General features: G+C 43.6%; 1 protein-coding gene across 1 annotated transcript; it reads right to left on the bottom strand.

Moving 5' to 3' along the window:
• Positions 1–11,170: 11,170 nt before the first annotated feature.
• On the bottom strand, positions 11,171–41,303 carry LOC129702737 (solute carrier family 22 member 15-like). Its single transcript, XM_055644675.1, has 12 exons — positions 41,146–41,303; positions 38,115–38,327; positions 35,821–35,953; positions 35,154–35,318; positions 32,952–33,081; positions 31,158–31,373; positions 27,667–27,807; positions 26,638–26,723; positions 24,927–25,047; positions 22,202–22,274; positions 14,136–14,300; positions 11,171–13,646 (listed from the first exon to the last, which is right to left on the bottom strand). Exons 1-12 carry the CDS (start codon positions 41,218–41,220, stop codon positions 13,563–13,565), a joined length of 1,602 nt encoding a protein of 533 aa, XP_055500650.1. The 5' UTR covers positions 41,221–41,303; the 3' UTR covers positions 11,171–13,562.
• Between the last annotated feature and the right edge of the window lie 30,589 nt (positions 41,304–71,892).

Here is a 71,892-nt window from a genome sequence, read left to right as displayed (position 1 = left end):
GGCACATTCAGAGAAGAGAGTTCAAACAGATGACCTTAACCAAGTAGTTGCAGCTAATTGTAATTGATAAACAGCATTCTGGAGAGAAACAGTAATTTGGAACCACGTCTAAACCATGGACACCCCACCAGCTGTACCTTCACCAGAATTACCGCAGCTGTTCAAGAAGGTGGCTCATAGAGTTAACAGCTGTATACCACAGCACAGGCACTTCCGCCACAATGTCTGTGCTCAACACTATGGCGTGCCAATAAATTATTCTCGTCTGCCTGCACGTGATCCATATCCCTCCAGTCCCTGCATATCCGTGTGCCTATTCAAAAGCCAGTTAAACACCACTATCGTATCTTCCTCCACCACCACCCCTGGCATGTTCCAGGCACCCGCTACTCTCTGTGTAAAAAAAAAACATGCCCCGCACATCTTTAAACCTTGCCCCTCGCATCTTGGAAGAGAATTGGAAGAGCAAATATGCAAGGAGATAGCAGATATTAGTAGTAAGCACAAAGTAGTGATTGTGGGAGATTTCAACTTTCCACAACTGGGGAAACACATTCGGTAAATGGGCTGGATGGTTTGGAGTTTGTAAAATGTGTGCAGGATAGTTTTTTGCAGCAATACATAGAGGTACCTACTAGAGGAGGGGCAGTGTTGGACCTCCTGTTAGGAAATGAAATGGGACAGGTGGCGGAGGTATGCGTTGGGGAGCACTTCGGGTCCAGTGATCACAATACCATTAGTTTCAATATAATTATGAAGAGGGTCAGAACTGGACCTAGGGTTGAGATTTTTGATTGGAGAAAGGCTAACTTTGATGAGATGCGGAATGATTTAAAAGGAGTGAACTGGGACATTTTGTTTTATGGGAAGGATGTAGAAGAGAAATTGAGGACATTTAAAGGGGAAATTTTAAGAGTACAGAATCTTTATGTTCCTGTTCGGTTGAAAGGAAACAGTAAAAATTGGAAAGAGCCTTGGTTTTCAAGGGAAATTGGACATCTTGTTCGGAAAAAGAGGGAGATCTACAATAATTATAGGCAGCATGAAGTAAATGAGGTGCTTGAGCAGTATAAGGAATGTAAAAAGAATCTTAAGAAAGAAATTAGAAAAGCTAAAAGAAGACATGAGGTTGCTTTGGCAAGTAAGGTGAAAGTAAATCAAAAGGGTTTCTACAGCTATATTAATAGCAAAAGGAAAACGAGGGATAAAATTGGTCCATTGGAGAGACAGAGTGGACAGCTATCTGCAGAGCCAAAAGAGATGGGGGAGATATTGAACAATTTCTTTTCTTCGGTATTCACCAAGGAGAAGGATATTGAATTATGTGAGGTAAGGGAAACTAGTAGAGTAGCTATGAATACTATGAGTTTCAAAGTAAAAGAAGTACTGACACTTTTGAAAAATATAAAGGTGGATAAGTGTCCAGGTCCTGACAGGATATTCCCTAGGACATTGAGGGAAGTTAGTGTAGAAATAGCCGGGGCTATGACAGAAATATTTCAAATGTCATTAGAAACGGGAATAGTCCCCGAGAATTGGCGTACTGCGCATTTTGTTCCATTCTTTAAAAAGGGGTCTAAGAGTAAACCTAGCAATTATAGGCCTGTTAGTTTGACTTCAGTGGTGGGCAAATTAATGGAAAAGATACTTAGAGATAATATATATATAAGCATCTGGATAAACAGGGTCTGATTAGGAACAGTCAGCATGGATTTGTGCCTGGAAGGTCATGTTTGACTAATCTTCTTGAATTTTTTGAAGAGGTGACTAGAGAAATTGACGAGGGTAAAGCAGTGCATGTTGTCTTCAGATTCAATTTTCAATTTTAATTGTCATTGTCAGTGTACAAATGGTCTATATGGACTTTAGTAAGGCCTTTGACAAGGTTCCTCATGGAAGGTTGGTTAAGAAGGTTCAACTGTTGGGTATAAATGCAGGAGTAGCAAGATGGATTCAACAGTGGCTGAATGGGAGAAGCCAGAGGGTAATGGTGGATGGTTGTTTGTCGGGTTGGAGGCAGGTGACTAGTGGGGTGCCTCAGGGATCAGTGTTGGGTCCTTGGTTGTTTGTCATGTACATCAATGATCTGGATGAAGGTGTGGTAAATTGGATTAGTAAGTATGCAGATGATACCAAGATAGGGGGTGTTGTGGATAATGAAGAGGATTTCCAAAGTCTACAGAGTGATTTAGGCCATTTGGAAGAATGGGCTGAAAGATGGCAGATGGAGTTTAATGCTGATAAATGTGAGGTGCTACACCTTGGCAGGACAAATCAAAATAGGACGTACATGGTAAATGGTAGGGAATTGAAGAATACAGTTGAACAGAGGGATCTGGGAATAACCGTGCATAGTTCCTTGAAGGTGGAATCTCATATAGATAAGGTGGTAAAGAAAGCTTTTGGTATGCTAGCCTTTATAAATCAGAGCATTGAGTATAGAAGCTGGGATGTAATGTTAAAATTATACAAGGCATTGGTGAGACCAAATCTGGAGTATGGTGTACAATTTTGGTCGCCCAATTATAGGAAGGATGTCAACAAAATAGAGAGAGTACAGAGGAGATTTACTAGAATGTTGCCTGGGTTTCAACAACTAAGTTACAGAGAAAGGTTGAATAAGTTAGGTCTTTATTCTCTGGAGCGCAGAAGGTTAAGGGGGGGACTTGATAGAGGTCTTTAAAATGATGAGAGGGATAGACAGAGTTGATGTGGATCAGCTTTTCCCTTTGAGAATAGGGAAGATTCAAACAAGAGGACATGACTTCAGAATTAAGGGACACAAGTTTAGGGGTAACATGAGGGAGAACTTCTTTACTCAGAGAGTGGTAGCGGTGTGGAATGAGCTTCCAGTGGAAGTGGCGGAGGCAGGTTCGTTGGTATAATTTAAAAGTAAATTGGATAGGCATATGGATGAGAAGGGAATGGAGGGTTATGGTATGAGTGCAGGCAGGTGGGACTAAGGGAAAAAAGATATTCGGCACGGACTTGTAGGGCTGAGATGGCCTGTTTCCGTGCTGTAATTGTTATATGGTTATATGGTTATCTTAAAGCTATGCTCTCTAGTCCTTGACATTTCCACCCAGGGAAAAAGGGTTCTGACTCTCTACCCTATCTATGCCTTTCATAATTTGATATACCTGTACTTCCATCAGATCGCCCCTCAACCTCCATTATTCCAGGCACCCACCATTCAGTATAAAACAAAAGTTCTATTAGCAAATAGTTCTATTGAGGCAAAAGAAAATAGCATCTGTTCTACTCTTGAATATTGACCAGAAACAGTAGATAACTAGATTTAGTCTTTAGACTTTAGAGATATAGTGCGTAAATAGGCCCGTCGGCCCATTGAGTCTGTGCTTGCCAGCGATCACCCCGTATGCACAATAGGGACAACTTGCAATTTTACAAATGCCAATTAACCTACAAATCTACAAACTGCACGTCTTTGGAGTGTGGGAGGAAACACCCGGAGAAACCTTTGCAGTTACAGGGAAAACATAGAAACTCCGTACTGACAGCATCCGTGGTCACGATCGAACCCGGGTCTTTGGCGTTGTAAGGCAGCAACCCCACCACTGCGCCACCCTGCTGCCCCTGGCATACTGGCAGAGCATTTCTGTGCACTCTGCCACTGTTCACAAAGTTTATTTACTGCTAGCAAAGTTAAACATATGAGCATAAACGTGTTCAGTCTTTTTTATTTGCTGTGGTTACTTGTTAGTAGAGGTTTTATCCATTGCCAATTAGGCACAAGTCCGAACATAGAACAGTACAGCACAGCAAGAAGCCCGTCGACCCACACTGTCTATGCCAAACATGATACCAAATTAAACTAATCCCCTCCGCCTGTATATAACCCATAACCCTCCATATCCATGTGTCTATCTAAAAGCCTCTTAAAAGCCATTATTATATGTGCCTCCACCACCACCCATGGCAGTGCGTTTCCAGGCACCCACCATCCTCTCTATACAATACTTGCCGCACACATCTCCTTTAAACTTTGCCCCTCTCACCTTTACTTAGAACCTTTGCTGAATTGTGATCATCTCCTTGCCAAGGTGACATTTAAGAGATTGTTCATTAAATGTCCCTGTTTAAAAAAAAAAGTAATAATTTGAATGAAATAGTTTTATTATAGTCTTCCACAGTTACAAAATAAGTCTTTCATGCATTGGTAGAATCACTTTTGACTTATCCACACGTCTTTAGTTTTGCTTAGTCTAGAGTTACAGTATGGAAACAGGCCATGGTTCTATTTAGCCCCACTTTCCCTACACATCATGGGCAATTTACAGAGGCCAATTAACCAACAAACCTGCACTTCTTAGGGATGTGGGAGCACGAGAGGAAACACACACGGTCACAGGGAGAACGTACAAACTCCACACAGACAGCACCTGAGGACAGGATCGAACTCGGGTCTTTGGCACGGTGAAGCAGCAGCTCTACCCGCTGCGCCACCCTCATTAGAGAACAATTATCTATGGTAAATAATTCAGGAACAACTTCTGTTATCAGGCTTTTGAACTGTCCTCAATTTAAGTGGGGTACTTTCCAATTCACGGCTACACCATGGCGGATATTGGTTTTTGTCAGCGATGCTACGATGCTGAGAACAATATTCTGCACTCTGTACCTCACCCTTTGCTCTACCTATTGTACTTGAGTTTGAACTGATTGTATCTATGTTGGGTATATTTTAAAAAAAGACACAAAGTGCTGGAGTAACTCAGAGGGTTGGGCAGCATCTCTGGAGGACATGGATATGTGACATATTGGATCGGGACCCTTCTAACCATGTTCTCCAGAGATACTGCCCGACCCACTGAGATATTCCACCACTTTGTGCCTTTTGGTGTTCCCCAACATCTGCAGTTATATCTAATCTATTTGAATAGCAAGCAGAACAAACATTTTCACTATACCTCCGTACACGTGACCTAAACAAAACATAACACCACTCTTACTTCCCATTACTCTAGAATACTGTAACATAATTGATCGTATCTCCAGTCACTGGAGATTTTTCAAAATTGAAATCTTTCAGCCATTAAGTAGTACAAATCGATCAGGAGCACTACTGGCAGATTGCCACGTTCATTACCTCTTTTTCTACTAATAGTACATTGAACATTTCATTTTGGACCTCTTTAATCTACATGACTCTGCCTGTGGGTTTGGAGCCCTGCTTGTGGCCTATTTAGTGTCATTTATTTATATTTAAGATATTTATATATATTTAATATATCTATACCTATAAAAGTCTGATCTTGTGTGTGTGTGTGTGTGTGTGTATTCATTATATCTTCCTCAAAACGCTGAGCGCTAACGCTTAAATTTTTACACATTCTTACTCACATTTTACCCCTCCACGTCCTCATCAGGTTCACTTCAGATTTCATGCTCTATTTCAAAAGTTATTCGCGATTAGTTTTAAAAAAAGCTAAAAACCGCTTCACAGAGAGCCTTTTTCCAGCAGTTTCAAATGATGATGTCACAATGCCACTCACCGTGCACCTATCACAATGGGCTAAGCTGCCCACTGCCACAATGACATCACAATGGGACATTGTGAGCGGTAACCACAGCTGCAGGAGAGGTTGCCAAATGGAGAGAGGGAGGGGGAGGGGGAGGGGGAGAGAGAAGGATAGTGTTGCACAGGTCTGGTTCATTGGCTCGCCGGCCTGTGTTTTCTGCAACGAGGTAGAGACCGTGTTTCACGTGTATATGGAGTGTGTGATGTTGCAGCCCCTGTACGAATATCTGAAGGGGCTGCTTCTCAAGTTCTGGTTGCAATTTAGTCCCACGATCCTGGGCATTTGGACATGGCAGGGAGTGGGGAGGGCCGATCGAGGGGCGAGGGGGATCTCTCTGTCGGTTTGCTCCTGGGCCTGGCCAAGATGCCTATTTGCGTGTGTCCCCCCACCCCATCCCCCCCGCAACTTGGGGACGATTGATTGCCTCCATAAATTCCATAATTTTCCTTAAAAGGGGTTGATGGGGGTGATTGGCTCCGGGGGGGGGGAGGTGCCTGTCTCTGGGGTGAATGACAACAACGCCCCCCTCCCGTGTTGGGGGACGGGTCCCAATGGCTCCAACAGCCTGCTATATATACATATCTCAGTTTACATTACAGAAAACACACCTGGATATGTATTTGCAGACTCATGCCAACAAATAAATTAAGTATAAATTAATGCAACCAAATGGTAAGTAAACTTTAAATGAACAGAAGCGGAGAAGATGCTTCGTTGGAACAATTAGGTATGGTTCAAAAGGCATAAAAGCATAATCAGGCCACTTGGCTCTTCGAGTCTGCTCCACTGTTCATTCTTTCAAGACTGATCTATCTTTCTCTCTCAACCCAATTCTCCTGCCTTCTCCCCGTAACCTGACACCCATACTAATCAAGAACCTGTTAATCTCTGCTTTAAAAATACCCAGTGACTTGGTCACCACCACCCCCTGTGGCAATGAATTCCACAGATTCGACACCCTCTGGCTAAAGAAATTCCTGCTCATCTCCACTCTAAATGTACATTGTTTTATTCTGAGGCTATGGCTTCTGGTCCGAGACTCTCCCATTACTGGAAACATCCACTCTATCAGGGTGGCCTATACATTGGGTGACGCTCTCAGAATTAAGTTTGCGTAAGACCATACGACATAGGAACAGAATTAAGCCATTCGGCCCTTCTAGTCTGCACAGCCATTCGTTCATCGCTGATCTTTTTTCTTCTTTTGTAATTGTAATTGTAATTGTAAATCTTTATTGTCATTTCCTGAGTATTCGCATACTCAGAGGAAACAAAAAAAACGTTTCTCGACCAGTGTCCATTCAGTTTTCGTTACAAAATAAATAGCAATTAAAGTTAAAATACATGTCATGAACAATTTAACCCTCTAATAACATTCAATAACATTCAACAGCCGTTCCGACTGGCAGCGGGGTGTTTGTGCGCGATACTTGGCAGGGGGGAAAGTTCATTTAACAGTCTTATAGCCTGTGGGAAGAAGCTGAGGAGCATCCTGCTGGTTTTGCAGCTGATGCTCCTGTACCTCTTCCCAGATGGGAGGATGGTGAAAAAGTCATGCGATGGGTGGTAAGGGTCTTTGATGATGGAGATGGCTCTGTTGATGCATCTCTTCTTGTATATGTCCAGCAGGAAGGGGAGTGGAGCACCAATAATCCTGCTTGCGGTCTTCACTATCCTGTCCAGTTGGTGACGTTCGTACGCCTTGCAGCTCCCGAACCAGGAAGTGATGCCGTATGTCAGTGTGCTCTCAACAGTCCCCCTGTAAAAAGTCCGTAGGTGTGTGGTGGGGAGGCCTGCTTTCCGTAGTCTTCGGAGGGGGTGAAGTCGCTGCTGGGCTCTCTTTTAAGTGCGGTCTCGTAATTTTGTCTGGATTAAAGGAGGTGCTGGACCACCAGTTGCCGGCAAATCTTTGGTGGGCCTGCCCTCCAAATGTGGTCTAACCAAAGTCCGATAAAGCTGCATCAAGACTTCCTAAATCTTGTAGTCAATGCCCCTTGTTGCAAAACATTTCTAGGCAGCAGTGATCATTTTGTGTTGCTGTCAGAGTTGGCTGCATTGAGGAGGTGGTTGCTCTATTGGTAATGAGACTTACTTTCCTTGAGCAGATACACATTTGCAATGATCGCATATCTTCCAGGTGTCCAAGGTGTGACAGATAATGCTCACACTGTTTCAGGCTCTCCAAGACACACTCCAGACTCCCCTTCATTGAGTCCATCCACACTTCATGCTGCCTTGGAAAGGCAGCCAACATAATCGAAGACTTGTCCCACCCTGGTCATTCCTTCTTAGTTTAGTTTAGAGATACCTTCTCCCCGATCCCATCCGGCAGAAGCTTGAAAGCGCACACCATCATACTCAGGAAGAGCTTCTTTCCCTCTCTTATCAGGCTTCAGAACGGTCCTTCCATAAGCTAGGGTGCTGTCCGATTCACCTCTACCCCATTGCGTACATTGAACTTTGTCTCTGGAACTGGTGCTCTACAATGCTGAGAACTATATTCTGCACTCTGTAACTTCCCCTTTGCTCTACCTATTGTGCTTGAGTTTGCTTTGATTGTGCTTTTGTAAAGTATTATCTGATCTGTTTGGATAGCTTGCGAAACAAAGCCTTTCACTGTATCTCAGAACACACAATAATAAACTCAAAGCTAAAACTATATTTAGTACTCTGTATCTTGTTCTTTGCTCTATCTATTGCACTTGAGTTTACTTGGTTGTATTTATGCATAGTATTATCTGATCTGTTTCGATAGCATGCAAAACAAAGCCTTTCACTGTACCTGTGACAATAATAAACTTTAATCTAAAATGTATTCTGCATCTTTCCCTTTGCTCTATCTATTGTGTTGAGTTTGGCTTGTATGTATTTATGTATAGGATTCTGATATGATTGGATAGCATGCAAAGCAATGTTTATCACAGTGCCTCGGTACATGTGATAATTATAAACCTAAATATATTACAAGGGTTATCTTTCCCTGAAGATGCAATGGAAAGGGAAATTTCTCAAGGTCAACGCGATGTGTGCAAGGAGGTTGCATGACTCATTTAATCCCAGTCAGTAGTATTGACAACCTGATATCAATTAGTGGATGAGTGTGCAGCCAACACTGTGGTTGGCAGCTTTAATTAAAATTAACTATGTAGCTACAAAACCAAACATTGCACACTGAAAATGCACGTGCATTTGCACTAGGGACTGGATTATTGTCTAGAGCAATATGAGTAAGCATGCGTTAACACAGGAGTACAGGTACAATGCTCCTATTTAGAGGGGAATTATTTCTAGGTCAGCTACAACTCTACAAAGGTACTGTGCTTTGAAACATTAATGGCGAAAATAAAATGACATGAAGCACAGTGGTGCAGCAGGGAGAGTCGCTGCCTTACAGTGCCAGACACTTGGGTTCGATCCTGACCTCGGGTGCTTTCCGTGCGTGGAGTATGTACGTGATTCCATGTGCGATTCCTCCGAGTGCTCCAGTCACCCCACATCCCAAAGATGTGCAGGTTTGGTTAATTGATCTCTGTATATGACCCCTAATTTGTAGGGAGTGGATGGGGAAAGTGGTTTAACATAGAACTCGTGTGAACAGGTGATCGATGATTGGTGTGGACTCGGTGAGCCGAAGGGCCTGTTTCCATGTTGTATCTTTTAATCAAAGCACACTTTTAGCAGTCATAAAGAATAATAGAATTACCATCAAGTCTACTACACCAGTCCATCATGGCATATCTATCTCTCCCCCCCCCAAACCCCATTCTCCTGCCTTCTCCCCATAACCTCGGACACCTGTACTAGTCAAGAATCTATCTATCTCTGCCTTAAAAATATCCACTAACTTGGCCTCCACGGCTTTCTGTGGCAAAGAATTCCACATCACTTTTCAAATTCTAACAAGAGTAGCAAAAGAATAGATTGAAACCTTCAGTCAGTTGGCAATGGTAGAGCGAATGAGCAGAATATTGAGACAATATCTTTCACCAAAGTTGAATATCTAGTCAGATCAGATTGATTTAAAACCGATCTCAAGCCTGCGATTGTGGTACTACAGTAGCAGCTGGTCACCAATTTGAAAAGCCCAACCGATGAATCCAAGACACTGCATACCTTCTCGTTGGAGTTCAATTGCTTTGGAATTTCAGACATAAAACACTTAGCAACATTCTTCCACTACAACCTCAACAGGAGAACAGCTGCAAACTGGGGAATTACTGAAATGTTTTTACAGGCCCATTATGCTGCTGCAAGTAAGAGTCTCACTGTTCTGTTTTTTCTGTACATATGACAATTAAACGCTCTTGACTTACTTTAGTTTAGAGATAGGTGACGTTTTGAGTCGGGACCCTTCCACAGAGTGATTGCAGGAGTGTGTGGTGAAAGAAAACTAGAAAACTAGCAGAACAAAGCGTGGCAGGTCATAGATGAACGCAGGCAAGGGGGGTTGATAGGCAATGTTGGACAAAGGCCCGAGATGGACATGCACGAGATGCGAGACACAAGGGATATAGTGTTGCGAATTGTGAAGCTAGAGGATTGACGAGGTGCAAATTGTGTAACTGGGGAGGGGGAGGGTGGGGGAAATGTTGGTGGAGGGGAGGGGGGGGGGGGAATGTGTTTTGTAGAGGTTACCAAAGGATGGACAATTCAATGTCCAAAAGGTCTGGCGTCTTCTTTGCTAATTTAAAAAAAATTGTAGTCGAGGTGCCAAAAGAATAATTGGCCATCTGCAAATTTTGACAGATGGAATCCTTTAATTGTGAATGACTGGCATCCAGAAAGAATTGCAAAAGCAGCTGCTCGTCCAGTCGACCACACTTGAAATAATGAGTGATGGACTAAAATAGAATTTTGCCATAATTTATCACAAACGATGACCAAATGTAGACAGTACACCGATAAACATTAATGATAAACACTTGGCAAGACCACCAGCATAATCAAAGACGATTAACACCGCGGTCACTCCCTCTTCTCCCCTCTTCATCTACACCTCACGCTGCCTCGGCAAGGCCACTAGCATAATTACGGACGATTCGCACCCCAGCCACTCCCTCTTCTTCCCTCTCCCTTCAGGCAAGAGGTACAGAAGTGTGAAAACACACATCTCCAGATTCAGGGACACTTTCGTCCCAGCAGTTATCGGGCAACTGAACCATCCGACGAACAACTAGAGAGCAGTCCTGAGCTACTATCCATCTCATTGGAGGCCCTCGGACTATCTTTGATCAGACTTTACCTTGCACAAAATGTAATTCACGTTAATCCCTTTTATCTTGTATCCGTATACTGGATGGTTCAATGCATTGTCGTTCCGCTGACTGGTTAATTTTGTTGGCACGCAACAAATGGTTTTGAATGTACAATTACACACGTGTATATACTGTACACACGTGGCAATTAACTAAACTCAACTAAACAACTGTGTGCATGAGGATTTAATGATAATTGTCTAAAATGCAAGCAGGGTCAGAGTACCCAACTACATCCAGATTTCTATCATGCGCACAAGCTCTTTGGTTACTGCAAAATCAATTTCCGCAAAAGTGTGTGGCATTTTTTCAGCTAAGCGTTCTATGAATTTTAATCACATGACATATTCAAAGTAATCAATTGGATTAATATAGTGTACAATATAGTTTATTTCCAAGAAATCTGGATCAGTAAGAAAACATACATACACAAATTGTACAAAGCGTTGGAATTAGAATTAAAGCATTGGAATTGAAATTAGAACGAGCCCCAAAACCAGTTCTAACTCCTAACTTACAATTTATGAAATCTCAGTGTCCCTTTCCAAAATGTCATTAGTACACATAATACAAACAAGGAATGTATTAAATGTAATGTATACAAAAGGGAATACATGAGGAGACAGTTTGGTACTTGTATTAAGAAGTCCGTTTGCTTTTTGTCATAAGAATTGATCCATTACCATTTTGGATTCTAAACCAAAACTTTGCAAGCTGAAAACAGAATAAAAATCTTCTTGATTGACAAGACTGGCAGAGTTAAGTCGACCATGTAGATATGTCCAAACATTGGTAAGGATGAGTTTCTTTGGTATAGACAGGGAATGAGCATTACTACAAATTAAAGCACTTTAGCTCACTGGTCCCAATGCAGGAGCAACTTCCATGACAGATAGCCATTTGGGAAAGATTTGCCAAAATTAAAAAGGAGTGCCGTACATTTTTTTCAAACACTTTTGAACCAAATTCTTCAAACGTTACTTCAGGATTTAATACCCATTTGGTGAGCAGTTGGCAAGTCTTTGATCTTCCTCTAGAAGAACGATAAAATTCGGCAAGAACCTTTTTCATTTTGTTATAATTGCAATGCTTTGCAGCATACATCTTCACATCTATTATATATTTTCAATGCTGGTACTGGCTACTGAAGATGCAATTGTAGAGCATTTGCTTTCTGGCCACTATTAACTTTGTGTTCCATTTAAACTAATTTTGTACTAACAAGAAAATAATATATTATTGGTCCAGGCACAATTATTTTCAAGAAGTGGACATTTAAAAAAGAAAAACTTTCTTGGAAGTTACACTTGGGAGATATTGCCTTAAAGAAATAATTTACTTGTCTAGTATACATAATAGAACTCTTAAAAAGTCCTTGATTCTAATTTCAACCTTCAACATATTTTCAGCTTATAAAAATCAAATATGCACCAGATATTTCAGAAAATGTTTCCTTACATCAATGGGATCTGGTTAACAGAAGTATTCTCTCTATTAGCGTCACTCATTTCATGAAACTAGTTGGTGTGATCTTAACCCAATTTTTTTAATGGACAAAGCTGCAGCCTTAAACTACCAGCAAACAAACATGATCTGAGAAGAAACGATAAAGATTGGTTATTGAATACTGTGGAGAAAAAAAATTGCAATTCACTGCAAGGGAATTTGCAGAATGACACCATGCCTAATGAGAAGTTCTTTATGGTTGTGTTAGACGACAAAAGGAGAATATATTCCATTTTCAGAACCAGTATCCTAAAATAAGCGTTTCTCTCCCCATTTACACCGTTGTTAAGTAAAATGGCCAAGAACATACAGGTCAGCATTATACATTTCCAGGAGTTTTTCTTTTATCCAGCAATCAACTTGGAGAACTTCCCAAAACAGAAAATAAGATGATAATTAAAAACTTGTACAGCATTTCATTGCACTTTACAGGTATGAGGTATTTCACATAGAATGCACTGTTTTGAAGTACAGCGACTTATAACTTAGGGCAGCATAGTGGCTCGGGTGCTTCTTTCCTACTGGTGGTGCTTTCATAAATACAATTCCAGAAAGTCAGAAAAGGATGTTGTTACCACACAAGTCGTACCTCAGGCATGAGTGGTGGTTTTGTTTATGAACTCGAGACTTAAAATTTGAGGTAGGGCCAACTTCCGTCTAGTTCAGAAATAAACACCTCCAATGCAACCAAGACGAGAGGCAGAAGAAGAACGAGGGTGGATGCCAAGAAACACAAAGAAAAATGCCTCGCCCAGTACAGGATGATCAGATGTAATAGCACGTTCAGTTATGGAGTAGAAATGAGGAACTGCAGATGCTGGTTAATGCACAAAACAAACACAAAGAGCTGGAGTAACTCAGCAGGTCAGGCAGCATCTCTGGAGAACATGGATAAGTGACATTTCAGGGAGAGAGGGTCAAGTCTAAAGGGTCCGGACCCGAAACATCACCTATCCATGTTCTGCAGTGATGCTGCCTGACCCTCTGAGTAACTCCAGCACTTTGTGTCCTTTCTAGCACATTAAGTAAGTCAGGCCCCATTGCCAAATTCACTTATTAATCACAGCACCGCAAGGTTCACATTATTGTTTGATCGTGTATCCTGTAAACATCCTGAATACTGTAATGCCAGCAAGGTTCCAACTAGCATTGCACTTTTCAATAAATAAGCAGGGTGTACATGAAAAACAGTAAACTGCAAAGGTAAAGTGCTTCTTACAGTATTGCACTCTCTTTAAAGTGTAGAATATTCTTCATGTTACTGGATCAACGCTGTCCCTTCATCGACAGCAAAATCCTCTTCACTCTCACTGCTCTCTCCAGTGGGATTCACGACACTTGCCTGAAAATAAATATATAATTTGCAGTTAAGTGAAGAAAAATAGGCTGAGATTGACCACTATTGTAGTATTTTATTGTAATTCATCTGCCCTTTATTTTAATAAAGCAACTTTAAAAAAATACAATACACACACACACAGGGTGGTGGGTACATGGAATGAGCTGCCCGAGCAGATAGTTGAGGCAGGTACAATCACAACGTTTAAATTATATTTGGACATGTACATAGATAGGTTTAGAGGGATATGGGCCAAACACAGGTAGGTGAGGCTAGCGTAGATGGGACATGTTGGTCGGTGTGGGCAAGTAGTGTCAAAGGGCCTGTTTCCAGGCTGTAGTCCTGCGTAATGAAAGGACGGTAAGCAACTATCATCATTAATTAGTGTACAGAGGAGAATGTATCTCCAGCACTTTCAGTTACTGTAGCGCTGTGTGTCTAGACTAGAGCAGTCGTCAATCAATTACACTGGTAACACACCACTCCACTGACCTGCGGAACCACTATATCACGTTTGTGATGCGCAATGCCGTAGAGGTCAGAGATCTTCTCAGGCACAGGTTTATTCAGCGTTTCAGGCAGAAGTAAGCACAGCACCCCTGCCAGCAGACCGGCAACTCCAAGTACCACAAAATGCAACGACACCTGAATGGATTTCTGTGAATTAATGAATGGAAGAAATGCCAATAAACACAAGACTGAAGGCACAAATGACTGGGCATTGGATAAGGCCGCCAAACACAAGAACCAAAAGCACATGCAAACATTCTTCAGTCAAAATCTTTAAATACAGAAGGCTATAGTTGGCCTCAATCGCATCTCTTAGCAGGCAAATGTTCCAGAGTGTAAGAGGTCCAGGCATTTCATAATAATTGAGGAGATACCGTGCTCCCCCAAACAAATACTTTGGTTGAATAGAGTTGATTGATTGAACGTGCTGACCAGCGGTCACCCCCGTACACTAGGGGTAATGTACAATTTTATCAAAACCAATTAACCTACAAACCTGTACGTGTTTGGAGAAAAATGAGGGGTATCTTTTTCGAAAAACGAGTGGTGGGTAAATGGAATGAGCTGCCAGAGGAGGTAGTTGAGGCAGGTACTATAACAGCATTTAAAAGACATTTGGACAGGTTCAGAAGGATATGGACCAAAGGTGGGCACGTGGGTCTACAGTAGATGGGGCATTTTGCTCGGTATGGGCAAGGTGAGCCGAAGGGCCAGTTCACATGCTGTATGACTTTATGACACTATTTCCGCCTGCCTTCTTTTCCCAACACTCAGGTTGCAACTCTCGAGAGCTGGATTGAGCAGTGCAGAGCTGGGAATGCTAAGCAGACTCACAGAGTCAGTGATGCCGGCTGGAGTCACAGAGTCAGTGATGCCGGCTGGAGGGTGGCTATCTACTCCTGCTTGCACTCCTGTCACCGCTGTTTCTGTGACCCTCTCCTCTCCCAGACAACTTCCCTTCATGTCTGCCTTGCATACGCTTTGGGATTACGAACTGTTCTCAGGAACAGGTGCGGCACGGTGGCACAGCAGAAGAGTTGCTGCCTCCCAGCGCCAGAGACCCTGGTTCAATCCTGACTACAAGTGCTGTCTGTACGGATTTTGTAGGTTCTCCCCGTGACAACGTGGGATTTCTCCGGGTGCTCTGTTTTTCTCCCACATAGCAAAAACGTAGAGGTGTGTAGGTTAATTGGCTTCGGTAAATTGTCCCTAATGTGTCGGGTTGATCTAGTGTATGGAGTGACCCTAATGTGTACGGAGTGGATGAGAGTGAGATAACATAGAACTGGTGTGAATGGGTGATCGAAGGTTGGTGTGGACTCAGTGGGGCAAAGGGACTGCTTCCATGCTGTATCTCTAAATTAACAGAATCCTATCATACCTTGGCAGAACACACAAGATATGAAATGGCTTTTAAATAAAACCTCCAATTCCTTAAGAACTCTAATTCTCCATGCAGCTACAACTGATGGGCAAGAACATTTGTCAACGTTGCCACATGGAAGTATAAACCCAAGATTTAGTGATTAGACAAGTTGTATATTATCGCATGCATATTAAAGAACCTATATTCCAGAAATACGTCTGAAGAAGGGCCCTGACCCAAAACGTCACCTATCCATGTTCTCCAGAGATGCTGCCCGACTCGCCGTGTCACTTGTGTTCTTTTCAGAAAGTAAAATACCGAAAATTATACAGCTGCCCTACATATATTCAATGGAAGTATTAAAACCATAATACTAAGCTATTGAATTAAGTTCATTCTGAGCATATTAAGTATATTGAGATGCTTATGTTTAATTAACTTGCAAGTCGGTCTATTTTTTTTTAATACAATAAATTAAAGGTTTAACAAAAAGCTCAATTTCCACAGGCAAACTGTAACTCACAGAATTTTTAATATCTCCTCAAGTTACAGAAAAATCCCATAGCCAGCCACTCGACACAAAACCCTTTTGTTTAGTACGTTTCTATACTTGCCCAACCCATGTGAAAATGGTCATGTTTCAGGCAAAACAAAATGTTTTCTTAAGTTATTAATAAATTGGCACTGATATCTTATTACACCACAGTTGACAAACTCATGGAATGCATAGTATCAGGAAGAAATGATAGCAGCTAGGTCAAAAGAGAAACATGCAAATAAAATGATATAAGCAGTGTGGGTAGAAATCCCTGTCCTACATAAACCAGTAGATAATACAAATGCTAGAGTAACTCAGACGGTCAGGCAACATCATGCTAGATAATACAAATGCTAGAGTAACTCAGACGGTCAGGCAACATCCCTAGAAAACATGGATAGGTGATGTTTCAAGTCAGGATCCCTGTCCAGTCTGAAGAAGGGTTTTGACCCGAAACATCACCAATCCATGTTCTCCAGAGATGCTGCCTTGAGTTTCTCCAGAACCTTGTGCCTTCTTTTGTAAACCAGAGTAGAGTTGCTGCCTTATAGCGCCAAAGACCCGGGTTTGATCCTGATTACGGGTGCTGTCGGTAGGGAGTTTGTATGTTCTCCCAATGACCACTTAGGTTTTTTCCAGGTGCTCCGGTTTCCTCCTACACTCCAAGTGAATTGGCTTCAGTCAGTTGTAAAAATTGTACCTAGTTAGTAGATAGTGCTAGTGTGGGGTGCGATCATTGGTCGGCGCGGACTCATGGGCCTGTTTCTGCACTGTATCTCTAAAGTCTAAAGTTTGATAATGGAACGTAATGTGTATTTTCCTGCCTTCAGAATTGAATGAATTATTTCTAGATGTCAATAATCCCATGCTTAAAATCATTTGACGGATTTATGTACTAAATAAACAGGAGCATTCAGCTTCATGTTGAACTATGACATTAAAGCACAAACTCGTAGTGGTCACATTTTCCCCCTCAGTTTGATCTCTGGTTACTGACAATGAAAGATAATAAAAAATGAGAATCCACTATACAATAGTGTCATCCACTATATTGATGTTACAGTTGTACAAGATGTTGGTGAGGCCACACTTGGGGATGGTGTTCGATTTTGCTGTGGAAAGGATGTCATTAAGCTGCAAGGAATGCCGAGACGGTTCACGAGGACTCAAGGGCCTGAGCTACAGGGTGAAGTTGGGCAGGCTCGAACTTTACTCCTTGGAGCACAGGAGGTTGAGGGGTGATCTTACAGAAGTATTTAAAAATCAAGAAGGGAATATATAGGATGAATGCACAGAGTAGGGAAATCAAGAACCAAAGGACATAGGTGTAAGGCGAGAGGGGAAGATTTATTAGGAACCTGAGGGGCAACTCAGAGGATGATGGGTTTATGGAATGAGCTGCCAGAGGAGATTGCAAACTTCAATGTCTAGCTCTGCCAGAGACAACTACTATAACAACATTTTAAAGACATATGGGCAGGTACAAGGATACAAAAGATTTGAGGGATACTGGCCAAATGCCAGCAATTGGGACTAGATGAGGCATCTTGGACAGCATGGATGATTTGTGCTGAAGGGTCTGTTTCGATGGTGCGTGACTTCTAAGATGGAAAATACTGAGAAATCCTTTTATTGGCCAATTGATGTCTGCTCTTTCATGTAAACAATGTTGTAAAAGGTTTCTAATTACACTAAAACGTGTCCAAGTGCAGTCAGAGATGACCCAGTGCATAACTGGTGACCTGCCAAAGACAAATCTCAAGTCACTTCCATATACTCTATAGAAAATAAAGCAGGGGAAATAAAATTTTACACAAAAAGTTGTAACTAGTGGAATGTGATGCAAAAGTGTCACGTTTAATCTAACACAGGAATGATCCTGACGTCAAGTGCTGTCCGTGCGGAGTTTGCACCTTATCCATGTAACTGCATGGGTTTCTTCCAGGTGCATCCCAAAAAGATGTGCGAGTTCGTAGGTTAATTGGTCTCTGTAAATTGTTCCTAGTGTGTAGGGAGTGGACAAGAATGTGGGATAACATAGAAATAGGGTGAACGTGTGATCGATGGCCGGCGTGAACCCGGTGGACCGAATGGCCTGTTTCCATGCTGTGTCTCTAAACTAAACTTAGAAGAAATTAGACACAAAATACTGGAGTAACTCGGTGGGTCAGGCAGCATTTCTGGATAGAAGTAATGGGTGACGTTTCGGGTCGAGACCCTTCTTCAGACTGAGCCAGGGGAGAGGGAGATACAGAGATAAAGAAGTGTGGAAATGAGATAAAGGGGATGGAGATCAAGGCAAATGTAGAATAGATCATTGTTAGCTAGGAGATTGTTAGCAAACAGAGATAAAATGTAATTGAGGACAGTCAGACTGGTCGGAGAACTGGGAAGGGGGGAGGGATGGAGAGCAAGGGTTACTTGAAGTTAGAGAAGTCAATGTTCATACTGCTGGGGTGTAAGATGCCCAAGTGAAACATGAGGTGTTGTTCCTCTAATTTGTGCTGGGCCTCACTCTGACAATGGAGGAGGCCCAGGATAGAAAGATCTCTGTGGGAATGGGAGGGGAAGTTAAAGTGTTTGGCAACTGGGAGATCAGGTAGGTTTCAGCGAAATGATCGCCAAGCCTGCGCTTGTTCTCGCCGATATATAGTTCACACCTGGAACACAGGATAGAGTAGATAAGGTTGGAGGAAGTGCAAGTGAACCATTGCCTCATCTGAATAGACTCCCGGCGTTCCTGGACGGAGTCGGGGGGGGGGGGGGGGGAGGTAAAGGGACAGGTGTTGCATCTCCTGCATTTGCAAATGAAAGTACCTGGGGAGGGGGTGGTTTGATTGGGAAGGGACGAGTTAACCAGGGAGTTGCGGAGGGAACGGTCTCAGTGGAGAGCGGAAAGTGGTGGAGATGGCTAGTGGTGGGATCCAGTTGGAGGTGGCGAAAATGTTGGAGGATTGTATTCTGTATGCGACGGCTGATGAGGTGAAAGATGAGGACGAGGGGGACTCTGACCCTAAGTTTAAGTTCCGTTAAAGACTATGCTTTATTTTGAGATGGGGAAACAAAGGTGCTGTTAATATAATAAATCTTGCATGAACACCCAGTGCTTTCCAACTGCCTTCCTTGGGTGCGTGCCAGTTATCAAGAGCAAAGGAATATCAGTAGTGACAATCATCTGTCAATATTTCCCCTTCATCTCAATTGAGTAAACTCCTGCTGTACATGAATGCAGGCGAAGCTAATTAGTCCACTGATTGTTGCTTTGATTTTCAACAAGCAAATTAACTTAAGCTGGCAGCATAACACAGCAACACTGAATATTTTGTTTCAGTAAAACCGGCAACAGAATTCCGAATCACCATCTCAAGAATATGCCAGAAATTGGCATTACCGGAATAATGCTCAGACCACATTAGAACCGTACATTAGCAATCCTTATAGCATTTGTATTCACGTCAATACAACATCTTAAGAAAGATAATGCAGGATCAATATTTACTTCCAACCAGGGGGCTAACTAGCTCTAATGATCGATAGACTTCCATGCAAGATGGCGCTGAAGCCAGGCGACCCTCTGCGTACTGGTCCCAGAAGTGGATCCGCTATCATTCATTACAATAGCTCCACTCTTTTAAACCTTTAATTCAACAGCAGCATTTCTGACACTAACAATGCTCTTCTTAATCACCTCAGATTTGTCACCGGGAAGCATTATTCCCTTTATCCTGTATTTGTACACTGTGGATGGCTTGATTGTGACCATGGATAGCACACATCAAAAAAGCTTTTCGCTGTACGTGAAGATAATAAACTGAACTAAACCAGATAACCAAGGCTGAGATGTGTAATTACAATTAAATAATGTGTTTAACTGTAATTACACAAATATGACCCTTAATGGTGTTTTAATGTAAAAACATTTAAAACTATTCATCGACTATTCATAGAAAAACAAAGACAAATCAGGTGGTTATAGTAAATAAGCAAGTTACTTTGGATACAATTGAATTGAAACAAAACCAACTATTGGCTTGGAATTTAACGGTTCCAAAGGAATGGAATTCAACGTTAATCTAGGGAAAGCTAACCACAAAGGTCGATAAGACACAAAATGCTGGAGTAATTCAGCAGGACAGGCAGCCTCTCTGGAGAGAAGGAATGGGTGACGTTTCGGGTCGAGTCCCTTCTTCAGACTGAACGTCTGAAACGTTACCCATTCCTTCTCTCCAGAGATGCTGCCTGTCCAGCTGAGTTACTCCAGCTTTTTGTGTTTATCTTTGGTTAAACCAGCATCTGCAGTTCCTTTCTACACATAACCACAAAAGTTAATGTGTTCCAGATCACAGGCCTCTATTTGACATTCAATTTGGCATTTTCTACAGGTTATCTATGGCGTTCAACAACAGACCAACAGCGGGAAGCTGATAATCGAGGCTGACAGCAGCTCATGATGAGCAAAAACAGGTTAAAGAAACAACAGAAAATCCCATTTACTGAGAATTGCAGAGAAAATGAAAATGAAATAAAGTTTGGGATGTACTCAAGGACTTAATTTTAGAATTAAAAATGTTTCACAATGTTTGAATACATTCTTTTGGGAACAAGGTGGGGAAGGAGTAGGCAATTTGGCCTTCAAGCCTGTTCCACGTTTCAAAGTTACAGCTGATCAACATTTTCCTGCCCTATCCTCAATGTTTTGAAGAATTGAGATAAAGAATCATTGATATTTTGACAAGGACTGTGTTTCATACTTCAATGTCCTCTAATCTATCTATCTATCTATCTATCTATACATAACTAAAACTCTGATCTTGTTATCATCCGATTTGCGCAAAAACCGTTTGCGATAGCGCTAATATTTTTCGGCAGTTCACTCACCGTTCTCCTGTGCTGCGAGTCTACCAAGTTTCGTTCCGACCGGTTGAATGTCGCAAACGTTAGCGAGGTTCAAAAATCTTAAAAACTGCACGTGCGCAGATCGATCTCTTCTCCTGCCAGTCAGCGCCGCGCGGATTAGTCTCTTCCCCTGTCACTCCCCGGGACGGTCCGCCCCTTCCTGCGCCATCGTATCTTTACTGGAGCTGAGGATGGCCGGCGGAGGTTTCCAAACGGACACAATTTTCGGAGACAGCCAAAGCGACCCCCAAGCAGCCCAGCCCCAGGAAAACTATGTGTGGCGGGGTTGGGCCCCCGACACACACCCCCTCCCCCCACACCAACCTCTCCCCCCGCCCTACACCTCCCCGTTCACACATACCCCTTCTCCCTTCCACCCCACTTCCCTCCCCCCTCCCCTCCCACACATGAAGAGGAGGGGGAGGGAGTGCTCGGAGATGAGGGGAAACTGCCGCGCCTGCGCAGTTAGGGGCTATAGGTGAGTGGTGGAATATTGCTTTGGAGGAACGGGTTGCGTTGGGGGAACGGATGAGTGGTGGAATATTGCATTGGGAAACGGGTTGCATAGGGGGACCAAGCCTCCTGTGTGTTTGGGACCCAACGGGTCTCACTTAGTCTAGTATCTACTAAATTTAACCTTGCATACCACGATTTCCTGAACACCCAGTAATGTGTTGGTCTTTATGTTATATCAACATAACAAATGAAGCTCAAAATAATACAAAGTGCTAGAGAAATTCAGCAGGTCAGGCAGCATCTCTAGAGAACATGAATAAGTGACATTACGGGTTGAGACCCTTCTTCAGACATTACTGTGTTGCACAGAATGGTAAATAACAAATACAATCTGATATACACACAAAGCGCTGGAGTAGGTCAGAGAGCATCTCTGGAGGAGGATGGGTGACATTTTGGTTCAGATCCGACCCGACCCAAAACGTCACCATCATTTTTCTCCAGAGATGCCTCATGACCTGCTCAGTTGCTCCAGCACTTTGTGTCTATCTTCTGATTAAACCAGCATCTGAAGTTCCTTTCCACAAATAAAATCCGAGTCCTAAAGCCCTCCTTTAATCTATAGCCTTTGAGATCAATGAACATCCAAATACAGATTTTATTAACAAAATGCTCATTACCAACTTAGATTTACTGAAGCAGGATTGGAAGACAAACTGAATCAAGTAGACAGCTTGGAAGGGGAAGGATCTAATGGGGTCCGAGGTAGAAAACAAAAGACTGCAGACTCACCAGCGATGGGACAAAGGGTGCAATAATCCCACCAATTCTGGAAGACATAGAACAGATTCCCATTCCAACATTCCTATAGGAAAACAACAAAAAATAAAATTAGTTGAAACTCTGACATACAAATTCACATTCATGCAAGAATGGCTCAGTGCAGAATTTCACACCATTGAAAATCTAAAAAAAAAAAAAAATGCTGATGTGCCATCAGTCAACAAAGACCTCAAAATAGTTTGCAATTAAGATTTTGTACGATTCTACTTTTTACATCGTAAATCCTGACAAATTTGCTAAAAAACAAATAGGGATTTAGAGTGACGTTCTAAGGCCAGAGACCTCCCAGGGATGATTATGATGAGCCTTTGATGGCACTGGACCTGTACTCACTGAAGTTTAGAAGGATGAGGGGGTACTCATTGAAACTTCCTGAATAATGAAAGGCCTGGATAGAGTGGATGTTTCCACTAATGGGAGAGTCTAGGACCATAGGCCATAGCCTCAGAATAAAAGGATGCACTTTTAGAAAGGAGATGAGGAGGAATTTTTTTTAATTCAGAGGGTGGTGGATCTGTGGAATTCATTACCACAGAAAGGTGTGGAAAGGTAGGTCAATAGATATTTTTAAAGCGGAGATTGATAGATTCTTGATTAATACGGGTGTCAGATGTTAGGGGTGAAGGCAGGAGAATGGGGTTGAAAGGGAAAGATAGATCAGCCATGATTGAATGGCGGGGAAGATTTGATGGGCCAAATTGCCTGATTCTGTTCCTATAACTTATGAACCCAAATGTAACACAAAGTAAGAATTGGTTCCCAGTTACATCAGTAGATAAAAAATATTCAAACATCGAAGAATGTATTTATATTCAAAGAAATATTAATTCAATCTAGTAGGTAATGCTACAGCCTCAAGACGCCAGAGACCCAAATTCGATCCCGACCTCGGGTGCTATTTGTGTTGAGTTTGCATGTTCTCCATGACCATGTGGGTTTCCTCTGGGTGCTCTGGTTTTTTCCCGCATTCCAAAGATGTGCGGGTTGGTAGATTAATTGTTCCTCTGTAAATTACCCCCTAGTGTGTAGGGATGATAAAGTGGGATGACTTAGAACTGGTGTGAATGGGTGATCGTTGGTCAGTGTGGACTCAATGGACCGAAGGGCCTGTTTCTATGCTGCAAATTCTTAGTGGAAGCAAAACTAAATACAAATCTATTATAACCAGACAAATAGAGGATGTGGAAGATCATGATGTGCCAAGCATAAACAAAACTGTATATTGGAGACTGTGAGGCAATATCATGAATACATTTACACAAAGCCCAAAACATACTGAAAGACATAAAAATAACAACAAAAAATAACTTCACTCTCACAATTCTGAACTACAGCAGAAAATATCAAGCTTATGTAAGCTTTCCTCAACAAAATCCTGCCCATCAGTCTAAAAATCCTTTTCAAAACTCCCTCCATCACATTAATGTCCTTCCTTAAATAAAATCCAAACCAAACACAGTACTCCAAATGTGATCTCACCAAAATGATTTGTAATTGAAACAAAATTTCCCTATTGTCGTTTTAAAGTTACTCTGGCAATAAAAAATGTTAGCTTTTCTAATTACCCCCTCCTCCTACAACTTTAGCCCTGTGTAATTCATGCATTTGAACACCTTTATTTCTGAGTTTGATCCCGATCTTTGTGGGGTTTGCATGTTCTCCCTGTGACTGCCGAGTTTCTTTCAGGCATTTTCCTCCCACATCCCAAGGCGTGCGGGTTTGCAGGTTAATTGGCCTCTGAAAAATTGCTTCCTAGCGTGTGTAGGGAGTGGATGAGAGTGGGATAGCATAAGACTGGTGTGAACGGGCGATCGATGGTCGGTATGGACTCGATGGGCCAAAGGGCCTGTTTCCATGCTGTATCTTTCAGTGATTCAATCAATTTGGTTACTGCGCTTTTGTTGGATATTTCTGCGAAAATGAACAATTTTTCCCCACATTACCTTTTCTCATCTAAATCTCTTTGCAGCCTCCTCAATACTTCTTAAATTTTCTACGTAGTTGGCAATTTTCAGGAAAAGGAACAGCCATCTAGCCTAAAAGCAACAACAAGGAACTGCAGGTGCTGGTTTATACCAAAGATAAACACTAATGCTGGAGAAACTCAGCAGATTAGGCATCATCTCTGGCGAAAATAGGTAGGTGACGTTTCAGGTCGGGACACTATTTCAGACTGTTCTATCTATTCTACCTATCTAGCCTTTTAGATTCCAGTTCCACCATACACAACAGACCAAACACTTAGTTTCAGAGATAGTGTAAAAAAAGGGCCTTTTGGCCCACCGTCAACGACCAACCCTACGCTAGTTTATCCTACACACAAGGGGCAATTTACAGAAGCCAATTGACCTATAAACCTGCACGTCTTTGGAATGTGGGTGGAAACTGGAGCATCTAGGGAAAACCCATGTGCTTCACGGGGAGAACGTGCAAACTCTGCACAGACAGCACCCGTAGTCAGGATCAAACCCGGGTCTCTGGCGGTGTAAGACTACAACACTATCGCTGCACCACTGTCCCAACCTTTGCCTGGGGAAATAAATCTTGCCAGCATCATTACATGAAAAGAATAAATTGAGACAAATACATTGAAAAGAAAAACTGGGATTGCAAATGGAACATCAGAAATGGATAATTACAGTCACTCTACAGATTTGACTGACCACAAACCTACCTGACTGAGGTGGGAAAGAGTTCAGAGGAATAGATGTAGACTACATTAAATGCAGCGCTTATAGACAGTTTACCCAGAATAGAGGGAGTTTGGCTAATGACAACGGACAACAACCCAGTGCCTGAAAAAGAGTATATAGATTTAGTTATATGAAGGTTTTGCATTAAATTCTTAAAATAATATCAATAATATTGTTAATTTAACAGCAAATATCAAAGGCTAGAAAACAAATATCCAAAAGGAAAGGTTTTTCTCCGAAAGTAAATCTTAAAGCTCACAACCAAGAAAATGCACTCAAAAAATCAGTATTTTGAAAAATAAGTTACAGAGACACAGTCTTACAGCGTGGAAACAGGCCCTTTGGCCCACCTTGCCCAAGTTGAATGTACAACGGCAACAAAAATAAATAAAGTTAATATGAAATACAAGCCATTTAAACCAAGATGCCATCGAATCTCCATGAGGCGTTAAGTATTCTCAAATAGGGGAGAATTCACATTGCAGCCACAATTAAAATAAACATCAAATGCTTTGGTGCCAAGAGTTCAAATGGATATCATGTTTACTATAATTTTAATATTAGTTCAGATGTTTCTGCACTTAACAGACTCAGAAGCATAAAAAGTTCAATGTCATTCATTCTCCTCTGAAGAAGCAGTGGCTATTTGGAATGTACATCAAAAAGCATAGAGATTGCATTTTAGATCAGTTTCATGACAGTTTAGTTTAGTTACGTTTATTGATACACCGGTAGCACAGCTGGTAGAGCCACTGCCTCACAGCGTGTGTGTGGAGTTTGCACGTTCTCCCTGTGACCTTGTGCGTTTCCTCCAGGTGCTACAAGTTCCTCCCACATCCCCAAGACGTGTGGCCCTCTAAATTGCCCCTAATGTGTAGGGAGTGGATGAGAAAGTGGGATAACAGAACTAGTTTGAATGAAAGATAGACACAAAAAGCTGGAGTAACTCTGCGGGACAGGCAGCATCTCTGGAAAGAAGGAATGGGTGACGTTTCGGGTCGAGACCCTTCTTCAGACAGTGTGAACGGGTGATGGATGGTCAGTGAGGACTCAGTTGGTTGAAGAGCCCGTTTCTGCATTGTATCTCTAATGTCTAAAGTAAACCACCAGGCTCTTGAACACTGCACAACACTAACTTCAACAATGTTCTTCTATGAACCCCTGACTGACAAAGGTTATTCAAAAGGTATTCAAATAGATTTAGTAATAAACTAGGCATGAAATATTAACTATTAGTATACCAGTTTCAATGATTTACATGCATGAAACATCCGAGCCATATTAACATAGTAATGAAGGACACAAAGTGCTGGAGTAACTCAGTAACGAAGGACCTGAAGTGCTGGATGCTGGAGTAACTCAGAGAGTCAGGTAGCATCTCTGGAGAAAACCCTTCTTCAGATCCGAAAAGTTACCCATCCTTTTTCTCCAGAGATGCTGAGTTACTCCAGCACTTTGCGTCTATCTTTGATATAAAACAGCATCTGCAGTTCCTTCCTAGATAGGTGACATTTTGGGTTGGGACTGTTTTCAGACAGAGCCAACATAGAAATGAATAATCTTCTAATATCAATTACTCAGAAGTACCGAAATAAACAAATAACAAAAAGGAACTTTAATTGCGCACGTATAGTGCTGTGACCTTCAATCATATGATAAACATGCAGTTTGTCTGAACAATTGTTATCTTACCTTTAGTCTCTGGAAGAAAAATGATGATAAGACAAGCTGCCCCTCCCACAAGCAGAAACCCTGCAAGTGTTCGCCTGCGACCTGACCTAATGGAACAAGGCACAAGAAACAGCAGTTCAAACACCACCAATGCCCAGCTCCACGCTATGTTTTGAATTTAGGAGCAGAATTAGGCCATTCAGCCCATCATCTACTCCGGCGTTTATAATGCCGTATCATAGCACAAAAAAAAATCATTTAGATTGGAAAAGTAAATCAGCTAATGCCAATCTAAATCAGGAAAATAAAACATTAATCTGCACAGCACAGGACAGTCCACGTTTATGCCGAACATGATGCCAAGTTAAACTGATCTCATTTGCCTGTACATGGCCCATATCCCTCTATTCACTACACTTCCATGTGCAGATCCAAAAGCATCCTAAATGTCACTGTTGTAATTGCCTACACCACGACCCCCTGGCAGTGAGTTCTAGGCCCCCAAAACCCGGTGTAAAAAAACGTCCCACACATCTCCTCTAAAATTTCCCCCTCTCATCTTGAAGCTATGCCCTCTAGTGTTTTTTATACTTTTTTTAAACTTTTAGAGAAACAGGCCTTTTGGCCAACCGAGTCTGTGCCGACCAGCAATCAACCCATACACTTGCACTATCCTACACACTAGGGACAATTTTACCAAAGCCAATTAACCTACGAACCTGTACTTCTTTGGAATGTGGGAAGAAACCGGAGCACTGTATCTCTACCAGGAGAAAATCCATGCGGTCAAAGAAAGAACATACAAACTCCATACAGGCAGCACTCGTAGTCAGGATCGAACTTGGGTCTGTGACGTTGTAATGCAGCAGCTCTACCACTGCACCGCCCTTAAATATTGGACATTGCCATCCTCCCAAAAATGTTCTGTCTACTTTATTTATGCCCCTCATAATTTTATATACAATTATTTCGGAAAGCAAGGCAAACTTTAAATAGTAAGAGAAATATTCCAGAAATATTTTTGGAACACGAGATTTAAAATCAGCTTACCAGGTACGACTCAACAGAAAGAGACAGATAGGATATGAAGGCAACTCCGCCAATCCAGAAAGTGCTATGTTTAGATATCGATCGCCACCCAGGTCACCTGCACTTAGAGTCAGTCCATAGTAGACAAGACTGCATATTAACCTCATAAAGAATAAGAGATCAAGCATTATTAAAATGTCAGTGTCCCAGTTTTACTACTGCAGCTCAAACCATTTGCTTTAAGTTACTTTTATCATGTCACGAATAGTCATACATACAGCACGGAAACAGGTCTTTCTGCCTAACTTGCCCATGCTGACCAAGATGCCCCATCTACATTGGGGAATCAAGAACCAGAGGTTTAAGGTGAAAAGGGAAAAAAGATTTAATAGGGACCTAAGTGGCAGCTTTTTATCACACAGGGTGGCGGGTATATGAAACGAGCTGCCAAAGGAGGTAGTTGAGGCAGGTACAGTAGCAACATCGAAAGAACATTTGGTCAGGTACATGGATAGAAAAGGTTTAGAGGGATATGGGCCGACTGTAGGCAGGGGAGACAAGTGTAGACGGGGCATGGCATGGACAAGATGGGCCTGTTTCCTTTCTGTATGATTATGACACTTGTGTATTATACAATGATTTAAATAAAATTAAATATATTAAGCAGTAGGGCAAATATTCTAGCATTAACAATCTAAATAATAATGTAAAAGTTTGATAAGATTAACATATACTATCTTTAAAAAAAAAGTAGCACAGATTCAAATATACAATTGTGACTCTGTTTAGAGATACAGTGCGGAAACAGGCCCTTCGGCCCACTGAGTCCTCCCCGACCAGCGATCCCCACACATTAACACTATCCTATACACTAGGGACAAATTACAATTTTACCGAAGCCAATTAACCAACAAACCTGTACGTCTTTAGAGTGTGGTAAGAAACTGGAGCACCTGGGGAAAACCCACGCAGTTCACGGGGAGAACGTACAAACTCTGTAGACAGCACCTGTAGCCAGGATTGAACCAGTCACTGGCGCTGTAAGGCAGCAGCTCTACCGCAGCGACGCCCCCTTAATGTTTATAAGACAGTAAATGTTTATAAAATTTCTGTTAACGGTTACACTGATCATAGATTCGGAAGATAAAGAACGAAAAACCCCTGGGATGAGTATCCCAAACTACTCGGCAGCAGTTGCTATTGTCCAAAATATGGAACCTGTAGTCACCACTGTTTATGGCAGGTGCCTTTTATCAATGCAATTTGCTCACTATACATCTTGGAAAATAATCCAGCTGATTCTCCCGCTATCTCATAACAAGAGACTTGAACTAATCAAAATAGCTGGAAGTGCAGTGTACAATGGGCTGCATTCATGAAAGGACCATCTAATCAACTTTTCCACAAGTGAGTTGGATACACTAGTGAAAAAAATGCAGGGCCAAGAGGGCTTACATGGAAGTGGGACAATTTGGTTCACTTCTTTAAAGATCTGGCATAGGGAATGCTGATCTGATTGATCTACCTCTATAGATACAAGAGACTACAGATGCTAGATTCTTTAGCAAAAAATACAAAACAAAAACTGCTGGAGGAACTTAGCATGTCAGGCTATTTTTGTCACTGAGCTGGAAGATGTGACCTGCAACAGTTCTGTTTAATCTTTCACTGTGGTACTTGTTTTGATGATAGATATAAATGACAGAAAGCATGTAGGCAATTTAGAGCATCATTATAAAGGTGTACAAACAAAAGCAGGAGAATTGTTTTGGAGAGGGGGAAAAAAAACCCAGTGCAAATCTCTTCTAACCCTAGTTCATATTAATTCAGAAGGTTCATTTTTTTCTTTCCAGCTGTTATCAGGCAACTGAACCATCCTATCATCAACTAGAGAGCGATCTTGACCTACCATCTACCTCTTGGAGACTCTCGGATTATCTTTAATCGGACTTTACTGGCCTTAATCTTGCTCTAAACATTGTTCCCTTGCACTAAACGTTATTCCCTTTACCCTATATCTGTACACTGTGGACAGCTTGATTGTAATCATGTATAGTCTTTCTGCTGACTGGATAGCACATAGAAAAAGCTTTTCACTGTAACTCAGTAAATGTGACAATAAACAAACTAATAAAGGGAATGACATTATATGGCATATAAAATTATTTGTCACTATCAAGCCATTAGAGCCTTGTGATAATGAAATGAAAGAAAAATTAAGTGTTAAATTGCATCTTTCATAGGCTATAAAAGATTTTATAATTGTTAGGTCATATAATAAGTTATATCAATTACTACTTTCTGTGATCTATTTAATCCAGTCACTGTTACAATGAAAATAATGGGAATCCAAAACAAAATCCCAAAAGTTAATTTTCTGACAAATTTTAGGGAAATACAGGAAAGAGGCTATTTTTAATTAAATTCAGTCAAAACATAATCCACATGATTCAAATGAAGGAACGATTCAATTGATTAAAAAAAACCAAAGTGCTGGAGTAACTCAGCGGGTCAGGTAGCATCTAGCATCTCTGGAGAACATGGATAGGTGATGCTTTGGTATAAGACCCTTCTTTAGACACGTTCACCATAGATGTTGCCTGACCCGCTGAGTTGCATCAGCACTTCGTATCTTTTTTTTTGTAAACCAGCATCTGTGGTGCCTTGTGTCGCCATTTTGCATCGGGATCCTTCTTCAGGCTCAGTGTAGTGGGGGGGGGGGGGGGGGGGGGGGGGGGGGGGAAAGCTTGAAAAGTGGTGGATATGGGACAAAATCATAGGTGGATACAAATGATGGGGGTGTTTGATTGTCAGATGGGTGGAGATAGTGACAAAGGCTAGAGATGAAAAGGAGACAGAAGGTTGTCAGATAAGAGGAGTGAAATGTAAAGCTGGAGGATAGGATGGAAGTGTAATGTAATGGGGGGGGGGGGGGAAGGAGAGAAACGGCAAGGGGGAGCAGGATAAGGTTTTACCGTATCGGATAGTGGGAGAAATGTTCAAGAGATGTTCAGTTCATTTTTTGCAATTTTATATTTATTCACCTGAAAAAATTGAGAATTGGGTTGAATCTCAAGCCAAAAAAAAAAAAAGGCAAGAGTTCACCCTTAGTCGCAAAACTAGTCATCTTTGAATGCCACTGAAAAGTACAATGAAAAATATGGGATTACAGCGAGCTAGATCCTACAGAATTTAAACTCAGTCTTGATAACCTGTGACAGACACAAAAAGCTGGAGTAACTCAGCAGGTCAGGCAGCATCTCTGGAGAAAAGGAATAGGTGATGTTTTGGGACGAGACCCTTCTTCAGACTGTGAGTCATGGGAAAGGGGAACGAGAGATATAGACGGTACTTAGGACAAATGAATGGAAGATATGCAGAAAGCAACGATAATCAAGGAACTCCAGCTTTTTGTGTCTGCCTTGAATAATATGTGAATGGTTTTCTTTGAAAGCACATTTGTACTATTTGACGGAGTAAAGCAGTATACCAAAATAGATTTTGGGACATACCACACAAACATTAACACCAGGGTCCGTTCCAAGAGAATTCGATGCCGGAAGAGATCAAGAACATTAGCCTTTTCCCCAACGTTTTGGGCAGTCGGTGGCTTGAGGCTCACCATAGACTTCTGCTGGCCCTTCTTTTTAGCAAAGCTTTCAAGGATTTGCTCCGCTTCACTCCATCGTCCCTGAGCGTACAGCCATCGGGGAGATTCTGGGATGAACCTACCATCACAAATACAAAATCTTTGTAAAAATATAACCGTTTAGTTGCTGGAAAACGCAAGCACGCAGCTCCCTGTTTGAAACACTTATCAACAGGCAAGATAACCATAAGACATTCAATGATACTTTATTGTCACGTGTACCTAGATACACAAAGAGTCTCCAAGTTTTTGGCACTGACAAAGTTAGAAAAGTCCGCATTAGAGTCATGTTGGTCTCTCCTCATTCTTGACGCCTCCCCCATCCTCCTGCCGGGTCCCTCTGTTCACATAAAAACAGAATTAGGCCATTCAGCCCTTCAAGTCTGCCTTGCCATTTGATCACAGCTAATCTATATTTCCCTCTCAACCCCATTCTCCTGCCTTCTCCCTGTAACCTTTGACACCCTTATTAATCAAGAACCTATCAATCTTCGCCATAAAAATACCCAATGACACAGTCGCCTCTGGCGATGAATTCCACAGATTCTTCACCCTCTGGCTAAAGAAATTCCTCCTCCTCATCTTTCTAAAGGTACGTCTTTTTATTGAGGCTGTGCCCTCAGTCATAGACTCTCCCACTAGTGGAAACATCCTCTCCACATCAACTCTATCCAGGCCTTTCATTATCCGGTAGGTTTCAATAAGATCCCTCCTCATCCTTTGAAAAACGGAAGCAAAATACAAAGAATCAACATGAGAAAGGGGCATGAGATAGAACTAGTGTGAACGGGTGATCGATGATTAGTGTAAACTCGGTGGCCCAAAGGACCTGTTTCCATGCATAAATCCAAGGGACAAATGATGCTCTACCCATTTCAATTGACAAGAGCAAAGAGGAACATGGTGGAAGTGTTTAAAATTAACAGATTCAGACACACTGAAGCCAAGGAAAATTTACTGAATGGTGCTAAAACTGGACTTTACTTTCTTAACCATGAACACCTGAGGGCAGGATCAAACCCGGGTCCCTGGCGTGTAAGGCAGCAGCTCTACCTGCTGCGTCACTGTGCCACATGTTACATGAAAATATAAATTAAAAAAGAGGAACTTATCTGTTCATAGAGTCATACAGTGTGGAAACAGGCCCTTCAGCCCAACTTGCCCACACCAGCTTACATGTGTCCAACCTACCCACGTTTGATCCATATCCCTCCAAACCTGCTCTATCCACATACCAAGGGAGGAAGGTTGTGTCTCTGGATTTGATCCTGACCTGCGGAGTTCGCACGTTCTCCCGGTGGCCACGTGGGTTTCCTCTGGGTATTCTGGTTTCCTACCACACTCCAAAGATGTGCGGGTAGGGAGGTTAATTGGCCTCTGTTACATCGCCCCTAGTGTGTAGGGAGTGGATGCAAAAGTGGGATAATATAGAACTAGTGTAAACGGGTGATTGATGGCGGGCATGGATTTGATGGCCTGATGGGCCTGTTTCCATGCTGTGCCTTTCAGTGAATCAATTTAATTGCTTTTGTTGGATATTTCTGCCGCATAAGTGAAAATGGGACTAGCTTAGATGGGGCATCTTGGTCAGTATGGACAAGTGGGCCAAAGGGCCTGTGTCCGTGCTGTATGACTCTATGCCGGATAGCATACTCACAAAGATGGCAGCAGAATGATTGCTCCTTCAATATTGATCACAATAGCCAGTACCCGCCAGGATCGAATGAAGTATCCAACCAATGCATATAGAGATATCCCTACGGCGAACGAGAGGCTCTGTAATGAACCTAAAGGAGGAAAGATGTTATTTATAAATTCTACATTCATTTCAAGTTTAATTATGTTAAAACTATGGTGAACATTTCTTAAACAGCAGCAAGTACTAGAATTATGAGGAATTTGTCCAACTATAATAATTCTATTTTCTCCCGCAAATTCTGCACAATGGATTTCATATAAAAAACAAAGGCAGCTTAGTGGTGCAGCAGTAGAGTTGCTGCTTACAGCGCCAGAGACCCGGGTTCAATCCTGATTATGGGTCCTGTCTGTACAGTGCGCACGTTCTCCCTGCGTCCACATGGGTTTCCTCAGGGTGCTCCAGTTTCCTCCCATATTCCAAATATGTGCGGGTTTATAGCCCATGGTCCCCGTGTGTAGGATAGAACTCGTGAATGGTGTGATCGCTAGTCAGCACGGACCCGATGGGCCAAATGTCCTGCTTCCACGCTTTAAAAAAAATAAATTCCCAAATGCTCCAAATTCATCAAGTTTTAACATTCTCATTCAAACTCGAGTGTAAATGACAGCAATTCTTTAAGCTCTAGGCACTTTAGTTTCATATATTAAATAGAAGAGACACATCTTGACAGGCTATAGTTTAGTTTAGAAACAGGCCCTTCGGCCCACTGAGTCCACACAGACCAACAATTCCCTTTACACTCGCACACACTACACGCTAGGGACACTTTACAATTTTTATCAAAGCCAATTAACCTATAAACCTGTATCTATAACCTTTGGTGTGTGGGAGGAAACCGGAGCACCTGGAGTCACGAGGAGAACATACAAACTCCGTACAGCCCGTAATCAGGATCGAACCCGATCTCTGGCGCTGTAAGGAGGCAACTCAACTGCTGCAACACCGTGCCACCTGTCACAAGGATGTGCAAGGAGAAAGCATGAGCTAATGTTAAAATCACCCAGAGTTGCACTTTGCCTAACTCTGAACACTATACTGGGTAAATGTCAGAGCATGATAGCACTGGACTTTAATTGGCTATAAAAGATTTTATAAATCTGATAATCTCAAGTCATACAACAAGTTTCACAGATGCGAATACTCCCTTCGGTACTCCCTCTCTATTTAATGCAGGCCCTGTAACAACGAAAATAACAGGGACACAAAACAAAATCCGAAAAGATAATTTTCTGATGAATTTCAGGGAAACACGAACAGGCACTCTTCGATCCAATTCACAGTCCCAACATAACCCAAAAGATTGAAATAAGGAAAAGATGTAATTGTTCACAAAAAAACCCACTGCTGGAGTAACTCAGCGGATCAGGCAACATCTCTGGAGGACGTGGATACGTGACGTTTTGGGTCAGGACCTTCTTCTGACTGATTGTAGTTTAGGGCGGCACGGTGGCGCAGCAGTAGAGTTGCTGCCTTACAGAACCAGAGATCGACCCTGACTACAGGTACTGTCTGTACAGAGTTTGTATGTTCTTCCCACGACCACATGGATTTTCTCCGGGTGCTCCAATTTCTTCCCACATTACAAAGACGTACAAGTTTAAAGGTTAATTGGCTTTTGTAAAAAATTATAAAACGTCCCAAGTGTGTAGGATAGTGCTAGTATACGGGCTGATCGTTGGTCGAGACGGACTCTGTGGGTCGAAAGGCCTGTTTCCGCATTGATCTCAAAAGTCTGACATCCCCAATGAGGTAGTTGGAAGACTGGGATTACGCCATAGTTTATGACCATTCTGAAATCTGATAACCGAGGGGCAAGAGATACCTGATAACAGTGTTCTGTAGCTCAGGAAAGATAAAAGAACAGGTTACTGGAGCACAGCAAATTGTTTCTCTGCTATTTATTTTGGCATTACCCTGTTTTATGAAGAGGGCTTGAAAGAGGAAGGATGTTCATAGATAGGTTCTCTAGACCTATTTTGTTCTTGTGATCTAAACTGTAACAGTCAGGGCAACTTAATTAACAACGGGAAGCATAGAGTACTGCTAAACAACTCCTGTTCCACAAGAACATTGGTAGAAAAACATTAGTGAGTTATCAGTACACCGCACATGTGACTCTCTTTTCCATCACTTTTTTTTAAAGCAGCATAGGTATCTTACCAGTTATTGCCCAGTAAGAAACAGGCACGTACTCTTGGAGCAGAACGAAGGACACCAATGACATTCCTCCATTGTTGACACCAACAAAGAAACGCAATGCCAAAAAAATCTGGTATGTGGGAGCAATTCCACTCACAATGCCAAACAATATATCCAGTGCAAGACCTAGGAGAAAACACATAACATTTACGATTAATTTGGAAGCACAACGATTATTAGCTAACGGAGAAAATCATTAGCTAGAGTTAGGGAAAATTGGTTTAACCAATTAAACTTCTTTGAAAAAGATTGTCATAAAATCAGAGGGAGGCAAAAGTGCTGGAGAAACTTAGCGGGTGAGGCAGCATCTATGGAGCGAAGGAAATAGGCAACGTTTCGGGCCGAAACCCTTCTTCAGACAGTCATACCGCACGGAAACAGGCCCTTCGGCCCAACTTGCTTGTGCTGACCAAGATGCCCCATCTATACTAGTCACACCTGCCCATGTTAGGCCCATATCCTTATAAACCTTTCCTATCCACGTACCCGTCCAAACACTTTTTTGAATTCTGAATATTCTTTGGAAGCGTTTCTGCTGATAGAATCATACTTCATGGAAACAGGCCCAACTTGCCCATGCTGACCAAGATGTTTGTAAACATGTCGCCTGCAAGGTTTATCACCATACCTGTCAAATAAACCTTCTTTCTCCCATATCGATCCGAAATTTGTCCAAAAGTGATAACACCGATCAAGACGCCAAAGAAATACATGGAACTGGCCATGTTGATTTTGTAGGAGGCATCACCAATGAGGAACCACTGTCAAATTAAAACAAATGTAGCAGAGATGTAGTTCAAATTACAGTGCAATTAATTCCTAGTACGTAAACACTTAATTTAAAATTTCACAATAGTAGCAATTATTTTTGGCAGGAAGACAAAATACCATTTTGTTTTAAGAGACTGTGTCATGCCTTATTTCAGTACAATTAGAAACCAGACACCGAAACAGATTTTCTCTCATACTCATTGTATGTAGGCAATAAATACAAAAGTGTAGAAACATAGAACTGTAGAAGCTGGTTTAGTTTTGAGATACAGCAGGGAAAGAGGCCCTTCAGCCCAACGAATCCACGCCGACTAATGACCACATGTAAAAGCAGTGCATTTCGAAAGCAGTGACAGGATCGGTCAAAGTCAGCATGGATTTATGAAGGGGAATTCATGCTTGACTAATCTTCTGGAATTTTATGAGGATGTAACAAGTAGAATGGATAATAGAGCCAATTGATGTGGTATATCTGGACTTTCAAAAAGTCTTTGACAAGGTCCCACACAAGAGATTAGTGAGCAAAATTAGAGCACATGGTATTGGGGGTAGTGTAATGACACGGATAGAGAACTGGTTGGTAGACAGGAAGCAAAGAGTAGGAATTAACGGGTCCTTTTCAGAATGGCAGGCAGTGACTTGTGGGGTGCCGCATGGCTCAGTGTTGGGACCCCAGTTATTTATAATATATTAACGATTTGGACAAATTAATTAAATGTAACATTTCCAAGTTTGCGGATGACACAAAGCTGCGTGACAGTGTGAGCTGCGAGGAGGATGCTATGTGGCTGCAGGGTGACTTGGATAGGTTGGGTGAGTGGGCAGGTGCATGGCAAATGCAGTATAATGTGGATAAATGTGAGTTTTCCACTTTGGTGGTAAGAACAAGAAGGCAGATTATTATCTGAATGGTATCATATTAGGAAAAGGGGAGGTGCAACAAGACCTAAGTGTACATCAGTCAGTGAAAGTAAGCATGCAGGTACAGCAGGCAGTGAAGAAAGCTAATGGCATGTTGGCCCTCATAGCAAGGGGATTTGAGTATAGGAGTAAGGAGGTCCTACTGCAGTTGTACAGGGCCCAGGTGAAAATGGACCTGTAGTATTGTGTGCAGTTTTTGGTCTCCTCATTTGAGGAAGGACATTATCGCTATTGAGGGAGTGCAGCGTAGGTTCACCAAGGGGTAGGCCATTTTGGACTGATGAGGAAAAACTTCTTCATCCAGAGAGTTGTGAATCTGTGGAATCCACAGAAGGCAGTGGAGGCCAATTCACTGGATGTATTCAAGAGAGTTAGATAGCTCTTAGGGCTAACAGAATCAAGGGATTATGGGGAGAGAGAGCAGGAACAGGGTATCTTTTCTGGATGATCGGCCATGATCATAATGAGGGGCAGTGCTGGCTCGAAGGGCCGAATGGCCTACTCCTGCACCTATTTCTTATGTTTTTAGTCACACTAGTTCTCTGTTATCCCAATTCCCCATCTATTCCCAACACAACTCATTTACCTCTGTCAAGGTTTTTTGAATGTTTGGTTTAGAGATACAGCTTTGAAACAGATCCTTCTAGTCCAACGGCACCATCGATCACCTGTACGTTAGTTCTGCCCTACACATTGGGGACAATTTACAGAAGCCAATTAACCTATGAACCCGTGCGTTTTTGGAACGTGGGAGGAAACCGGAGAAAACAGTAGCAGTCACGGGGAGAATGTACGAACTCCGTACAGGCAGCACCCGTAGTCAGGATCAAACCAGAGTCTCTGGCCCTGTGAAGCAGCAACTCTTTCGCTGTGGCACTATGCCGCTCCATACAAAATACACAAAAGGACAGAAAGTGCTGAAGTAACTCGGCGGGTCAGGTAGAATTTCTGGAGAACATGGATAAGTGATGCCTTGGGTCAGGACCCTTCTTCAGACTAGTTGCAGAAGTGGGTGGGGAAATAAAGCTAGAAGAGTCTAGGGACAGGACAAAGTGTGGCAAGTCATTGGTGAAAACAGGTGAGGGGGAGGGGAGGTTTGATGGGGAGATGGTTGGACAAAAGCCAGAGATGAACACACACAAGATGCGAGACAAAATGGATTGCAGAGTTGTGAATTGGGAAGTTACAGGAAATCCCAAAATGTGCTGTTCCCCAAGAACTATCACCTACCTCTGTAATAACAGAGGAGAAACCTGGATCAAAATGAACATGTCTGTGAATCTCGCTCTTATTTGTCACTCTAAGCCAGTGCCGAAACTGCTGACTCTCGTTGGCCGTGGTGTTATCCTGGCTTTGATCCGATGGAAGGTTCCCAAAGTCCCAGTGGAAAGGAGATGTTGCTCCAACTATGGTCATGAAAACAGCATGAGCAGCCACAAAGATCTAGAGAAAGATACAAGCGAATGAGCTTAGCCAGTGTCAGTCATCCATGTCAAACGCACATTCAACAAATTAATCGAGAGATTAGCAGAGCAAGAAATCACACCACCGTTTGTTGTGAAAATTGTCAAGGATTAATTCAGTCTTCCAATCTTCCGTCCTTGCACTTTTATTTCCTTGTCCGCACACCCGCCTGCAGCCTACATATGACGGGGTTTTCTGTCTCACTGCAATCCCAGAGGGAGTGTTTGAAATCTCCATCACCTCCTGGGATAAAACATTATTTCTCCTCTGGAATCCTTCCATCAATCATTCCAAGTTATTGCCTCTGCATTTTTACATTCTTAAGAGAAACAAGCCCTTCCTAATTACTTATCCAGGACACTTGTAACTTTATACACCTTAATTAATTCTCCACTCAGCCTCTTCAATTCCAAAGATGATCCTACCTATCCTCATTGGTATAATTTTCAAGTCTTGGCAACTGTCTCTGCAATCACTTATTTCCCAGAATGTGGTGACCAGACTCTGCATAAACGCTGTGGTCCAGTTAGTTACACACTGTTCTAACATTACCTCCTTCCTCTTCCCTCGCATGCCTTGGCTAAATGGAGATAATCTTCCCATATGCCTGCTCAATCACCTGCTGTCTAAACACACTCGTTTTCAGCGGTCTGGTCTACATATGTTTCAATGCAAACACATCATGGGTATGGAAGTAAATATTAATTCTAATCTAACACACACAAATACATACGCATACATACCTCCCATCTGCCTCATTGTTTGATTTGAACAATCTTTAATCGGACTTTATTGGGCTTCAATGTTATACCCTTTACTCTTTATCTGTGCACTGTATGATTGTATTTAAGTATAGTGAATATGCAAATGTATACATACACATACATATATAAATATGCATACATACATATACAATGTGTAGGAAGGAGCTGCAGATGCTGGTTTAAACCGAAGATAGACACAAAATGTTGGAGTAACTCAGGGGACAGGCAGCATCTATGGAAAGAAGGAGTGCGTGACATCTCGGGTCAAGACCCTTCTTCAGACAATGTGTGTATATATACACACATATAAAATATGCACACATGCACCCACTATATATATCTGTTAGATCAAAATAAAGTAATCTCAATTTTAAGCAAATACAAGGAATGAAATGTAGAAACTGCAGACGCAGGTTTACATAAAAAGACACAGAGTGCTGGAGTAACTCAGTTGATCAGGCGACAGCTCCGGAAAACATAATGACTTTTTAGGTTGTGACCCTTGTAGAGGTGGGGGGGGGGGAGAGGGAGAAAGTTACCACAGGCAACATCATGGGTTGGGACCCTTCTTTAGACAACAGCTTTCTATTTCCCCCCACCCCCCCACCATCAGTCCTGACTTGAGACATTGCCTGTCCATGTTCTCCAGAGATACTGCCTGACCCGTTGAGTTGCTCCAGCAGTCTTTTTTTATATAAGGAATGAAATATTTTCATATGCAAATATGAAGCAACTATTAGATTTGGATAATGCAGTGTCTCGTTTAACATGTTTAGCAAATATCATACAGAATGAAAGATTCATTTGTGCATGTATACTAGATGCAAGCTGTTAGGTTTTCTTTATAACAATTTCATTGTTCCATTGTTAGTACAAATGACAATTAAACATTCTTAACTCTTGATTAGAATAAAGCAGACTCATTTTTAAGCAAATATAACATGGGTATGAAATGAAATATTTTCACTTGTTTATAAAACAAGTGATTAGAATTAGAGAATAAAGAAGCCTCATTTTAATGAAAAATATGGAATGATATATCGTGTGTATATCGGGAACTATTGGGTTAAAATAAAATAGTGTCTAATTTTAGGCGGATATTTAGAAATAGATATTCTCATGTATATAGGATGCAAACTATTAAACTAGAATGACATAATGTCTCATTTTAAGAAAATATATAATTAAATATTATGTGTATATATAGGATGTAAACTATTAGATTAGAAAATTGTGTCTCATTTTATAGAAATATTTGAAATGAAAGTGTGCATATAACATAGCAATGCAAACTATTTGATTGGAACAAAATGGTTTCTCGTTTTAAGGGAATGCATATATGTTGCAAACTGTTAAATTAACTATTAGAAAAAAGGTCGTCTAATTTTAAGCAAATATAATGGGTATACAATTAACTATTCTCACGTGTGATTAAGTTGCAACCTTTAGATTAGGATAAAGCAGCGATTCATTTGTAAGCAAATATATGGGACTAAATGCAAACTTAGATTAGAATCAAACAGTGGTTCATTTTAACTGGCAGACACACGATTAAACCTTGCCAGTTTTTCCAAACGTGTATCTGCATCCAATATTAACAAATTCCACCAGCACTGACACACAAGCAGTGCTGGGGGGGGGGGGGGTATTGAAAGTTAAACTTGCAAAAGTGATTTGTCCCATGTGTTAATCCGATACAAACTGTTAAAAGATTGGAATCGTAGTTCCCTCCTCCCCTGTGCTCTCGGCCGGGAGCCTTCATTGCCTGTAGAAGTGACTATGAGTCCCGCACACTGACCTCAACCCCACCATTACTCCCTCCTTGTCTGTCTGCCTGTCTGTCTGTCTGCCTCTCTCTCTCTCTCCCCCTCTCCCCCCTTCTCCTCTTCTCTCTCCCTCCCTTTCCCTCTCCCTCCCTTCGCCCTCTCTCCTCTCTCCCTCATTCGCTCTCTCTCGCCCATTCTCTCTCCCGCCTTTCTCTCTCTCTCTCTCCTTTCTCTCCCTTCCTCCTTTTTTCTCTCCCTCTCTCTCACCTGCAACACGGTCAGCAAGCACAGCAGGTAGAGCTGCCGCGGCCCCACCGCCTGCATCACCTCATCGAGCCCCATGTCGAACGGCAACGGCGGCAGCGCCGCCTCCTTCTCCTCCTCCTGCCCGGGCCGGCTCTCAGCTGATGGAGGGAGGATGGGCCTCGGCCTGTCTGTCACCAGGGGAACCACACACGTCACCCAACGTCTTGTTGGGTTGGCCAAGGCCATGGACTTGCTGCTGGAGTGCAAAGTCATACAGTTGGCAAACAGGCCCTTCGGTCCAACCTGCCCATACTGACTAGGGTGCCCCATCTACGCTGGTCCCACCTTCCCGTGTTTGGCCCATATCCCTGTAAACCTTTCCTATCCATGCACCTGTCCCTGCCTTTAAAATTTGGCTCCATTGCCATAGTGGCATTTATGGGACCTGGAATGTGCTGCTAGGGGTGGAGGCAGATATGATGGTTCCATTTAAAAGGCTTTTGGTTAGGCGTGGAAGGAATGGACGATTCAAGGTGGCACAGTGGTGCAGCAGTAGAGTTGCTGCCTCACAGCGCCAGGGATCTGTGTTTGATCCTGACCTTGGGTGCTGTCTGTACGGAATTTGTACGTTCTTCCTGTGAATGCGTGGGTTTTGTCCGGGTACTCTAGTTTCCTCCCATATTCCAAAGACATACAGGTTTATAGGTTAATTAGCTTCTGTAAATTGTAAATAGTGTAAACTAGTGTAAAAATATGCCATTTGGCCCACCGTGTCCACACTGACCAGTGTGCACCCATCCGTATTAAACCCATCTTCCAAGTATCACAAACTGTATCCATGTTTTCCCGAGACACTAAGCATTTTGTATAGACAATAGGTGCAGGAGTAGGCCATTCGGCCCTTCAAGCCAGCACCGCCATCCAATGTGATCATGGCTGATCATCCCCAATCAGTACCCCGTTCCTGCCTTCTCCCCATATCCCCTGACTCCGCTATCTTTAAGAGCCCTATCTAGCTCTCTCTTGAAAGTATCCAGAGAACCGGCCTCCACCGCCCTCCGAGGCAGAGAATTCCACACACTCACAACTCTCTGTGAGAAAAAGTGTTTCCTCGTCTCCATTCCAAATGGCTTACCCCTTACTCCATGTACTTTTTTCTAAACCAGCATCTGCATTTCTCTGTTTCTACAAGCTTTATGCAACTGTGTTCATTGATGATTATGAAACAGAAAGACAAGTGTATAATTGGGTTTTGATTTTGTGATATTACTGAAGGAATAAATTTGAGATTTGTTTTGCAGAATTTGAAGAGCGTGTAAATGCAAAAACAGTTCACCATTTGGTAAAACTGCTGAAGAGGAACCTTATGGACCCAATTAAATCCCAAAATACCATGGGTGGCGCAGTGGTCGAATTGCTGCCTCAGCCCCAGAGACCCAGGTTCGATCCTGACTACAGGTGCGGTCTGTCCGAAGTTTTACGTTCTCCCTGTGACCGCATGGGGTTTCTCTGGGCGACTTTAGACTTTAGAGATACAACATGGAAACAGGCCCTTCGACCCACCAAGTCCACGCCAAGCAACGATCACCCTGTACACTAACCTACACACACGAGGGACAATTTTACAACTTACCAAAGCTAATTAACCTCCAAACCTACAAGCTGATGTAACCCCACTTTTTAAGAAAGGAAGGAGAAAGAAAACGGGGTATTATAGACCAGTTAGCCTTACATCGGTAGTGGGGAAGATGCTCGAGTCAATTATTAAAGATGTAATAGCAGCACATTTAGAAAGCAGTAACTTTTTCACTGAGATGAGCAAAAACTTTTTCACCCAGAGAGTTGTGTTTTGTGGAATTCTCTGCTACAAAAGGCAGTAGAGGCCAATTCACTGGATGAATTTAAAAGAGTGTTAGATAGAGCTCTAGGGGCTAGCGGAATCAAGAGATATCGGGAGAAGGCAAGCACGGGTTATTGATTGTAGATGATCAGCTATGATCACAATGATTCGAAGGGCCAAATGGCCTCCTCCTCCAATTTTCTACGTTTCTATGTTTCTAGGATTGGTCAAAGTCAGCAAGGATTTATGAATGGCTGAAGGATGTGAGGTTATCCATTTTGGTGGCAAAAACGGGAAAGCAGACTATTATCTAAATGGTGGCCGATTGGGAAAGGGGGAGATGCAGCGAGACCTGGGTGTCATGGTACACCAGTCATTGAAGGTAGGCATGCAGGTGCAGCAGGCAGTAAAGAAAGCGAATGGTATGTTAGCTTTCATTGCAAAAGGATTTGAGTATAGGAGCAGGGAGGTTCTACTGCAGTTGTACAGGGTCTTGGTGAGACCACACCTGGAGTATTGCGTACAGTTTTGGGTCTCCAAATCTGAGGAAGGACATTATTGCCATACAGGGAGTGCAGAGACGGTTCACCAGACTGATTCCTGGGATGTCAGGACTGTCTTATGAAGAAAGACTGGATAGACTTGGTTTATACTCTCTAGAATTTAGGAGATTGAGAGGGGATCTTATAGAAACTTACAAAATTCTTAAGGGGTTGGACAGGCTAGATGCAGGAAGATTGTTCCCGATGTTAGGGAAGTCCAGGACAAGGGGTCACAGCTTAAGGATAAGGGGGAAATCCTTTAAAAACCGAGATGAGAAGATCTTTTTTTTTCACACAGAGAGTGGTGAATCTCTGGAACTCTCTGCCACAGAGGGTAGTTGAGGCCAGTTCATTGGCTATATTTAAGAGGAAGTTAGATGTGGCCCTTGTGGCTAAGGGGATCAGGGGTTATGGAGAGAAGGCAGGTACGGGATACTGAGTTGGATGATCAGCCATGATCATATTGAATGGCGGTGCAGGCTCGAAGGGCCGAATGGCCTACTCCTGCACCTAATTTCTATGTTTCTATGTCTATGTTTCTATGAAGGGGATATCATGCTTGACTAATCTTCTGGACTTTTTTGAGGATGTTATGGGGGAGCCAGTGGATGTGGTGTAACTGGACTTACAAAAAGCATTTGACAAGGTCCCACACAAGAGATTAGCGGGCAGAATTAGAGCACATGGTATTGGGGGTAGGGTATTGACATGGATGGAGAACTGGTTGGCAGACGGGAAGCAAAGAGTAGGAATTAATGGGTCCTTTTCAGAATGGCAGGCAGTGACTCGTGGGATGCAGCAAGGCTCAGTGCTGGGACCCCTGTTATTTACAATATATATTAATGATTTAGACAAATTAATTAAATGTGACATCTCCATGTTTGTGGATGACACAAAGCCAGGTGGCAGTGTGAGCTACGAGGAGGATGCTATGAGGCTGCAGGGTGACTTGGATAGGTTGGGTGTGGGCAGGTGCATGGCAGATGCAGTATAATGTGGATAAATGTGAGGTTATCCACTTTAGTGGCGAGAACAAGAAGGCAGATTATAATCTGAATGGTGTCAGATTCAGAGAAGGGGTGGTGCAACACGACCTGCGTGTCGTTGTACATCAGACACTGAAAGTAAGCATGCAGGTACAGCGGGCAGTGAAGAAAGCGAATGGCATGTTGGCCTTCATAGCGAGAGGAGTTGAGTATAGGAGCAAGGAGGTCCTACAGCAGTTGTACAATGCCCTGGTGAAATCATACCTGGAGTATTGTGTGCAGTTTTTGTCTCCTAATTTGAGGAAGGACATTCTTGCTATTGAGGGAGTGCAGCGTAGGTTCGCCAGGTTAGTTCCTGGGATGGTGAGACTGACATATGATGAAAGAATGGGTCGACTGGGTTGTATTCACTGGAATTTAGAAGGATTAGAAACATAGAAACATAGAAATTAGGTGCAGGAGTAGGCCATTCGGCCCTTCGAGCCTGCACCGCCATTCAATATGATCATGGCTGATCATCCAACTCAGTATCCCGTACCTGCCTTCTCTCCATACCCTCTGATCCCCTTGGCCACAAGGGCCACATCTAACTCCCTCTTAAATATAGCCAATGAACTGGCCTCAACTACCCTCTGTGGTTGAGAGTTCCAGAGATTCACCACTCTCTGTGTGAAAAAAGTTCTCCTCATCTCGGTTTTAAAGGATTTCCCCCTTATCCTTAAGCTGTGACCTCTTGTCCTGGACTTCCCCAACATCGGGAACAATCTTCCTGCATCTAGCCTGTCCAACCCCTTAAGAATTTTGTAAGTTTCTATAAGATCCCCTCTCAATCTCCTACATTCCAGAGAGTATAAACCAATTTCCGATTAGAGGGGATCTTAGGGAAACATATAACATTCTTAAGGGATTGGAGAGTCTAGATGCAGGAAATATGTTCCCCATGTTGGGGGGGTCACAGTTTAAGAATAAGGGGTAAACCATTTAGGAGTGAGATGAGGAAACAGTTTTTCACCCAGAGAGTTGTAAATCTGTGGAATTCTCTGCCACAGAAGGCAGTGGTGGCCAATCCACCAGATGTTTTTATTTTTTATATTTTTATTTATTAGTAGCAAATGTACAAAAATAGAACCAACGGCATATAAAATAATACAGTTATTGTACAGCTTCAATTTTAACTTTTTAGCTTTAGTTGGAAGAAAAGAAAGGAGAAAAAGCAAAGAAGAGAAAAAGTGAGATGTGCAAAGATAGAACCCCTAGACTACCAAAGTAGTGTAGCCAAAGAGTGAATAAATGAAAGAAAGAAGAGAGGAATAGAAAAAAAAATAAAAGGACAAAAAGAGAAAGAAAGAAAAAAATGGTGATATACCTGCCTCACATCCCTCCCCAGCCACCTCACCCAACCCGTAATCTATTATATATTAAAACTGTGTGGCTGCCGCCTGCCGCCTGGCGTCCGGCTGCCTTTCTGCCTTTTGATTCGCTGCTCCTTCCTATCAGCTTCCAACACACTTCAAAACAAAGTTGCAAGACAGGAACACTCTGAACTTTTCACCTCAATGGGATATCACAGCAAGTGCTTCAACAGGAGGGGGAGGGCCAATTGGTATTGCAATTGGAACTGCTGCAGCAGGCAGGGAGGTGAAATTGGAATTTTTTTTAAATCCACTGCTGAGGGAGGCAGGGGAGTGCTGGAATCTTACATTTGGGAACGGGTTCAGTTCCGTTGGAGGAGACGGGTGCATGGTGGAATATTGGGTTGGGGGATCACACCATTGGGAGAGCAGACCCAGCGGGTCTGCACTTGGTCTAGTTAGATTTAAAACCAAAGTTGTGTTGTGCCATATTATCCTTGTAATAAATCAATGAATTGTGTCCATGACTTCGAAAAATGATCTGGTTTTTCTGCCAAGACAAATCTAATATTTTCAGGATGTAGCGTCTCGGACATGTTTATAATCCACATCTTAAGAGTATGGATTGATGTGTGTTTCTAAAATTTAAGTATTAGTTTGTTTTCAATAGAGAGTTAGATTTAGCTCTTAGGGCTAAAGGAATCAAGGAATATGTGGGAAAAACAGGAATGGGGTACTGAATTTGGATGATCAGCCATGATCATATTGAATGGCGGTGCCGGCTCGAAGTGCCGAAGGGCCTACTCCTGCACCTATTTTCTATGTTTCTATGTTTCTAACCTGGAGAAAGCGCACGAGATCACAGGGAGAATGTACAACCCTCCTACATACACCTCCCGTAGTCAGGATCAAACCCGACTCTCTGGCACTGTAAGACAGCAACTCTACTGTTGCACCACCGTGCTGCCCCTGTTCTCTGGTTTCCTCTCAAAATCCATAGATGTGCCGACTTGTAGGTAATTGGATTCTGTAAATTGTTCCTAATAAGTAGGATAGAACTAGTGTACGGGTGATCGATGGTATGTGTAGACTAGGTGGGCCAAAGGGCCTGTTTCCACACTGTATCTCTAAAAAAATATATTTAAAAGGGAACATAATGATTAGGCTAAATGATGGAAAGTAAGAGAGCAGTGGTAGTGAATGTTGTTCCATTTGGAGGGGCTGCAGATGGTTTTCGGTGAGTGTTAGGACCAACACACTATGCTACCATGTCAGTGCCAAATACAGTTGGGTTGAATTTAACAGAGAACTGATTCTTTCATGGCCATAGCAGGATAAGGCCTTGCCAGTTAGGATGCGAATGTTGTTTTGGCATTGATATTTATTCTGGCATAATACAAATTGAATTAAAAATCTGTTTTGCTCCCAGGAATATGTCCCAACAACTCCAGCACAATGTTATAATAATCCTTTAGTTCATCAACAAAAAGATAGCTTGGAGAAGAACTAGGCAATTATAAGCGAATATTGATTGTCATATAGAGCGAATAATTATCTATCTATCTATCTATCTATCTATCTATCTATGTCTATCTATCTATCTATCTATCTATCTATCTATCTATGTCTATCTATATATCTATACATCATATCTATATATCTATACATCAATTGTCTCTACGCTCATAAAGTATATCAACTCGCAGCAGAGTTAGTGGCGGCACAGTGGCGCAGCGGTAGAGTTGCTGCCTTACAGCGCCAGAGACTTGGGTTCAATCCTGACAACAGGTGCTGTCTGTGCGGAGTTTGTACATTGTCCCTGTGACTGCATGGGTTTTCCCTGGGTGCGCCGGTTTCCTCCCACATTCCAAGACGTACAAATTTGTAGGTTAATTGGCTTTGGTAAAATTGTAGATTGTCCCTAGTGTGTAAGATAGTGCCAGTGTACGAGGATGGTTAGTCAGCGTGGACACTCGGTGGGCCGAAGGCTCCGGTTCCGAGCTGTATCTCTAAACTAAACTAAAGAATGTATGTCTGTTTTTGCCCTTTGAATCTGTCGATTGGCAGGGGTATGAATAATGAGATACAACAAATTGCAGATGCTGGTTTGTACAAAAAAAGACACAAAGTGCTGGAGTAACTCTGCATTTTGTGGACAGGTGATGTTTCGGGTCGGGATTCTTATTGTGAATAATTAACTTTGGTTGCCTTCAGAAATTTGTCTCCATTCCACAGCTGGTTAATGAGTGCACACCGATTTCTGCCTCCCACCCACCCACATCCTTCTCTCTGGCTTTACATTTCACTCCTCTTATCTCCTTATCTGACACCCTTTGCATGCTTTTCAATTCTAGCCTTTGTCACTCAAACCCAATCAAACCCTCCTAACGTGTACCCACCTGTCAATTGCCGGACTTTGGTCTGCCCCCACGTCTCTTGTCCAGCTTTGCTCAAAGATCTACTAGACCCTGAGAGGCAACTTTGTCACTCAGAGGACGGTGGGTGTAAGGAATGAACTGTCAGAGGACGTGGGTGCGGCAGGTACAATAAGAGCATTTAAAAGACAGAATGTAGAAACAACAAATTGCAGATGCAAGTTTATTAAATAGACAGCAACTCTGGCGAACATGTGTGAAGAAGGGTCACAACCTGAAATGTCACCTATCCATGTTCTCCAGAGATGCTGCCTGACCTGCTGAGTTACTCCAGGTTAATTCAGCGGGTCAGGCAGCATCTCCGGAGAACAAGGATAGGTGACGTTTCGATATGTTCTCCGGACACTTAAAAGACTTTTGGACAAGTACATGGATAGGAAAGGTTTAGAGGGATATGGGCCAAATACAGGCAGGTGGGACTAGTGTAGATGGCGCATCGTGGTCAGCATGGACGAGTTGGGCCAAAGAGACTGTTTCCGTGCTGTGTATGAGTCTTATCACCATGCTGGAGGAACTCGGCGGGTCAGGCAAGCGGTTCCTGGTGCTGATTGTTACCAGCTTGAAATTTGGCATTTACTCTCTAGGTGGTGCTGCAGTCACTTGCTTTTAGCTTCAGGAAAGTAGAGCAAAAAGTTTGGATAGATGGTTGGGTTTAAGTTTATTTTTGTCATGTGTACCAAAGTACAGCGAAAAGCTTTTGTTTTGCATGCTGTCCAATCAGATCACATAATAAGTACGTAAACACAGTCAAGTCAAACTCAAGCACAAGCAAAGGGGAAGATACAGAATGCAGAATATAGTTCTCAGAATCGTAGCACCCCAAGAGTCGAGAGTCAATAGTTTTTATTGTCATATGTCCCGACAAGGAAACAATTAAATTCTTACTTGCAGCAGCACAACAGCACGTAAACATAGTACTCTGTAAACACCATAATAAACAATAATAAATTCATATACAAAGTCCAGTGGGGTAGAGGTGAATCGGACAGTAACCGAGTTTATAGAAGGACTAGATAGACTAGATTATGGAAGGACTATTCGGAAGCCAGATAACAGTCATAGAGTGATACAGTGTGGAAACAGGCCCTTCGGCCCAACTTCCCCACACCGGCCAACATGTCCCAGCTACACTAGTCCCACCTGCCAGCATTTGGGCCATATCCCTCCAAACTTGTCTTATCCATGTAGTCCCTGCCTCAACTACCTCCTCACGCAGCTTTTCATACATCCACCACCCTTTGTGTGAAAAAGTTACTACAGGTACTCAGATTCCTATTAAATCTTTTACCCTTCACCTTAAACTCTCGGCAAGAATCCCAGTGCATCTACCCGATCTATTCCTCGAGGGGAAGAAACTGTTCTTGAGTCCTGTAACTTCTGCTGGATAGGAGTAGGAAGAAGAAGAAATGACCAGGGTGGGACAAGATTTTGATTGTAGACACAAAATGCTGGAGTAATTCAGCATGTCAGACCTTTCTCTAAAGATGCTGCCTGACCCGCCGAATTACTCCAGCATTTTGTGTCTATCTTCAGTGTAAACGAGCATTTGCAGTTCCTTCCTACAGATTGTGTTTATGTTGGCTGCTTTTCCGAGGCAGCGTGAAGTGTAAATGTGGGTAGTCTGGTCTGTGTGATGGACTGGGCTACATCCACAACTCTCTGATGTTTAGAAGATGCGGAGTGAAGATCAGTGATTGTTTCCATTCAACAAATGTTTTACCTGCGAGAAAGGTGTACTGACATTTTAACATTCTTTGAATTATTCTTTGAACCATAAGACAGCGCCAATAGTCACGATCTAACCCGGGTGTCTGGCACTCTACCGCTGCACTCCTGCGATGCCGTGACAAATAACATTACATTTTCATGGATGATAATTGGGTTGAGGGAGGGTCGAGGAGATGAAAGGAATGGGGGGAGAGGGTCGGGGGAATACAGGTGTGTGGGGGGTGGATGACAATATCCATGCCGAAGATGTAAACTGTGAAAACACGTCCATTGTTGTTAATATTCTGGTATATTATAGCATGAATAATGTCCAGCGCCCAAAATAGTTTTTTCCCCGTTTTTTTCACTGGAGTCAGCAAGAATGGTGACTTCCCTTCTGGCCATGTACAATACTTTGTCTAAAAACAAAACAAACTCAGCCATTTATACACAAAACACAGAGAGCTGCTAAATTACCAGTGTTTGCCCCATCCACATATGAAGACTCTTGAATCAACTTGGCATTGATCAGAGTATAAATCACACTGACAGATCAAGCAAGCAACATATGTGCAGTTGATTGGCTGATGAGTAAATGAATACGAAGGAGTTTGATACTGTATCTGAACTTCTGAGAAGAAGTGAAAAAATTGCGATCTCCAATTTCTCACACTACTAATCTATCTATCTACTAGACCAAGTGCAGACCCGTTGGGTCTGTTCGTGCGGTTGTGGGGGGGGCCCCAACATGCGGTTGTGGGGGGGCGGCATGCAGCGTCACACACACTAACTATCCCCCCCCCCCCGCACTCACGCTAATTACCCCCCTTGATATTATATGAATATTATTAATTTGCTCCTTTTACCCCATAAACACCCTATCTACTGAAGCATAGCCCCCAACTTGCAGTCCACTTAGGGGGGGGGGGGGGGGGGGGGGGGGGGGGGCGGGGGCAGGTAGAGAGGGCGAGGGCAGAGAGAGAAGAGGTAGAGACAGAGAGAGACACAGAGAGAGGGGCAAGAGGGAGAGGGGGGTGGGGAGAGGAGAAGAGGGAGGGTGGAAAGGTGGGGGAGGAGGGGAGAAGAGACAGAGGGTGAGAGTGAGGGGGAGAGAGAGGGGGGGTGCTGAGAGGGGGGTGAGGGGGAGAGGTGGGGAGCAGGGGGGGGAGGTAGGGGGTAGGGTGGAGGGAAGAGGGAGGGGGGGTGGGAGGGGGTGGGAAGGGTGGGGAAGGGGATGGAGGGGAGGAGGGGAGAGAGAGAGGGGGGGGGGGGCGGGGGGGGGGGAGGAAGGGGGGGGGGAGAGGGGGGAGAGGAGATGGGGGAGGAGGGGGGGGGAGCTGGGGGGGAGGAGAGGGGAGGAGGGGGGAGGGGAGGGGGAGAGAGGGGGAAAGAGGGGGAGGAGAGAGAGGGTGTGCTGGGACGGGGAGAGGTGGGGAGCAGGGAGGAGGGGGGGGAGTGGGAGCGAAGGGGGGGGAGGGGTTTGGGGAGGGGAGGGGGTTTAGGGGAGGGGTGGGGGGAGAGGGGATGGAGGGGAGAGGGGGAGAAAAAGAGGGGAGGGGGGGGAGAGAGAGAGGGGAGGGGGGAGAGGAGAGGGGGGGAGGAGAGGGGGGAGGGTGGGGGGGAGGAGATGGGGGGTGGAGAGGGGGGGCGGGGTAGGAAGGGGGGGGGGGAGAGGCGTAGGGGGGGGGAGAAAGGGGGAGGGAGGGGAAAGGGGGGGGGGGAGAACCTATAAAAAACATTTTAGAACCAAAAAGGACACATTCTGCAATCATTGTAGAACCAAAGACACTTTTTGCAAACATTTTAGAACCAATAGACACTTTTTGCAAACGTTTTAGAACCAATAGACACATTCTGCAAGCGTTTTAGAACCACTAAGGACACTTACATTTGAGTAGACATGTGTTCAGTGTTATTCACAGCTCAGAGAAACGTGACCCTCTGCCTTCCTCCATCTTGAAGAGACTGTGAGGCACACCACTTCCTGGTTTTATAGTCCCTCCCCCCTGCCGCCAGCAGGGGCAGCAGAGAGAATGGGGAATTTTGTAAAAACATTAATATCTCTGTAATTTTTCATCGACGGGAAAAATCCTCGGCACACATATGGCGGAGGGGGGCTCTGAGCAAGGTGGCCAAAAATGACGGCCGTAGATGGCGGCGTTCTTTCGGAAATCGCAGCACAGATGGCCAAAACCGGTCAAGAACAGACTTTTAGTAATATAGATAGAAGATACATAAACTAAAACTCTGACCTTCCGCTCTTCCGGTTTGCGTGGTTTTTCTATTTGCACAAAAACGGTACATGACAGCGCTATGATTTTTTATCAGCTTACTCGCCATTCTCATGTGCTGCAAATGCAACAAGTTTTGTTCCAATCTATGATATATTTTAAAAGTTGTTAAGGTTTAAACATCTTTAAAACCACACATGTGCAGATTGTTTTTCTTCTCCTGTCAGTCAGCGCCACGCAGATTGGTCTTCTCTCCGGTCAGTCAATGCCACGGCCGGGACGGCGATGCCCCTTCCTGCACCGCAGCCTCTCCCACCTCACTCACAAACTCTTCACTCCCCCCTCACAGTAACTTGTCTACCATCTCCTGTCTCCCCCATCACCACCAGCCGCCGCACGGGGGTGGGGGGAGGGGGGGGGTTCAGTGAAGGCCCTGGTCCCGGCTCTCTCCCTCACTCACCCCTCTCTCCTGCTCACCCTCTTACGGCACCCTCTTCGGCAATGGCGGTCCCATCTACCCGTCCCCACCGGGTGAATGGCTGTGACCGTCCGTCTCCGCCGCTGCGGTAACTCACCCCCAACTCCTCGACACTCGTGGTGCGCACCGTGACGAACACCAACTCCATCCCCCCCCGCGGCGGTAGCGAGCAGGCAGGCGGGTGGGCAGGGTGGGGACGGGCTGAGCGGCAGCAGCGGGCGGCGGACAGAATGGGGATGGGCCAAGCGGCGGCTGAGCCGGAGTGGACAGAGGGAGGGAGAGTCGGGTTACAGGGTGGCCGAGCAGTTTGCGCGGAATTTGAGTAACTCACACACACACACGCACACACACACACACACACACACACACACACACACACACACACACACACACACACACACACACACACACACACACACACACACACACACACACACACACACACACACACACACACACACACCATGCAAACTCGTCAAACCGGAGAATGGGAGGATTGACGGAGAGGAGGGTGTAGGGAAGGATAAGGGGGAAAGTGGGGGAGGTGAGGAGGAGAGGGAATAGAGGGAGTGGAGTGGGGAGTAGGGGAGGTAGGGTGTGGGGAATAGAGGGAGAGAGGCTGTGGGGAAGATCAGGAGGGAGAGTGGGGGGGGGATAGGGGAGGTGAGGAGTGTGGGGATAGAGGGATAGGAGGGGGTAGGGAGGGGAGAGGAGTTATGGAGGGAGAGAGGGAGGGAGGGAGTGACTGCGTAGGGGAAAGGAGAGGGAGGGAGGGAGGGAGGGAGAGGTGATGGAGGGATTGGAGGCGGGGAGGAGGAAAGGGGAAAGAAGCGGGAGGGTGAAGAGGAGCGGAAGGAGTGCTGGGGGTTTAGGGGAAATGAGCCGTGCCTGTGCAGTTGGGGCTATGCGTGAGTGATGGAATACTGCGTTGCGGAACAACAAGTCTGCATTTAGTCTAGTGTTCTCTAGAATTTCCACATGATGGCAAAACTTCCTTTGAATTGCTGAGATACTGATGCAAACGATTATTTACCAGGTCTCCATGGATCCATGAAGAGAATTTTTGACTTGAAGAACCGGTCATGGAATGTCATATGATATCAATACTTACAGATCAATATTTCTAAGCTGTGAGGGCTAACATTCTTGTTGTGTCTGTATTGAGATATGAACAGTTGCTGATATAGCTCTGTAAATTGAATTGGGTTGTGTTCTCCGTTCGACATTACCAGTTCTCTCAATTTACTGGCAAGTGAAAAATAATCTGAGTATGAGTTCGTTTCACTACAGGTGAGATTTTCATGACTTCTCTCTCTTCTAGTTCAGAGGCACAGAACAAATGTCAGTCTGGAAATTTAAAGTATGAAAGGAATAATGTGGAGGAGGAGTTGAAATACAGTGAATACACTTGATCTCACTGAAATACAATGCTAGTATTACACCTTTCAGTCTTTATTTATTATTTATTTAAAATATTGCAATGTTTTATCATTCATTTGGAGAAAAATAATGGGTGATGTTTTGGGTCAGAACCCTCCACCACTTGATCACGGCCAATCTATTTTTCCCTCTTAACCCCATTCTCCTGCCTTCTCCCCGTAACCTTCGATGCCATTCCTAATCAAGAACCTATTAATCTCCGTTTTAAAAATACCTGATCGTTTGGCCTCCTCTTCTGTCTGTGGCAATGAATTCCACAGATTCAAGACCCACTGGCTAAAGAAATCCCTCCTCATCTCCACTCGAAACATATGTACTTTTATTCTGAAGCTGTGCCCTTGGTACTGGGCTCTCCTACTGAATCAGAGCTAGCGGTTCAAATCAAAGACCCTACACTTTGTCGAAGGAACCTCAACCTAAAATGTTAACTATGCTTCTTCTTCCACAGATGCTGCCTGACCTGTTGAGTATTTCCAGCATTTTGTGTTTTTATTTTGTCTTGCTAAATATTGAGGAGTACCTTCTTAGCAGTACGACAAAATGTTCTTCCCCTTTCCCCCATGTATCAAAGAGCAGGACGTCTCAGAGGCCAAAAGGCAACTCAAACATTATTTCAAAGGACTTTGGGGTAGAGGTGAGTAGGATGAATAATTTTTGACCCCTCTTGTGTGCTCAGTGTGTATTGATACTAACATAAAATGGAATGGAGCAAAATCATTGTAAAGAATGCTTGTGCTGTTGGCTCATGAACCAAGGGTGTTTTATTGTCGTATGTCCTGAAACTGATCAATTAAATTCTCACTTGCAGCAGCACATCAGATATGTAAACACAGTACTCGGCAAAACAACAACAATTATATATATATATATTTTACATATACACACACGCACACACACATATATATATATATATATATATACACATATATAAAACAAACACACAAATAAATAGACAAAAATTATGTAAAAGTAATGTTCCCAAGTCTACATAGTTCAAAGCCTTTTTGGAGGTTGCCGTGTTTAATAGCCTGATGGTTGTAGGGAAGAAGCTGCTCCTGACCCTGGATGTTTTCAGCCTTCTGTACTTCTTCCTGATGGCAGGAGTGAAATGAGAATGTGTCCAGGATGGTGTGGGTCTCTGATGATGCTGGCTGCCTTTTTGAGGCAGTGGCTGGAGTAAGATAGTGAGCTGCAGTTGCAGTTGCAGTGATTTATTTTTCCAGAGATCAGGCATTAACATGTATGATTCTGCACCCGTAGTCACAACCAGCTGCATATGCACAAAGTACACCCTCTCTCTGTCCCTAAAGGAGATGAGGCCCATATGGCACCATGCATCCTATCAATAATGGCTGCACTTTGGGGAATCCAGTCAAACAGTAAATGTACAGGGCTCTTTTGTGCTGCTGTCAATTTTACGTGGGGGAAATTGATGAATTCACCGGCCTGGCTGTACAAATCATCTGACACAATTGCTGTTGCTGAGGATGGTTCAAAGAATGGAAAAATGTAAGGTAATGGTTGCCAGGACAACAGCAAGGGGACAGCTTTGTCCTCGGAGCAGTGCTTGGGATTGGTAGGAGATTCGGGCACAAATTCACGTGGAATTCTGATCTCCACAAATAAGCTCTACAAGATGGCGCTGAAACGTGGTGACGCTTTGCGTGCAGGTCCCAACAAAAGATTTATTACAGGTCCACCACCGATTTTCCAGCACCCTTGGCTCCAGAGCCATTTCGTTGGACCAACAGAAGTTACGGCCTTTGGGGGGCTGAGATACCAGCCCGCAAAGTCAGCTGTGGAAGTCGGCTGCGGGAATAGATCTGTCGGCTCCGGCCGGGCCGGTGATCCGGAGCTCCGGCCACAGGGGGCAAATTCGACCCGCCGATCGACCACAGAAGTCCTGATGACGTCGAGATTGGCCGCCTCACCCAACCTAGGAGCCACATTTTCAGGGAGACTTGCGCATGTGATTTCAAGCACGCTCTCAGAATTTTGCTCAGATTAAAGGAGGCGCTGGACCACAAGTTGCCAGAAAATCGGTGGTGGATCTGTAACATCCAATACAATCACTCTACTCTTTCAAATTTCTTTCCTACTTGTAAACCCGTCTACAATTCTGTGAGCTATATTCTGCCCTCTGTATCTTCCCCTTTGCACTATCTATTGTAATGAGTTTGGCTTGATTGTATTATCTGATCTGGACAGCATGCAAAACAAATATTTTCAAAGCTAAACCTAAATCTAATCCTATTCCTAATCTTAATCCTAATTCTAAATCTAAACCTAATTTAAACCTAGACATAATCCTAAACCTAAATTTAAACCGATGTAATCTATATAATTAAAAGTCTCATCTTGACCACTTCCTGTTTGCACTGTGCTTTGTTTTTAGAAAAAACGCTACCGCATATGGCTGTGATTTTCTTTGGCCATCTTACTCAGAGTCCTCCTCCTCTGCGCAGGCTCCGAGGAATTTTCCCATCGATGAAAAATAAAAGACTTATTAATGTTTAAAATTTTTTGAGATTCTCTCTCCTGTCAATCACCGCCATGAAGGCCACGCCCCTTACGGTGAGAGGGGGAGGGGCTATAAAACCAGAAGTGTGGGAATGGCTCAGTATGTCTGCAAGATGGCAAGGGAGAGGCCATGACTCTCTGGCTGTGCTGGGAAACTACAGAACACTGTGAGTATGCAATGTACTTGAATTAATTATTTGTTAGCCCTTAATGAAAATGAAATGAGTTTCTCCCTACAGTTCACACGTGCCTCAAGAGGTGGCAGTGGTGGTCTCAGGTTTACCCTGGCAGGTCTCAGCTTTGACGCTGAAGAAGCAGTGCTGGCAGGCTCTGGATTATGCTGGCCCTTCAGTCTTTGACTGTGTGTGGGCACAGTCCCTCTTTGTCCATGGGCAGCAAGAGGCACAGGCATCTCAGTCTTGCCCCAATCACTCGGGGTTAGCATCAGGAGAGGCGCTAGCTGTCCAGGACTTCTTCCCGGCAGCTCGACAAGATTCAAGAGGCCAAGTCTATATCAGCCTATTGGACCTAACTGTTAGGAATGATGCTGGGGACTGGCCTCTCTGCCAGCGATAGGGATCAGAGCGACATTCAAGAGAGGAGGCTCTGTCTGGATTCACACAGAGCAAGATAGATACAAAGTGCTGGAGTAACTAAACGGCTCAGGCAACATCTCTGGAGAAAAAGGATGGGTGACATTTCGGGTCGAGACCCTTCTTCAGAGACGGGTCTCCAGAGATTCTGCAGAGATACGTTTTCTCCAGATATGCTGCCTGACCCGCTGAATTACTCCAGCACTTTGTGTCTATCTCTAGTATATAACAGCAATTGCAGTTCCTTTCCACACACTTCTTCACAAAGAGCAAGATCAGCATCAGAGATGAAGCATCCTTCACGAGGCACATATATTTCTACAGCAAAGGGTGGAAGAAACCTGTTGGTTTTGCTTAGGAAGTGTGGTTACCAAGGAGGTTTAGCAGCAGGTGCCATTTGACCTTATCTGGGAAACAGTGCAGAAAACAGCTATGTAACACAACCAGGTTTGTTGAATCAGCCACATTGTGGCCTGTGAGCCATTCATACCACCTTTCTCACTCTCACTTACTGATACATCTCTCCTCTCATACACAAGATATGGCATGGTGGCACCGTGGTGCAGCTGGTAGAGCTGCTACATAACAGCTTCAGAGACCCAGGTTCAATCCTGACTTTGGGTGTGCAGGTTGTACGTTCTCTCTGTGACCCCCATGGTGTGAGTAGACTCAGTGGGTCGAGGGGCATGTTGCCGCACTGTATCTCCAAACAAAACTAAACTAAGCATATATCACTTTCTTTGGACTGGCAGAACTGCCTCTGCATCCAGCAATCTGCCACTCTCCCAATACATATGAAGCATAATTTATCTTCTGGCGAGACAGTCTCGTCGAAGTTGGTGGACCTGTCGCCCAAATACATCATCTTCATTCACATACATATAGAACAGAGTAACACAGGAACAGGCCCCCCCCCCCCCCCCCCCCCCCCCCCCCCCCCCCACCCCCCCCCCCCCCCACATGTCCAAGCTGAACATGATGCCACATCTATTGTTCTTTCCTCGTATGAGAAGAGAGTGCAGCTCACAAGGCAAACAACAGGATTCCAGGTACACCAACACAAATGGTGCAGTTTAAAGATGCAGTGGATTTTGCCATGGAGATAAACATACTTCATTATTGGAGTTGAAGAGATAGAAAACTAGTGACAGAATCACAAATATTTTTTAAACACCGTTTCAGCAAAAACGGAACTATGAGAAGCCTGATTTGTTGGGCAACAAGGCTGGTATTTTGTCTCTTTGTCCTTTTTGCTTTCTTTTGTTTTCCAGAGTTCGTGAGTGGAACAGGAATTACTGCAGACTCGCGGAGATGATTCACCGGTATAGAACATATAACAATACAGCACAGGAACAGGCCTTTCAACCAACAACCCTTATTCCCAGGGTGGAAATGTCAAAGATTAGACGGCAATGTGTTAAGGCAAGATGGACAAAGTTTAAAGGAGATGTGCCAGGCATGTTTTTTAGAGGGTGTTGGACGCCTGGAACGCGCTGCCATGGGTGGTGGTGGAGGCAGATACGATAGTGGCGTTTAAGAGCCTTTTGGACAGGCACATGGATATGCAGTGAATGAAGAGATATGGATCACATGCAGGCAGATGGGATTAATTTATCTTTGCATCATGTTTGGCATGGACATTGTTGGCTGAAAGGCCTATTCCTTTTCAATGTTCTATGTTAATAAAAATTAAAACATAGATCGAACATATATCGTGAAAAGGCCAATAGTTAGGACCTGAAAATGATCTGTGAATCTCAGTAAGAGATAATGAGTTATATTTTAAGAACATAGAACAAGGGAAATGGAAGTGGAAATAAGTTAAATGGTCTTTCAGGACTGCGTTGTCATTCATGAAGATAATGGTTAAACTCTATTTTAACTCCACTTTCTTTCTTAATACCGCTGCTGTTTGATTAACATATGATGAGTCTAGTAGTGAGATCGACCGATTGACCAAATGGTGCCAGCACAACAACCTGGCTCTCAATATCGGTATAAGCAAAGAACTGATTGTGGACTTTGGAAGAGGAAGAATGAGGACCCACAATCCTGTTTATATCAGGTGGAGAGAGTCAAAAACTTCAAATTCCTGGGCGTGCATATTTCCGAAGATCTTTCATGGACCCAGCACTGATGCAATTATAAGGAAACCACATCAGCGCCTCTACTTCCTGCGAAGATTACGGAGATTCGGTATGTCAAAGAGGATTCTCTTGAACATCTACAGGTGCACAGTAGAGAGCATACTGACTGGTTGCATCATGGTCTGGTTCGGCAACTTGAATGTCCAGGAGCGGAAAAGACTGCAAAAAGTTATGAACACTGGCCAGTCCATCACCGGCTCTGACTTCCCCCCCACCGTCGAAGGGATTTATCGGAGTCGTGCCTTTAAAACGGCGGCCAACATCATCAGAGACCCACACCATCCTAGCCACATACTCATTTCACCACTGCCATCGGGAAGAAGGTACAGGAGCCTGAAAACTGTAACTTCCAGATTCAGAAACAACCATCAGGCTATTAAACACTACAACCTCATAGGATCCGATCTACAATAGACTATTATTATTATTATTATTATTGTTGCACTATTTTTTTTGAGTATGTGTGTATGTGTGTGTGTGTATATATATATGTATGTATATATATGTATATATGGGTATGTTGTGAGTATGTGTGTGTGTGTATATATACACACACAGCTTTTTTCTCTCTCATTTGTCAAATCAAACTATGTTTGCATGTTCTGTTGTGCTGCAGCAAGTAAGAATGTCATTGTTTTATCTGGGACGTATGACAATAAAACACTCTTGACTCTTGACTCTTGAACCTGCAACATAAGCTTGTTAAATTTCCATCAGAAGCAGTGTTGCTGAGGGACTTTGCGTGTTTGTGGAATTACTGGTTTACGAATAGAACACAATGCCACATGGCCAACATACTTTTGTTCAGATGCAGAGCAGCACCGGATTTTTATTGGGATGTGTAATCAATTTAACATTCACACAAGGAACTGCAGGTGCTGGTTTATCGAAAAATACACAAAGTGCTGAAGTAAAGCAGTGGGTCAAGCAGCATCTCTGTAGAACATGGATAGGTGACGTTTTGGGTCGGGGCCCTTCTTCAGACTGAATGTAATCACAGCGAGGGAGCAGTGGGAGAGGGTCTCAAAGAAGCCCCTTCATGGAGAGGAGTAAATTAACTCCATCTCAATTTCCTTGTGCCTTCCAAGATGTTTATGGTTGCTCCTGCGTTAACTATCGAGGAAAATTAGATTCGACTGTTGCGTGTGAGTATTGTTGTGGTTATGGGAGTGTCTCTATCTTCATGTCTCTCTCCCACACCAATCACTTTGTTTCTGCACTGCCTCAGCAAAGCAGAACGCAACCTTGAGAGGCAACACCTTACTTCCCGAAAGAGTACAGTGCAACTCATGGGGCCTTATGGTCTCTGATAATCAAGAGTCATGTAACCACAATTAGGGCAGCACAGTGGCACAGCGGTAATGCTGCTGCCTCACAGTACCAGAGACCCGGGTTCGACCCTTACCTCGGGTGCTGTTTGTGTGTGGAATTTGCACGTTCTCCCTGTGACCGTGTGGGTTTCCTTGGGTGCTCTGCTTTCCTCCAACATCCCAAAGGCATGTGGGTTTGTGGGTCAATTGCCCTCTGTGAATTGTCCCTAATGTGTAGGTTAGTATTAATGTACGGTGTGATCGTGGGTCGGCGCGGACTCGATGGGCTGAAGGGCCTGTTTCCGCGCTGTATCAATAAAATCACAGTTGAAATGAATTTAGATAATTTTTTTAAAATATTTTTTTACATTATAAAGTTAAAAATTAATACGTTTATTTAAAATCACATGAAAATATACATGAATTTAAATTTTATATTAATTAATTACATTTAATATTTACCGTTACCATTTTCACCAAGGTTGGCAAATCTATTTAAATAATGCACCAGCAGTGAATGGGGTAAAGTTGTAATGTAACTGGACGGCACAGTGGTGCAGCGGGTAGAGCTGCTGCCTCACAATGCCAGAGACCGGGTTTGATCCTGACCTCGGGTGCTGTCTATTTGTGGAGTTTGCATGTTCTCCCTATGACAGCGTGAGTTTCCTCCGGGTGTTCTGGTTTCCTCCCACATCCCAAAGATGTTCGGGTTTGTAGATTAACTGGCCCTCTGTAAATTGTCCCTGGTTGGTAGGGAGTGGGTGAAAAAGTAGGATATCATAGAACTAATATCAACATATGATTGATGGTCAGCATGGACTCGGTGGGCCGATGGGCCTCTTTCCATGATGTATCTTTCAATCAATCAATCAAATAAAGCTTCAAAATGATATCTTATGCATTATATTAAAAACCAAAAATAAGGTTAAAAAAACAGGGAAGCGAACATATTGGTAGGAATCTGCAATGTAATATTGTGAAAAAGAGATATATAATGACATGTAAAGTTAGACAGTTCTAATAGCAAACTTTGATGAAGTACCAACATTCGTATGTTAATATATTTTTGTGTTAAAATTAATGATTTATCTGTAGAAATTAAGGAGTCGCACTTTCATGATATTTTTAGCTGTTAATATGGCTTTATTAGTTTCTAATATTATGGTTTTGGTGCTTATTATTAATTTTCATTCATTGACATGAAGTGTTTTTCTTTCTAATTATAAGATGACGGACATTAGGTTGAAAGTGCAGTAATGATCTGCCATTTGTTAGTCTCGGATTTATGGGATCATCCAGAACCCATTCATCACCTGCTGTGTCATTACCTCATTTCTTTCTCACTCAGCACAGAGCTACAATTTACAGCTTTCTGTGGAACGCCGGAGGTTGCACGACCTGATAATTGTATATGTAGAAAATAAGGAGGTACAGATTGGGTGGACAGTCACAATCTTCTTCCCAGGATGTAGAATTCAAATACTAGAGGGCACAGCTTTAAGGTGAGAGGGGTAACGTTTAAAGGAGATGTGCAGGGCAATGTTCTTTACACGGAGGGTGGTGAGTGCCTGGAACACGCTGTTGGTATTGGTGGCTGAAGCAGATATGTTAGCCGCATTGTAAGGACTTTTGGATAGGCACATGGATAAGCAGGAAATGGAGGGATATGGGTTATGTGCGGGTAGATAAGTGATGGAAAATCAAGGAACTGCGGCTGCTGGTTTACAAAAAAGGACACAATGGATAGGAGTCCAAAAACCTATTCCCGCACCTCAATGAGTTCCGGGCCCGCCATGATGTAGAGCTCTTCTTCGCCACCTCAACCTGTGGGCCTTCTCCCATGGGAAGAAATCCTTGCCTACAAACCTGAAGGGTCCCGACCCCAAATCGCCACCTATCCATGTTCTCCAGAGATCCTGCCGTACCTGCCGAGATACTCCAGCACTTTGTGTCCTTTGTAGATAAGTGATGGTCTTGGCATCATGTTCGGCAGCATCTCTGGAGAACATAGATATGTGATGTTTTTTTCTTCCTATTAGTTACTTTCTTCCTATTATTTACTCTAGCACTTTGCATCTTTTTTATACACCAGTGGTACTGCCTGACCCCTGGGTGTCAGGGGTTATGGGGAGAAGGCAAGAGAATAGAATTGAGAGGGAAAAATAGATCAGCCATAATTGAATGGCGTAGTCTGGATGGGCCGAATGGCCTAATACTGGTCCTATGAACCTGAGTTACTCCAGCGCTTCGTGTCTTTTTTGTAAACCAGCATCTGCATTTCCTCGTGATTCTGCTTATTTTTAAAGTTTTGTTCACCCTGTAGAGTAAAGGAAATATGTTTTCTGTAATATATGTTAGAGCCAGTTATCACTAGAGTCTCCTCAATGTCTCATAGCACTCACTAGAGTCTCCTCGATATCCCGCAACCCGCACAGCCCGATTTTATCTTTTCCCCAAAATCCACAAACAGAACTGTCCTGGCAGACCCATTGTTTCTGCTTGTTCATGTCCCACCAAATTAATTTATACAATACCTCGACTCCATCCTATCCCTCCCCCCCCTGGTCCAATCCCTTCCTACCTATGTCCTACACACCTCACATGCCCTTCGTCTCCTCAATGACTTCTGTTTTCCAGGCCCCCACTCCCTCATCTTTAATGTGGATGTCCAGTCACTCTACACCTCCATCCCCAATCAGGAGGGTCTTAAAGCTCTCCGTTTCTTCCTCAACCGCAGAACCAGCCAATTTCCGTCGACCAATGCTCTCGCCTAGCAGAGCTGGTCCTTACCCTCAATAACTTCTCCTTCGACTCCTCCCATCGCTTCCAAATCCAAGGCGTAGCTATGGGCACTCTCATGGGTCCTAGCTATGCCTGACTCTTTGTAGGCGACGTTGAACATTCCTGTTCCAGGCATACACTGGTCCTATCCCCGAACTCTACCTCCGCTACATTGACAAATGCATTGGTGCTACCTCCTGCACCCATGCAGAACTCATTGACTTCATCAACTTCACCACTAATTTCCATCCTGCACTCAAATTCACTTGGACCATTTCCGCCATCTCCCTACCGTTTCTAAATCTCACCGTCTCCATCACAGGACACAGACGATTGACCGACATCTACTACAAACCTACTGACTCCCATAACTATCTTGACTACACTTCTTCCCACCCTGCTTCCTGTAAAGACTCTATCCCCTACTCCCAATTCCTCTGTCTACGCCGCATCTGCGCCCAGGATGAGGTGTTCCATACCAGGGCTTCGGAGATGTCCTCATTCTTTAGGAAACGGGGGTTCCCCTCTTCCATTATAGATGAGGCTCTCACTAGGGTCTCTTTGATCTCCCCCTCCCCCCATTTGTAACAAGGACAGAGTCCCCCTTGTCCTCACCTTCCACCCCATCAGCCGTCGCATACAGCATATAATCCCCCAACATTTTCGCCACTTCCAATGGGATCTCAATACCGCCCATCTCCACCCCTTTCTGCATTCTGCAGAGAACGTTCCCTCTGAAACTCCCTGGTCAACTCGTCCCTTCCCACCCAAACCACCCCCTCCCCAGGTACTTTCCCCTGCAACCGCAGGAAATGCAACAGCTGTCCCTTTACCTCCCCCCTCAACTCCACCCAAGGACCCGAACAGTCTTTCCAGGTGAGGCAGGGGTTCACTTGCACCTCCTCCAACCTCATCTACTGTATCCGCTATTCCAAGTGTCAACTTCTCTACATCGGTGAGACCAAGTGCAGGCTCGGTGATCGTTTCACTGAACACCTCCACTCAGTCCGTCTTAACCTACCTGATCTCCCGGTGGCTCAGCACTTCAACTGCCCCTCCTATTCCCAATCTGATCTTTCTGTCCTGGGCATTCTCCATGGCCAGAGTGAGGCCCAGTGCAAATTGGAGGAACAAGACCTCATATTTCGCCTGGGTAGTTTACACCTCAGTGGCATGAACATTGACTTCTCTAACTTCAGATACCCCTTGCTTTCTCTCTCCATCCCGTTCCCCTTCCCAGTTCTCCCACTAGTCTTAAGGGCCTGTCCCATTTACGTGTCCTTGGCACGCAAATTACGCAACCTCGTGGTCGCGTTGAGCCGAGACGGTCGAGCGAAGGTCGGGCGCAATTACATGCGTACGCACAGCCGTCTGGAGCGTGTGACGTCATTTGAAGATGGACACAAAGCTGGAGTAACTCAGCGGGACCAGCAGCATCTCTAGAGAGAAGGAATGGGTGAGGTTTCGTGTCGAGACTCTTCTTCAGTCTGAAAAGAAGGGTCTTGACCCGAAACGTCACCCACTGCTTCTCTCCAGAGATGCTGCCGGTCCCGCTGAGTTACTCCTGCATCTTGTGTCTATCTTCAATTTTCTTGGCCCCGCTCTGGGAGTAGAAGTGGGGGCGGATCCGGACCGCAACGGCCGTGAGCCCCAGGCCGAGTTCGGCGATCCTTTGCCTGCTTCTGCTGCTGTTGAAGGTGAGACGTTGCATCGCGCCAGGGTCTTGGGCCTGTCCCACTTTGGCCGTCAGTTCCGCGACAGGCCGTTGGCGCGCGAAGATTTAGTTCACTACAAGAATTTCGGAGCCCCGCGTGATGTTGGGACCGGCCCCGCATAACTCCATACCCCTACCTCGCTTCTAAGTGGGACCGGCCCCGCGCGGCCATACGGTGCCCGTACGCCTGAAACGACCACGAGGTCGCGTAATTTGTGAGCCAAGGACGCGTAAGTGTGACAGGCCCTTTACTGTCTCCGACTACATTCTATCTTTGTCCCGCCCCCTCCCCTGACATCAGTCTGAAAAAGGGTCTTGACCCAAAACGTCACCCATTCCTTCTCTCCATAGATGCTGCCTGACCCCTGAGTTACTCCAGCATTTTGTGTCTATCTCCGTGTGACAACGTGGGTTTCCTCCAGGTGCTCTGGTTTTCTCCCACACTCCAAAGACTTGCAGGTTTGTAGATTAATTGGCTTCAGTAAGAATTGGAAATTGTCCCTAGTGTGTAGGGTAGTGCTACTGTACAGGGTGATCACTGATCGACGTGGACTCGGTGGGCTGAAGGGCATGTTTCCATGCTGTATCTCTAAAGTCTAAAAGCTGCAACTTCACAGCACCAGAGACCCAACTTTGATCCTGACTTTGGGTGCTAGAGATGAAGAATGCACAATGCCTTCATTGCAAATGCTTAGAAGAGCGTGCATCGAGCTAAGAACTCGGGAGATCTATTCTGTAGACAAGGTTACAATCAGGAAATACATATTATTGCCACCCTTGTTTTTTCTGGTTAGACTTGGATAACCAAAGGACCATTAACATGTACTAAATTCACTTTGGAATGTTTACAACCTTATAGTGGCATCCAATATTTCTCCAGGATGGGGGCGTGGCTACCAAGCCTGAGCCACAGGTATCAATCAGGGTGGCTTTGTGTAGAATCGTAAGCCCTCGGGCTTTGAAGGTAACTTTAAAAATCGCAGTCACGAACTGCAGATGTTGGAATCTGCCCAATAGCAGCATGCCTGTGGTAACATATGTTTTACTCATAATTAACCACTTACCAAATGTGATCCAGAAATATAATACTGCAGATGGTGGAAATGTGAAGCAATACGGAAAACATTGGAAAACGCAGGAGATATTGGCATTGGGATACAGGGGTACAGTTGGACAGTGTACTAAGGTGCAGTGTAATACTTTCATGTGCTAGCCAGTCAAATCATACCTCATATGAGTATAATCAAGCCATACATAAGTACAACAGGTAAAGAGAAAAATGCCACGTAGCAGCACAATGTTATAGAGATACAGCTCCAAATGAAGTGCAGTTAAAAAAGTGCATAGGTCGCAATGAGGTTGGTTGGAAAATCAGGTCGACACTATTAGCCTATGGAAAGACCATTTGGTTGTGATCAGACAGTGGGAAAGAATCTGCTCCTGAATCGAGTGATATGTGCTTTCAAGCTTTTGTATCTTCTGCCCGTGCAGAGAGGGGAGAAGAGGGAATGACTGGAGTGTAAAGGGCCTGTCCCACTTGGGCATCAATTGCGTGTAACGCAGGTGGCACACGAAGATGATGTGAATCCCAGAATCCCAAGGTCACTGCCTAGGCCACCACATCAATATACAGAGGACCAATCATGTGCGGAAATCACAAACTATTTTAACAAGAGTTTTCATTCAGGTCTCCTCTCTCTTTAAATTGTCCATATTTTGCCTTATGCTGCTGTAAAATAACTCAATGAATACAGAGCAGTATATCAATAGTGGTTCAGGGAATATGCAGCATTGAACATACATAAAACATACAACAGTACAGCACGGGATCAGGTTCTTCATGCCTCAATGTCGGTGCTGAACATGATGCCAACTCTTACGTATCTTCCTGCACGTCATCCATATCCCTCCATTCACTGCCTATCAATGTGCCAATCTCAAAGTCTCTTAACTCAGAGGTAGAGTTGCTGCCTTACAGCGCCAGAGACCCTGGTTCGCTCCTTACCTCCGGTGCTGTCTGTACGGAGCTGGTACGTTCTCCCTGTGACCGTGTGAGTTTTCTCCAGGTGTTTCCGTTTCCTCCTCCATTCCAAAGATGTACAGGTTTGTAGGTTAATTGGCTTTGGTAAAATTGTCCCTCGTGTGTAGAATAGTGTTGGTCTACAGGGTGATCACTGGTCAGCACGGATTCGGTGGGCCGAAGGGCCTGTTTCCACATTGTATCTCTAAAGTCTAAAGTAACGGTCTCCATGCAACCCCTGGCATTCAAGAGAAGCCTTCTGGTGTTTCCGAGAACAGGTACAAATCAAGACTCCCTGAAGATGCTCCTCCAGTGCTAACTGAAGACCTGGCATTTATGGCAATCAACAGGAGTTTCACATGATAAAGCAGAACTGATGAGCTGAATTTGTACACCTAATTTAAAATCCGATCAGTAAGCAACATTCTATAATTGGATACTCTCAACAACAAATGAAAATTATTGGTAAGTATTGGAACAGGCCAACAGAAACAGAAAAAGATGCACCAGAGAGAGATTGATGATGACCAACATTACTCATACTTACACACTTGTCAGTTCCAATACAATAAGGCATTTTCTTGAAATTTTGTTGCTAATTCTTTTGAAATTTGGGTAATTTGCATAGTGACACAAAATGCTGACCAGCCTAAATGGGACCAATCAAACTATCTGTTAATCTCATGAATATTGTCCCTCTCACAACTGAAAAACACATAGGATGCAGAATGCAAGTTTACACTAGGAAATTAGGAATACTTACCGAGTATGAAGCAATGAACATACAGTTATTATGTGGGGACTTTGTAGCTGCAAGATGCGCCGTAGAAAGCATTTTATCCGGATGCATCACAACATGGTTTGAGAACAACTCCGTCCAAGACCTCAAGAAATTTCAGAGAGTTATGGACGTAGTCCAGAGCATCACACAAACCAACCTCCCTTCCATTGACTCCTTCTGCACTTCATGCTGCCTCGGCAAGGCAACTAGCATAATCAAGGACCGGTCTCACCCCAGCCACTCCCTCTTCTCCCCAGAACTTTGAAAACGCATACCTCCAGATTTGACAGTTTCTTCCCAGCTTTTATCAGGCAACTGAACTGTTCTCTCACCAACTAGAGAACTGTCCTGACCTACCATTCACCTCATTGGAGACCTTTGAACTATCTTTAATTGGACTTTATCTTGCACTAAACGTTGTACCCTTTAGTTCATAAAAGGCATTTTCAAACGCAATAGAATTTGCTTCATCCACAATGTTTTTCTCTCACCTACAAACAATGCTGTTCAATGGGGAGAAACACCCAAAGCCAATGCGTTCTCCTGCTCCTTTGCACGGTTGGCAATGTGGCAAGCCTCAAAACCACATGCCAGTGCCTTGGCATCCAACCACAGCAACCACATCATCCACATTGCCAACATCCACTGACGTACTTCTCTTTCGCTTGCAGTATAAAGTAGAACAGGACTGGGGCAGTGGTAGCTAATCCGAGAGACATAGGCCTGCATTTTCTAAAAACCTTTGGAGGAAATGATACTGACCATTACATGGATACTTTGTCAGTGCTAAAGGTGAAATCATTGAGGATGATATTATTAAACTCCACACACACAGCACCCAAGGTCAGGATCGAACCCAGGTCTCCGGCGCTATGCGGCAGCAGATCTACCAGCTGCCCCCCCCCCCCCCCCCCCCCCCCCCCCCCCTCTCTGTGCTGCAGGGATATAAATGTTTAGAGGGATAGGGGACAAACACGGACAAATAAGACAAGCTTATATGGGGCATGTTGGTCGGCATGGACGATTTGTGCCTGTATGCTGTATGAATCTAACATATCTGTGTGCATTGCGTTTATGGGCCTGATAGGATTTTATTAACCCGTTGTCAGAGCAAATGACCAATAAAGTCACTTGACTTGAAGGATTCAAAATTTGGCACAGTTTTATCTCGTGTCTTCATCAGTGCCTTGTTCTTCAACAAAAGCGTGAGTGAAGAGGTGTAGGTGCAGGAGCAATTCACACTGACATCAGTTGCTTGCTGGTACACGATACTGGATCAATGACAGCAAAAGTGCTCTCTCCTTCTGCACTTCCATGGGTGTAAAGCAAGTCGGGCTCCCGCTGTTGGAATGGGATGTACAGTCAACACCTTCTGGGCTGGCAAAACACTGACAGAAGGAGCAGCTGAATCACAGGCAGATCCCCTGGAGACCCCACAGCAAGCCTCAGCATTTATTCCATGTAGCAGTATATCAATTAAGTGTAGAGCACAAGGAGGTCCAAGGCAATTAGTGAACATAGCGCAAGAGGCAAGCCAAGGAGGATATTACATTAAACACTCATCTCACTCTCGACTTTATCAAAATGAATGCACAATTTTCATTTTAAACCGTTGCGATTATTTTCTTTGAAAATCAATGGTCTCAAGATAAATAATAGCAACTAGGAATGGATTTTGCAAATAAATTGAAAGCAAAGGAACATAGAACATAGAACATAGAACGTAGATCAGTACAGCACGAGAACAGGCGCTTCGGGACACAATGTCTGTGCCAAGCATGATGCCAAGACCAACTCTTATCTGCCTGCCCATAATCCAATTCTGCCGGCACGTGATCCATATCCCTCCATTCCCTGCATATCCGTGCCTATCCAAAAGTCTCTTAAATGCCAGTAGGAGCCTTTTAAACCCATCCTATGTATGGTCTCTCTGTGATGGACAAGGGCTTCTTTATTGAGGCCAATGGATTTCTGTCACAAGTCCATTGGTCATTAAAATGACCACGATGCAGGCATTCTTTGCATCCTGGACTGGTGATGCTGTGGAAGGACTCCAACTCTTTCACTAAAGGCCACAAAATGCTGGAGTAACTTAATGGGTCTTGCAGTATCTCTGGAAAACATGGGTTGGTGCCGATTCGGTCGGGACCCTTCTTCAGAAGCAACTGTTTCACCGTCATATTATCAAACACCTTGCAGCACATGCCATCCTTTGTACCTATAACAGATTGATTCCAGAAAGAAATACCAGCCAAAATTCTTTGCTTCTTTACTTGGCCATCTTCTTCACCCGATTCAGCCACTGAACCACCTTAACTCCTGAAGCATCTACCATTAAGGCGAAGACACCTCTGAAATGAAGGGGACCTCTGAGTGAAAAGAAATGGCTGAATGACTAAACTCAGCGGAAAGGGACCGATGAATCTCAGTGATGAGGATTGATCCAACGCTCTCTCAAGGGGATTAAGTGCCTCTTCTTGTCACAGGCTCAAGAGTTCAAGGGTCTAGTCCACAATAGTTGGGAGCAAATATTCTGAATGGAGGCATTGGGGATAGTGGGAGCAGTTTTGCATTCTTCCCTGCTTAAAAGTGAAGAATAACCACAAAAGTCAAGTCACACACATTTATTTATATAGCACATTTAAAAAACAACTCTCGTTGGCCAAAGTGCTTTACATTTGTTATAAGAATAATATAAACAAACAAACTACATACATATATACATATAGCCCTCGCTCAGTGGACGTCAGGAAAGGCTTGGGAGTATAGATAAGTTTTTAGTCTTGACTTAAAGGAGTCGATGGAGGGAGCAGTTCTGATGGGAAGGGGGATGCTGTTCCACAGTCTAGGAGCTGCAACCGCAAAGGCACGGTCGCCCCTAAGCTGATGCCTAGATCGCGGGATATGCAGCAGCCCCAAGTCGGCCGATCTGAGGGACCTGGAGGTGGAGTGGTGGGTGAGAAGACTTTTAATGTAGGAGGGGGCAAGCCCATTGAGGGCTTTGTAGACATAGAGGAGGGTCTTGAAATGTATACAGAACCACACAGGGAGCCAGTGGAGAGAGGCCAGGATCGGGGTGATGTGGTCCCTTTTTCAGGTGCCCGTCAGGAGTCTTGCCGCGGCGTTTTGGACCAGTTGCAGGCGGAACAGGGAAGATTGGCTGATACCAGTGTAGAGAGAGTTGCACTGGTTGCTTGAAAATATTTTCATTTGGGCCTGTCTGTTCCTAAAGCATGGGGGCAAGGCTGCTTATAGAATTTGACCTCAGTGTTTTTATTTTTGTTTTTTGTATTTTACATCTCAATTTTTATTATTATTTTTATTTTATTTTATATTTTTATATAAATCTGTACTTTTTAAGCTATTAACCGTCTAAGTACTTACTGTTTTAAATTATATTTTTGTTTAGACCTGTGTCTGGGTTGCATTCAATTGCATGAAAAGTGCTATACAGATAAAGCTATTATTATTATTATTATTATTATTATTATTATTGTTATTATTATTATTATTATTATTATTATAGAAGGCTAATCCAGGACTATATTGGTTGAGATTTAGTTTAGTTTATCTTAGCGATTCAGCATGGAATTCGGCCCATCAGGTCTACGTTAGCCATCGATCCCCCGTTCATATTAATTCTATGTGATTCTACTTCCTACCACACTCTAGGAGCAATTTACAGAGGCAAATTAGCCTACAAATCCGCACATCTTTGGGACGTGGGAGGAAACCAGAGCCACGGAGGAAAACCATGCGGTCAAAAGAGAGAATGTGCAAACTCCACACACAGACTGCACCCGAAGTCAGGATCGAACCTGGCTTTCCGGCGCTGTGTGGTAGCAGCTCTACCCATTGCTCCACTGTGCCATCCCTGTACACGTATGGTTG

Source organism: Leucoraja erinacea, chromosome 13 (genome assembly GCF_028641065.1).
Source record: "Leucoraja erinacea ecotype New England chromosome 13, Leri_hhj_1, whole genome shotgun sequence".
NCBI classification, from domain to species: domain Eukaryota; kingdom Metazoa; phylum Chordata; class Chondrichthyes; order Rajiformes; family Rajidae; genus Leucoraja; species Leucoraja erinaceus.
The sequence above is the reverse complement of the archived record's forward strand: the minus strand, read 5'-3'. Positions and strand labels throughout refer to the sequence as shown.

Coding starts and splice junctions, on each gene's coding strand:
- LOC129702737 (XM_055644675.1), bottom strand. CDS start 41,220: ATGGGGCTCGATGAGGTGATGCAGGCGGTGGGGCCGCGGCAGCTCTAC. Junction 38,328..41,145: donor GCTTGCTGACCGTGTTGCAG/GTGAGAGAGAGG, acceptor ATCTTTCTCTAG/ATCTTTGTGGCTGCTCATGC. Junction 31,374..32,951: donor ATCATTCTGCTGCCATCTTT/GTGAGTATGCTA, acceptor TTGTGATGGTAG/GTTCATCCCAGAATCTCCCC.